At 38.4% G+C, this 52492-nt stretch overlaps 3 protein-coding genes across 5 annotated transcripts; 1 reads left to right on the top strand and 2 right to left on the bottom strand.

Annotated features, from left to right (window-relative positions):
- Window positions 1-1104: 1104 nt before the first annotated feature.
- On the bottom strand, window positions 1105-5417 carry krt97 (keratin 97). The gene is made up of 8 exons (XM_077570798.1): window positions 4954-5417; window positions 4738-4820; window positions 3905-4061; window positions 2623-2787; window positions 2395-2520; window positions 2082-2302; window positions 1946-1974; window positions 1105-1477 (listed from the first exon to the last, which is right to left on the bottom strand). The coding sequence occupies exons 1-8, from the start codon at window positions 5332-5334 to the stop codon at window positions 1377-1379; spliced, it is 1263 nt and encodes a 420-aa protein (XP_077426924.1). The 5' UTR covers window positions 5335-5417; the 3' UTR covers window positions 1105-1376.
- A 16391-nt stretch (window positions 5418-21808) lies between these two features.
- krt222 (keratin 222) lies at window positions 21809-38613 on the top strand. 3 transcript variants are annotated; one of them, XM_077570989.1, is made up of 11 exons: window positions 21809-22099; window positions 22186-22217; window positions 22310-22527; window positions 24891-24973; window positions 25449-25602; window positions 28745-28987; window positions 29710-29835; window positions 30906-31126; window positions 32877-33100; window positions 33160-33262; window positions 37255-38613. In XM_077570989.1, coding segments are annotated over exons 2-11 (1587 nt in total). In that variant the 5' UTR covers window positions 21809-22099; window positions 22186-22216; the 3' UTR covers window positions 37469-38613. The 3 variants fall into 3 exon arrangements, with proteins under 3 accessions (XP_077427115.1, XP_077427117.1, XP_077427116.1); XM_077570991.1 differs by lacking the exon at window positions 24891-24973; XM_077570990.1 differs by lacking the exons at window positions 21809-22099; window positions 22186-22217; window positions 22310-22527; window positions 24891-24973 and adding an exon at window positions 24761-24836.
- Window positions 38614-38674: 61 nt separating this feature from the next.
- Window positions 38675-51818, bottom strand: LOC144054825 (tensin-4-like). The gene is made up of 12 exons (XM_077570152.1): window positions 51587-51818; window positions 50296-50572; window positions 48749-49029; window positions 48574-48669; window positions 48270-48386; window positions 47703-47798; window positions 45640-45717; window positions 45141-45203; window positions 42308-42479; window positions 42156-42224; window positions 40799-40828; window positions 38675-39961 (listed from the first exon to the last, which is right to left on the bottom strand). Exons 1-12 carry the CDS (start codon window positions 51816-51818, stop codon window positions 39829-39831), a joined length of 1644 nt encoding a protein of 547 aa, XP_077426278.1. The 3' UTR covers window positions 38675-39828.
- Between the last annotated feature and the right edge of the window lie 674 nt (window positions 51819-52492).

Genomic DNA, 52492 nt, shown 5'->3' with positions numbered 1-52492 from the left:
GTCCTTATTTTGTAATGGTAGCCCCTCCGACGAGCCAAAAGGTATATTTTGTTTAATAATTCGTTTATTAGTATTAATGTGTTTGTACATATACGTAGTTTTGATTATTGTTTGCATGGGTTGTATTATTTTTCAGCTCTTACGGTGATTTGGAGATGTATGGTGACAAAAATAAAACGACAAATCATCAGTAAAGTTTCATCCTTGCCTGCTACAATTAGTCTGGCATTAGTCTTTGCAAAATGGGTTAATTATACTATTACTGAAACAATTACAAAGGTTCCCTACATGATCCTAATCTAGCTAGTTTAGGGCTAAGTTGCTAACGTTAGGATGACGTTACATTTCATAATGTTGGCCTCGCCGACCTGCACAGTTTAACTACAATGCAATGTCAACAAAATCCTATTGCCAGTAGTTAAAAACAATGATTAACTTGGAAACGACGTTAAAACTTACCTGTGAATGATGTTTTCATTGAATGTATAGTCGGCTATGCTCTTTGGTTATTTCATCAATCATCACTCACTGGAAAGTCGTTTATTTATTTCTGCATCACTCACATTGACCTGTCAATCAACTGGAGTGGAATTGACGCCTTATATGTTAGAAATATTCATCGGCATGACCCGCCCTACTCACTCTCTGATTGGCGCATCAGTCCCCATGCCTGTATTTAACCAATAAGGCAGCAAGTATTAGGCCAGCCAATTAGAGCCAGCGGAGGGTGGGTCATGGCTGAATGGTGCGCAATCATTGTGCATCAAGGACAATTCAGAAGTTGGTAAACGCAAAATTGAGGATTTAGAAGTGGGTAGACGCAAAACTGACTGAAAAAGAAGTGTGTATACGCCGTTGTTGTAATTGTAATTAAGTCTTCAATTAATCTGTTAGACATGTTTTTGTATTGCGTTGGAAATCTGGAGTACCTGGAGAGGATTCACATAAGCCTGGTCACCTCGAAATCACACAGAATGGCTCAAGCCAACCATCAAGTTTTGTTCTGCTGTGAGCACCATTACAATCTTCTTATTCTGGTCAGGCTTTATGGGCAGTATTTAGCACTCAATCAAAAATCTCTTGAACAATAAGACAATGACATAATTTTACTGTCACACAAATCATTTATTGGCATTTGATGGAGAGGGTGTTTGACAATGGTGTAATGTGTTAAATTTCAAACCTGTTGCAAATTGCAATAATTATTTTGTTCCTGTTATTTCGTGTGTGTGTGTGCGCGCGCGCGCGCGTGCGAATCTTGAACTTAAATGACACACCGAGTTTGTGTCACAAAAAAAAGAAATCCAATAATAAGTATGACATTACTTTTACTATGTATTACTTGACATCGATCTGTTAGTTGAGATCCGGTCTTTCTAATGCTTGAGGACATCCACATCTTCTGAGCGGGACACCACTTTTCCATCAACCATCTCCTCAATTACAACTCTCCTTCTCTGAGTTATAACTGGTTGAGCTAAAGAGAGAATAGGAATAAGAATTAATATAATGTTAATATACACTACTAACAAAAAGTTAGGGATATTTGGCTTTTGGGTGAAATTTCAGGATGAGCCTAAAGAGCTGAGGCGCAATCAGCATGAGGCGTCGTTGTCAAGCTGCTCAAGGGCACATGACCAGTTATTGAGAGTTAAAAAATTTTGTTGTCATGCACCCCCCATTTTTGTTAACTTTTCTTTCAATGAATTGTTTGAAATTAGGAAATCACCAGTCCATCCTTCTACATAAATGTCCTACTTTCATAATATATCACTGTAGCATGATTTCTTGACATTTTCCATAAATTTCACCTGAAATCCAAATATCCCTAACTTTTTGTGAATAGTGTATGTATGTATGTATGTAGTGCTTATATATATATATACACACACTGTATACATGTCATTTAAATTGACCCCAAAAAATTGTGATGTCATCCACTTACGTTTTACTTCTTTGACAATTTGTATGGTCCTGAAAGTTAACAAGTTACAAATTAGGAAAAGAAAAACATCAAAATACTGGATTTGATTTGTGTTTGTTAGAGCTAAGATAAGAGAAGTTAAGTGTCTTTCGCTTACTTTACGTCTTCTCCATCCAACAATCTTCTGTATTCAGCGATCTCCATCTCCAGCCTGCACTTGATGTCAAGCAGCACCTGATATTCTGATGACTGTCTCTCGATGTCCAACCTCATCTGGCCAAGCTCATTCTCCAGGCGGTCGACTTGGGCCTGGAGCTGGTTCAGCTGCATCGAGTAACGAGATTCTGTTTCTGCCAACTGACTCTCCACAGCAGCTTTCTGTCAAGAGAAAAAAAGTATTTGATATTTATAAGTACTTTAAGGTCATGCCTTGATTTTCTATTAAGGCTAAATGTGTGATCTGCCATTACCAGGCTAAGTTGGGATTGGAGTTCAATCTGCAAGCCTTGCAATGTTCTCCGGAGCTCACTAATTTCAGTGTGGGAGGTCTCAAGGATTTGCGTGCTGCTTGCAACTTGCTTGTTCAACTCGTCAAACTGCAATACGTGGATGGAATGCAAACTTATTCAAGCTGTTGGAAAGCACTTGCTCTTCACATAAACATGCATTGCATGGTAAGGTTCAATGTCTTATCTTGCCTTGGCCTTGTACCAGTTGTCCATATCACGACGGTTCTTCTCAGTGATAGCCTCATATTGTCTTCTGATCTCCTCAATGGTTCTGGACATGTCCTCCTGGGGTCTGGCATCAATTTCTACATTCACAGCGCAGGTATTCACTTGGTTTCGCAATGCTGCCATCTCCTACAGAAGGACGTTGGAGTAAAAGATTAGAAAAATAAAGCGTTGGTTCTACAAGTTCAGGAACAAGTCTGGTTTCAATGTAAATAGCCTTTTCAAAAGGAAATAACACCATATGTAGTTTATTTTGTATCGTATTCATTTTCACCTTTTGGTTATTAACTCGTTCACTCCCAGCCATTTTCACTGAAGCAACCCCCTTCGCTCCTGACTGTTTTACTGGATTTTGACTGATTTTGCAAGGCCCACAGAATATTGTGTTCTATTGCTCTAGAAACATGGAACCTACTAAAAGAAACATAAGAGTCTCTTCTTTCATCAGAAAAAATGAATATTTGTATCTGCTTTCGTTTTGCAGCAATTAGCATTAGAATATAGCTATGTTTCAACAATATTCACGTTCCTGGCAAAAAGAGCTTGTTGCAACATGGCCCTGGCTGATCTTGTATACTCTGCTACCACCTGCTGGCCATCTTTAGTAATAACTACCATTGCTTAAAGCCACCTCGTCATGTCAGAAGCTGCATGAAAGCCTTCCGTATGCGCTTGCATAAAAAAACATTTTAATAAAATGTATAATTACGTTTTTGGGAGTGAAGGACAATGTATTAAAAAATGCGTTTACATGTTTTTGGGTTTGGATTAGTTAGTTGGTAGCACTAGAAAGACAGTGAATATCCCCCAGGTGCTTCAAGGGTTTACTTAAAAATGTCAGTATGTTTAGCTAAGATACTTTTTGCATCACATTTGCTATTTCAGTCTATGTACAAACATGCAAATTTTAGCTTCAGGTGTTTGTAATGTCATTGCATGTAAAATAAATAGATCACTACTTGGTGTCTTACAGTAGACATGCATGACAGCTTACTGTGTAAATGCTTTTGCGTACAACTTGTGGACACACAAGACAGTCCTCAGGACTTGTTAGTTTAAGAAAAGTATCTCCGGGAGGTGTTAGTGCAAATTGTTGACTTGTGTTAGTAGCTGTCTCATATCTCATGTGATCTCTTTGCAGCTACATGGCTATAAATAAAAGGATCACTTTAAACTGCCTGTAGAAAAAAAGTAAAGTAAACAACCATCTCCAAATAGAATTTTTGGTGTTTGAGTGACGTGTTACCTCGGCATGGTTCTTCTTCAGGTAGACCAGCTCTTCCTTCAGGCCCTCCACTTGCATCTCCAGGTCAGTGCGAGCCATCGTCAGGTCATCCACGACTTTGCGCAGTCCAGAAATGTCTGCCTCCACTGACATGCGTACAGCCAGCTCATTCTCATACCTGTTGATTATTAAACACATACGCACTCATGTTTGGGCACGAGCTGGATTGGTATTACTACCAACAAGAGTCAAGATGAAGTGCCACTGAAACCTGTTTTACCAGTTTTCCCACCTTTAACGTCTGTGGGACAAAACAGCATCCCCATCTCCAACTGCTTCATTTAACACATCTGAACTATCTAACAAGATTTTTTTAAAGCGAGCTGTATCAACAATTTTTAATTAAAAAGGATAGTAAGGTGTAGATGAGCGTGGTGAAACAAGAACCTCCTCTCAACACTATTTGTAGTTTTACTACATTCAAATATTATTATCTTATTATCATTATTATGATTATTATTATTGAGGGATGCACAGCAAATCGGTTCTGGCATTTTGACTTAGTCCCACTGGCCCAGCCCGACTCCTGACCATGACTTCAGTTTGCTGTCAGTTTTGTAAATGGACTAATGCGTTGCTCCCTCTAAATTGTGGGGCTAATCCCTTGGGATAAAATGGACGAAAATAATATAATAATAATAAGTACATAGTACCACATCAGCACCAAAAGATACCGGCCCACGCGGCATCTGTCCTGTGTGCTAGATGGCCTGTCCAACCATCTATTATATTATATTATATTATATTAATAATGAAACATTTCATATTTTATTTTATTATTAGTATCCACTCACTTGATCCTGAAGTCCTCTCCTGCCAGTCTGGCATTGTCGATCTGCAGCATCAACCTGGCATTGATCTGAGCAGCATCACTGATCTAAAACGGCATCCACAAACAAACAAACAAAATAAGAACATTGTCACTAAGTAAAACATAACTATCCTATAGCCAATGCATCTTATCTTATCTTACATGGCAACGTGGGTTTTTGTCTTGCAGAGACTCTCACCTTTTTGCGCAGGTCATTGATGATTACCTCATACTTGGAATAATCTCTCAGTATGGGGGTCTGCTTGTCATACCATTCTCGGATTTGACGCTCCAACAAGGCGTTGGCACTCTCCAGGGAGCGCACCTTGTCCAGGTAAGTGGCCAGACGGTCGTTGAGGTTCTGCATGGTCCCTTTCTCGCTGTTGCCGAAGGCGAAGGACCCGCCGTCCATGACTCCCCCTCCGAGAGAAAAGCCCAGGTCCATGCCCGAACTAAGCCCGCTGCCATAGGACATCTTGACACTTCTAGCGGAACCAGAGTACAGACTGGCAGCCCGCCGGGAGCCGGTCACGGGGAAAGAGGACATGGACAATGCCGATACTCCAGTGCGGCTTGACATACTGACTAACTTAGACTCGGGCTGTGCGTGTTTCCCTGAAACTTGTCAAACCCAAAGCGAGGCGAGGAGGAGACGGTCTAAAGCCGGGCTGGAGGATGGATTTTATAGTGCGCTGCGATGGGGGTGGTCCATCAGGTGGGTTGAGTCCTATATCGTCTTTGCTCCACTTCGGCGTCTGGTGTGACTATACTAGGCGTGTCACACGTGGAGCAGCTGTCCTGGCACATATCACCAAAGACGAGTTTAGGCGTGTGCGACACACATTAAGCCTGTCTTACTCACAGTTTGGGCTACCTCCGTAAAACAGAATATTAGCCTTAATATAGTTTCTTAATGATGGAGCCACATTTTGCAATGTATTACATTCCATTTCAATTGATTATTGAGAATTACTTATTTCCCATAGAACATAAAATAGCCTATAAATTGGTCTTGTCTGGTGATGAGGGACACGTGATGTTTCAAAAAGAGTAGCCGAAACTTGTTCATGAAAGCTATAGCATTTCATGTAATTAAACTTAATTAAAAAGAAATAAATAGATCAACATTCCACGCGTAGCCCAGCACGATCAGCTCCACGGTTCACATGGGAGAGGCTCTTCATTTGTGGTGGCTGTTTAAAAAGTGAAAGTGGTTGTCGATATTTGTTGGAGTTTTTTATTGCATCAGTTAACATTTCAGAATAATTTCACCCTATTTTGAAAAAGAAAAGTTTCAATCTCTCATAAATGCATTTTATTTGTAGCTACTGTATCTATATATATATATATATATATATATATATATATATATATATATATATATATATATATATATCTTTGTTATTTTTCTTTTCTTGTCTTATTTTTAAATGGAAAAACAACACTTTAAATTATATGCAAATGAAGAGAAAAAGCAGAATCTTTTATAACCTATCCGCCCCAAAATCTAAATTTAACTTAATGATAAACAAACAATTGACGGTAACATGTAAAGAAAAATGTACAGTAATGTAATACTGTTTTGCGCATGTAAAATAAATAGTCAACTTTTCTATGTTGAATTGTAGGCCTATTTCTTACATGTTCTCTCTGAAATATTTTACAAATTGATGAGGACATTTCTTGTCCAAAATCAGTTTACAGTTGATGACAACAGCGGCAATACTTGTTTGAGCTGTGCTGGTGTGTCCCAACTGCCTGTGGATAACAAGAAGTCCATTATCTGATGGATGACGCCCATGATTGCGCCTCAGCTGGATAAACTGGTGGAATTAGTTACTCTCTCTCTCTCGCCCTTTCTCTGTAACCAGTTAATTAAGTTCACGCTATACTTCTGTTAACTGAACTTCAGTCTCATCACAAAAAAATAATAATCACACACCCACCTGCAGTGGCTTAAACCAATTATGTTTACCGACATTGGCAAGTAAATGCCATCACTCATTTGGAATGATGGGATTTCAAAGAGTGTCACCGCACCTGCGGTAGCCTTGTAGTGCATGAAATACTTTCAGTCTTGGAAACTTGCCATGAAACACACTTAGGACACCTGTGCATTTTCACTGCTAAAACTAGCATCTAGGCTGGCAAAAGTGATTTTGACATTATGTATTGCGGATCAGTGTTGGAACCACGCATGTATCAGCTTCTATGAAATTAATGAATGAGCATCATCACTCTGAGTAGATGCATGTTTGAATCACTTCATACAGTCATCCATCCAGTTCACAAAATTCCTACAATAGAAGCACTTCTTGTCATGAAAATGCATGGGAACATGCAGCACAGGTTCTCAGTTTCATAAAAGATGTACACAACACTTGATTTGCCAGTAGCCTATCCTTGAATTGCTCATCTGGACAGCGTAATGTTAAAGGGGAAACATCACCAGCCTTGCTGTGAATGCGGATACTTGGTCCTGACTTGTTTGGTTGAAAACCTGTTTGCCTAACCCTGTTCTACATAACACTCAATGGCAACGAGACAGTGGCACTCCTAGTTTAATTGTTTTGTGAGCTTGTGTAACCCTGAGGCGCTTGGAAAAAATATCAGAGTGACGACGGCAACAGTTTTTGTCCAGCCACTTAACTTAAGGAGCAATGAAAATATAGACTGTTCAAGTATGCACTAGTATGCTTTGTCCTTTATGAAAATGGTGAGTCATTTGACTTGTATTATTATGATAATATGAAGCTTACAATGCAACGATAAAGTATATGCACCCTTAAAAAAATCTTACTTTTTTTTGCAGTTTCTCTACTTTAATGTTTAAGACGATGAAACAAATGTAAATATATAAAAAAATATAGCCCAGTTAAACATAAAATTCTATTTTTAAATGGAGATTTTAGTGATCAAAGGAATACAAACTATTCAAATAGACCTAGCCCTGTGTGGAAAAAGTATTGCCCCTCATTTTTGTAATCAGGAATTAAATTTGATAATCCCTTTTTTTTTAATAGAGATATTTTTTACTGACTACACCAAAGCCTGATTACCTCCAGACCTGTTCAATCAAGAAATCTTTTAAGTAGAACCTATATGACAAAATGAAGTCAGCCCAAAGATCTCAAATCTCCAACAAAATGCCATGATCCAAATAAATTCACGAACAGATGAGAAATACTGTAAAGTTAATGATATCTGTCAGTCTGGAAGGGTTACAAAGCCATTCTTAAAGCTTGAGGACCCTAGCACTGTGGGAGCCATTATGGGCAAATTGAGAAAACATGGAATAGTGGTGAATCTTCCCACGTGCGCAGTCGGCCTACAGAATATACCCCAAGATCACAACGGCGAATCATACAGGAAGTCACAAATGAACCCAACACAACATCTCAAGAACTACAAGCCTCCCTCACCTAACCCTTTGTGAGGAAGACAGTGGGGGGGGGGGGTGGGGGGGGGGGGTGGGGGGTGGGGGGATGACTCAATGCCTCTTTATATCTGGTATAAATGAAACAGCATTTCAGAAAAAGACAACAGTCAAACATGGTGGTGGTATTGTGATGATCTGGGTCTGCTTCATCACTTCAGGGCCTGGATGACTTGCTATAATTGATAACACCATAAATTCTTCTCTTTACCAGAAAATCCTGCGAGAAAATATTTGGCCAACAGTCTGTGGCCTCAGACTGAAGCGAAATTGGGCTCTGCAACAAGAAATCAATCCAAATTGCCACTGAGGGTGGCCCAATCAGTTATTAGGTTTAGGGGGCAATCACTTTTTCTCAAAGGACCAGGTAGCTTTGAATATTTAGTTTTCCTTAACACATAAAATCACCATTAAAAAAAATAGGATTACTTGGGTTGACTGACTTTTTCTTCCGTTCCCAGTCCTGAGTTGAATGACAAGAGTTGTAATGCTTACTGAAGTTAATTGTAAACAATGGTGTAATTACTGTGGTTGTCTTTGTGGTTTAAGCTCCTCATCAGTCTGGTGGAATCTCCCTGAAGGGTTCATGTATGTGTGTTAGAAGAATAGGACCACTCCCTTCAGGTTCTTCAGGTACAGTATTTTCTTTATGCCCTCTGCACTGATTGATGAAATGTATGGAATGCAGTCTGATGGTGGTGATAAGATCAAATCTCCCATCTCTCCCACTGGCATGATCTGCACACAAGTGTGGTTTGTTTTGTTTGTTTGATATAAGCAGCAAAAAATGGGGAAATGTTTTTGTCTATTTAAAGAATTTTCTGGTTTTTGTCTGAATGTTTATCCACCAGTTAATTCTAATACCATAGATATAAACTAAACTCCATACACAAAGAATCAAACTGATAGTAGAAGCAGGGTTGATAATTATATTTAAAAATATATATATAATAATAATAATAATAAATTGAGATATTGGTATATTCAAGTTCTACACTTAATTCCATTTGAAATGATATGTAATGTATATAATACATAGACGTACCTAAAAAATGTACACGATTACAGCAATTTTTTAATGTTAGCAGATTGAAATCCCTAGTTTTGAGAAAAACAGGTTTAAAGTTTTGGTTCTTGCATCTTTCAAATGTATGGTAACCAGTACCTTAAAGGGAAAAAGATATTGACCCAAAATTCTCAGGACCTGTTAAAAGATCACTGGAAAGTCAATTCCAATAGCATGTAAGGCCATCATCACCATTTAAACCCTTTAAAAGTTTGACCTCTCAACAGATGAAATCAGCCTCAACTTTGAAGATCACATTAAGCTTACAATTCATCTTCTGGGTGATCAGCCAAAGTTTTTGCTCATTGTGGTATTTTTTTGTTTAAAAGAGGTCATATTATCGCAGTGGGAAATTTGATTTAATAATTTTGTGTGAATTAATAGATTATTTGACATTTGGTGTGGTAAGTAAGTTTGTTGATAACTTATCATGAATGTTATGTCTAAAATGCATTTGGTCACATAAAGAAAATGAAAATGTTCTGATGGTTCAACACAGTTCCCCAAATGTAAAACGTAAGGAACACAACACCATAATATAAATAAGCCACCCCATACAGTATACCCTGCATGCGGGGTGACTCGCTTTAGGAGGACCATCGCCAAGATTTTTCATTTTCAAGTTTAATTTTTCATCGCTCATATTTGATTTTAATTTGATCACACTTAAAAGAGCGTAAAGTGGAAATTTATGGTGATATTTTAGACTCAGGCAGATAGTTCATTTGATGTGGTGATGAAGCGGTGTGTACGGCGTCGCATAAAATTGGACGACATTATTTAGGCTGTAGGGGCAACAGACCCCGTCCTATTATCGCCAAGTTTGACCATTTTAAACAGAAAGAATTCGTTAAAAGTAAAGGACGGGAGCTTAAAGGGACCTCATTTGGAATGAATGACCAATTCCCGAGAGAGATTAATGAGCGGCGAAGGGTACTGTTTCCTATAATGAAACAAAATAGGCAGGAGGGTAAACGGACTGCGATGGTCGTCGATAAGCTATACATCGATGGCCAACTATTCCGGAACCCCAACTCCACTCCCTGGCTGTTCTAAATGGCATTGGTGGAACTAAACTTTGTTTGATTATTAGATGTATACATATACTGTATATGTGGTTATAAAACCTAAAATATGAATACTCATTATGTTTAGGCTATATTATAAATATATTATTAAATACATAACTATATCTAAAGTATATTTAAACAAAAAATCTCGCTTAGGTTATCAGTTACTGGTGTATTTTTATGTTTAATCCCCCGCTAATTTCCTTCACTTTCACCTCCCTACCCGTTTTTTCACTGTTATATTTACTTACACGTCACCTCATATTTTACACAAATTACATAATCCACCTAAATACTTTGAGTCTATCCTATAACATGGCAATATTGACAAATGGCCTATGCAGATATATACACAGGACTGAGTCCATATTGTTTGTATGCATAAATTAGTTCTGGTTTCCTGGAATGTTTGTGGCGCTCGCTCACAAGCAAAAAGAATAAAAACTTTAGACCATCTCTTAAAAGTAAAAGCAGATATTTGCCTCCTACAAGAAACCCACCTACAAAAATCTGAAGAAAAATTACTTATTGATAAGAATTTTAGCCAAGCGTACTCTGCCCCTTATAACAGTAGACAAAGAGGAGTCTGTATACTCTGAATTTACTCTTTACTCTAAATAATACAATAACAGACCCAGAGGGCCGATACATTATTATTCACGTGACTATATTTAATAAAATATATACACTTGGTAATTTATATGCCCCTAATAATGATGATCCGGCCTTTTTCCATGAATTTTTCTCTCAGCTGTTTGATTTAGCAGCGAACTCTACTATTATTATTGGAGGAGACTTTAACACAGTCTTAAATCCATTAATTGACCGTTCTAATAATACAACATGTATAAGGCGATTACAATCTACTAAAGTAATAGGGGAATATATGGATGATTTTGGCCTCGTCGACAGCTGGAGACTTAAAAATCCAAATAAGAAGGAATTTACCTTCTTTTCCGCTGTGTACAGGTCTTTTTCAAGAATCGATTATTTTCTTACAAATAACTCTATTGCTGATAAAACTGTTACAAAAATACATCCTATTATTATTAGCGACCATGCACCAGTCTCCCTTTCCTTACAAGTTGATTATACCTTTAAACCACCACCGACATGGCGTTTCAACATCTCATTGCTAAACGACGCAGAGTTTGATAAAACTATAAGAAAAGAGCGGGCAGACTTTTTGGAAATAAATGATTCTCCAGACCTATCCCCATCTCTTCTCTGGGAAGCTGGGAAAGCAGTAATTAGAGGTAAAATTATATCATATTCATCTTATAAAAAGAAACAGGAGCAAAAATTTGAAAAAGACTTGGAAGATAAAATTAAACAACTGATGGATGAGTACGCAATAAACCCAAATAACCAAATATGGACTGACTTACAAAATACAAAAATACAATTAGACGATATGCTAACTAAAAAGACAGAATTTATAATACAACAATTGAGATACAACAACTTTGAATATAATAACAAATCAGGTAAATTTCTTGCAAACCAACTTCAACGCAATCGGGAAAAATCTCTTATAACGGCTATTAAAGGGACAACTGGTGAATGCACACAATCACCTGAAGAAATTAATCAAATTTCTTATAACTATTATCGCAACCTATACTCAGAAACTAATAAGACTAACCCTGAGCATATTGAGGCATTCCTCAGTAGCTTAAATATACCTCAGTTAACTACTGAATATAAAGACATGTTAGATGCGCCACTTACTATAAACGAGTTGTACAGTGCTCTAGATAGTATGCCTAATGGCAAAGCACCTGGCCCAGATGGTTATCCGGCTATATTTTTTAAGCACTTCTGGTTAATGCTTGCTCCACTATTCTTAAGAGTAGTTACAGAAATCAAAACTAATGGTTACATACGCGCACACATGAATACAGCAGCAATTAAACTTTTATTAAAGCCAGAAAAAGACACCACCCTTCCATCAAGTTACCGTCCGATTTCACTAATTAACACTGATATTAAAATTATCACTAAGGCTTTCACATCTAGACTAGAAACAGTAATCTCGCCAATCATTCATAGCGACCAAACAGGCTTTATTAAAGAGTGTCACTCTACTAATAATATTAGGAGACTCTTTAACCTTATTAGCATGTCACAGCGGCATGATAAAAAGGCAGTTATTATATCATTGGATGCAGAAAAAGCTTTCGACAAAGTTAACTGGTCCTTCCTCTTTGCTGTTTTAAATAAATGTGGCTTTGGGAAATCATTTATCCACTGGGTATCAGTATTATATGATTCTCCTAAAGCTACAGTTACTACTAACGGGATTATATCTCAGAGCTTTACTTTACAGAGAGGCACAAGACAGGGATGCCCACTATCCCATTTATTATTTGCAATATTTATTGAGCCACTTGCATTAGCCATACACCAGGAAAGAAGGATTCAAGGAATTCACTCTGGGGTAACAGAACATAAAATTAATCTATATGCCGATGATATCTTACTTTATTTAGAAAAGCCGGCTACTTTGTTAGGGGAAGTATTTAACTTAATAACTAAATTCTCACAGTTATCAGATTATTCTATTAACTGGACAAAATCAACACTTCTACCTATTACAGAAAATTCATGGAACCCTGCAAGCCAGGACCCACACTACTCATTTCCTATAGGTAATTTAAAATACTTAGGCATAAAAATCTCACCTAAATTAACTGATTTAATTCATTTCAACTTTTCTCCACTTCTGGATAACATTTATAGTGACTTGGAGCGCTGGAATAATCTTCCTATTTCTCTAATAGGACGAATAGCCACCATTAAAATGAAAGTTTTACCCAAAATAAACTATTTTTTCTCAATGATTCCATTTAAACCTACGGCTAAATGGTTTCAGTTGTTGGACTCAGTCGTTACAAAATTTTACTGGAATAAAAAAAAAGCAAAGATTAGTCTATCTACTCTTCAGAAAAGTAAATCCAAAGTTTGTCTAGAGGCACCAAATTTTCTGCACTACTATATAGCTAACCAGCTACAATATATCGTTCTATGGGCACAACCCAACAGAGACACTAACGGTTGGCTGGAACTAGAACAGAAGGATTGTAATAACCTCAGACTTCTAGATTTACTCTTTATTACAACATCGATTAAGCGACTGAATTGTTTTAAAAACCCAATGATTTCCGCCACCCTGACTGCCTGGTGGAAGGCACTAGAAATTACAAAAGCCCAAGTGGAGCCCTGTGGGCTTTCTCCCCTATGGCATAACCCCGACTTTCAACTTAACAACCAACCGTTTTATTTAGGTGTGTGGGAGCAGAAAGGAATTACACATCTCCACCATCTCTTCTCAGATAATATGTTTATATCATATACATCCTTGCTCCAAAAATACAATATAAAAAACGGAAATTTTTTACATTATCTACAAGTTAAAAATATGATAAAGAAAAAAATTCCAACACTTCGGGGTACGCTCCAACCGCCTGTTTTAGCTAAAGATATTAACAAACTTTCTCCGACAACAACAAAAAAACTTTCAAAAATATATAAGTTACTTTCATATACTGATAAAATGTCTTTACCCATCTCGAAATGGGAGACAGACTTGTCTATAGCACCGGAATCTGACTTTTGGATTCAAGTTTGTGAAAACGCATTTAAAATGACAAAACACACAAATTTACAACTTATCCAATATAAAATTATTCACAGAACATACATTACTCAATATATGATGAAGAAAATGGGACTCTCAGACTCCGACATTTGTCTCCAATGTTTACAAAACACTACAGACACTTATGTTCATGCTTTATGGTTATGTACTCCGGTTATGTATTTCTGGACTCAAGTCTTAGAAAAGCTTTCCGCAATTTTGGACTGTAGGATACCTTTATCTCCAAACTTGTGTTTGCTAGGTGACCTAACAACAATTGACTTACCACATAAACAATTTCAATCTACACTTGTAGCCCTTACTATCGCAAAAAAAACAATTCTTGTTAACTGGAAAAATAAACAAACTCTGAATATCGACCAATGGTCTAACCTCCTCATAAATCCCATTTTAATGGAAAAAATATCTGCCTCAAATAAAAAACAAATATCAAAATTTATAGAAACATGGTCTATGTATATAGAATTTTTTAACCTAATTCTGGTTACTTAATTCTGTCTGTTAGCGAGAGCCACCACATCGTGATAACTTACATTGATGTTTCTGCATTTGGCAATTATAATAATAATAATATTATTATATTATATTATTAGTATGGGATTTTTTTTAATAGGCTTTAGGTGAACTGATGAATACACACACGCTCGCACGCACGCACGCACGCACGCACACACGCACATACACATACTCACCCACATACAAAAAAATATATATATATGTAAAAAAAATAATTTTTATTATTATTATTTAAAAAATAATAATAATAATAAAAGGAGAGCAATGATGATGTCAAATCGAATGAACAATACTGAGCTTTCCTGGGAAAAAAAAAAAAAGGACGACATTATTTAGAATACATGATTACATTAGACTACATTACATACAAGGCATTGCCTCATTTAACAATATTTAGTTACACTCATCCCGACTCGCTGTCAGTGACACCAGAGCAGAGTGACAGCTGCTTGGCTGCTCACATGAGTTTCACCCCTCGTCAGTGGACATGGTTTAGTGTATAATTGCAGTCATTTGAAGTAAAAGTAAAAATAGATTCATTAAAGTGGAAGTCAACCCCCTCAAAAATTCTTGACAATAATATGTGTTTAACTTCATTCCTCCCCTCACCGCAGCCAGGTGATAGCTCAGGTAAGAGATTAATAAATAATCCATACATCCATTATCTGAACCATTTATCCTCACAAGGGTCACGGGTGCGCTGGAGCCTATCCCAACTGCATGTCTTCAGGCAGTAGGCACGGTACACCCTGCACTGGTTATACATGCATTTTCCTTACCACTTGTCTTTGGTAGGGTCACAGGACTTTGGGGGCGAGAGGCGGGGTATACTCTGAACTGGTCACTACCCACTTGCAGATTTATAGGGCACATAAAAACAAAAAAACTATACACACTCAAATTCACACCTGACAGACAATTTAGAGTCTTCAATCTTTATTCATTCATTAATTTGCTTACATTTTATACAAGACTATTAATTATTTATTATTATAAGACAAAATGTACATAATCCAGATAGGGCATAATATCAACTCTTCAATTAACCTAGAACATGTTTTTGAACAGAGAACGACTGAAAAGACTCAATTGAAATGTAGAGAACATGTGGGACTGCATAATAGGCTTTAGGGCACACACACGTACAGTGAAAAGAGGCAGAAGAATGTTAAGACACAAAGGTTGATCAAATCAGGAATGTTAATGACTTTTCACATCTAAACCTTTGACCTGGGGGCTCTTTCCATTCCCCGGCAAGTAGTGTCCATCTCAGCAGAGCAGCTTCCCCTTCTGGTCCAGAAATGCAACAGAAAATTCATCTGCTGACAGTCACGTAGCTCTCATTTATGTAATTTCCCTAAGCAAACATTCATCTACATTCTACATCTTTGCAGACGTTGACACATGACACTTGAAACTAGCTTGGTGACATTCCATGCTTACTGAATTCATGTTTCACAGACTTAAAACAAAACTGTCAACAATGACGCAGCAAAAGCCATCTGAGGTAAAAAATAAGAATAATAGAGACTTAATCAGCTTCATCACCATTTTCACGTTCATGCCAAGAGGGTGGAGGGTGTGGAAGTTTCTTGACATGCCAGTCAGGTTTCTATAATTTTTTTGTGAAAACTGTTCATGTAGTGTAATGATCATGTTCCAAGGTGAAACACATGTTCCATAAACTAGTATTAGGCCAATGACTGCAGTTGTTGTAAGTAAAGACTTAAGTCATCTTTGTAAGTATTCCCTATCCTGCCTCTTTGGACAGAGTGCATATTTACTTATGTGACAAGACACTTGGTGAGCAAATTTGCTGACAGACAACTGCAATTTTACAAAAGCATTGCAAGGACTGTCATACTCATTTACTGATAAATGTATAGTCTTTTTTGTTTTTCCTTCAAAGGTGGAAAAGGCGTTCTGTGCATGTTGAGTATGATTTGCCCAAACACAATTCACAAGCACACTTTATAGTGAATATGAACAGGTTGGGATGCTGTGGCCAATATTTGATGTATTACCATAATAAACACTGGGAGAGCACAAGAGTGTTGTTTTTGTCCATTTATTTCATAAGAGAATAGTATAGAGCTGCATACTGTGTGCACTACAAAAGGTTTTGCTGCTATGATTAACAGCAGCATGCGCGCTCTGTGTTCATTCACAATAATAGACTTTTCAATGTAATTGAAAATAATATCAATTAATGGCATTATTCAATACTGTGATTTAACAGCAATTATCAGGTACAATATTTGAATAGTGCAACTTGCGTGAAATGAAAGGACATCATGACCGTGTTGCTTTGTTTCACATAAAAGTTCGTGATCATATTGGGAGAGATGTTGACATTCTATTGCTGGTCCAATTTGGCAGCTCTGAATTGGTCACGAGCATATGCTGTATGTGAATTGCATACTCACTTCGGTAAACAAAGTGGTGTTAGGCTCGTGCTGATGGTGGGGGAATCCAGGTCTAGAAGGTAAAAAGTACAAACCCAGAGTTTGGCTTTAACCACAGGTGCTTCTACTTGCAGGTAAGCGAGCTTGTTCCTACCTGTTGAGGGAAAGCACCTGTGGCTAAAGCCAAACTGCTTTCATGGGTTTTTACTTTCTGGACCTGGATTCCCCAAATCTGCTTGTGCTGATGTCTGTGGTGATCAGCACAGCCTCTTTATTAAATAGTAAAGATTATTTCAAGCAAAGGCTGCAGATGTTTGAAAGGGCCAAGAGTGTATCTGAAGGGTTCGCGGAAAATTAGTAAATGGAAAGGACAAAGGGGAGCATTAAGGCCTAAATACACCAATCCGACGTCGGGAGTCGGACAGCGTTGGGCGGCATGTGTCATCTGATCAGTGTATAAATTACTGTTGTGAAATCGGATCAAGTTGGAATACGTCGGAGGGGTGGGGGGCGCTTCCATCAAATTCGACATGTTGAAACAGCGTTGGGCGTGGGACGCATTTGATCACTTGTGATCTTGTGACAACTTTATGTTTTTTCAGGACAGCACACATGAATATTAAATTCCCCAGTAAAGAGGATATGATCATATTTCAGCATGAAAAGTTGTTTAAAAAGTCCTTATTGTATTCTGGAGGTCGGTAAATGACACAGCACAGCACAGTGACAGTTTGGCCGACTTCAAAGAAGGTGGCTTCAAAGCTGTTGATCAATGTGGTAAATGGACATCGTTTACATTTAAATTTGTTTTTAAAAATAGTTGCTGTTCTTCCACCTCGGGCCGACGTCCTCCGAGCGTCCAAGTAAGCACAGCCAGGCGGTAGTAATTCAATCATAGCGGTGGACTCACCGGCGACAATACAGGTCTCCATCAGGCAGAGGAAATCCAAGTTGTTGGAAAGGAAAAACTCCCTCAAAATAAACATTTTGTTTATCAATGACCGCGGATTTTACAGCGCGATCCTGGGAGCAGCAGGGGTGCATGGCCCTTCCGTTCGGCGGTCTCGAGAAAGCTCTTTCAGAAGCTGGAGTTCGGCACCGCGCCCAAAACGCGCAGGGCAGCACGGCCGAAGCTTTTCGGGTGTTTCCACAGCGTCTTAGAATTCTCGTTAAAAAATAAATGAAAATAAAATAATTCTCTGTAATTAATTAAAATGAGTTTGATGAGCCCAGACGATGTAAAAACAACACACACACACAAATTTGACCAACCAATCAGCCTTGGTCAGTTCCAGCCTGGCTCAGCAAGAACCTGCTCCTGAGATAGTACTCGGATGGCCCCTGGAGAATTTAATTACCCATAAATATTATTTAATTTTAATTGTTGTTGGCGGAAAAACACGCAAATTGAATTTTACCAAGATAAATTGAAAAGTTCTCCTAAATTTCCGGCGGTGGAAAAAACCCTAATGTGGCATTTAAAGCTGGCTTTTGTCACCCAAAAGCCTCACAAACTTAAACTCTCATGGAGCAGATGGCACATGCACACTGCGCAAGCTCAATTTATGCAACTAGGCTCACAAAGTGACCAGCGACAGATAGCAGCGTCCGCTTTTGCACGTCTTCCCCTGCAACAGCTCTTCAGGCAGGACCAGTCAACCCAGGCCCAACTGGCACATTAGTGTAAAAGTCGCATTGTCTAAATTGATTACGCATGCCTGGAGACAAGTGAAGCACAAGAGTGCATTTTACCGTCTCAGACTACACAGTATAGCAACAGAGCTAACCGAATACGTTGATGAAATGGATGGTTATATTAAACGATACATGTTTCTATCACACACTGCAATGTACACTACAAACAAAAAGTTAGGAATATTTGGCTTTCAGGTGAAATTTATGGAAAATACAAAAAGTTCACACTGCAGTGATATCATATCATGAAAGTAGGACATTTAAGTAGAAGGATGCAGTTGTGATCTCCTCATTTCAAACAATTCATTGAAAACAACAATGGTGGGAACACCACAACAAACAAATTCAACGTCAACTGGTCATGTACCCTTGAGCATCAATCACAGCCAGACAATGACGTTTCATGCTGTTTACAAGTCGACTGATTGTCTGCTGAGGCATGGCATCTCACTCTTCTTGAAGGGCAGCCCTCAGCTCATTGAGGTTCTCGGGTGGAGAGTTTGCAGGCACTGCATGGTGACTCAGCTGATCCCACAGGTTTTCAATAGGATTCAGGTCTGGAGAAAGTGCAGGCCATTCCAACAGCCGTTCCCTGATGATGCCACTTCCATGAGCTGGAGCATTGTCGTTGAATTTGTGAATTTTGCCGTTAAGCTCCTTGCTAGAGAAGAGCATCTTGTGCAAAAAGTACTGAAACATTTAACAGTTGGACAAGTGCATTCAAAAGCTTAGAGAAGGTCACATTAAGTTCACCTGTAAGGGTTTGAATGCATTTTAGGAAATTTCGCCTGAAAGCCAAATATCCCCAAATTTTTGTGAGTAGTGTACAGTATGTTGTTATATCACATAGCTCTGTTGGAACAACAAAATGATGCTTTTCGAGTGATGCAAGCAGCCCGGTATTGTCTTTTTGCGTGAAATTAGGACAAATTTGTGCAAAATAAACCTCTTAAAAATGTATTTTTGTATCTTTATAAGATGTGCTATACAAATTATTTTTTTTAGTCAACTCAACTAAACCAGCACAGTGGCGTAGTGGTAGAGTGTCCACCTTGGCACTGGGAGGTTGTGGGTTCAATCTATGGCTGGCTCATACCAAAAGACTATAAAAATGGGACCCATTTGCCTCCCTGCTTGACACTCAGCATTATGGGTTGGAATTGGGGGGATTAGGTGACCGCATGCTCACCACTCCCTCAGTGTATTGGTCAAAAGCGGAGAATGAATTTCACCCCACTTAGATGGGTGTGACAATCAAATGGTTCTTTAACTTTATAAAATGCGAGAAATATTATTTAGTTATACAAAAATTAATTAACGTGTGTCAAAGTGAATATGTTAATTCAGTTAAAAGTAAATAAATTAGTTTGGTTCGGTAGCTAAAATGTTAAGAAAATAATTTGGATCAAGGCAAAAAATTAAGGTTGGTTCAAGTGAAGAATTATATGTATGTATATTTACATCAACATGAAATGATCAGTCATTCAATTGAGTTTCTGTGAAGTCAAATATTTTAGATGTGATATCTGGACATCATTTTTTTAATTTAGTTTACACGGCGTTAACATTTTTACAGTGTAACTAACTAACTAACTAACTGTGGTGGGCAGTCCATCGGTACTAATGGAAGGTCTATTAGTCTGTCACTAACGGACTGCTTTTGATTAGTTTTCATTAACTATTAATAACCTTGCTCAATACGGAATTGAATTGTAGTAAATAAAAAATAAAATATGATGAAATAAACTACAGGCTGGTAAGTAGTAACCAGTGTTCCAGCACTATGCTCCACTATGGAGGTCAATTTGTCTGCTTGGGCTTCCAGCTTCTAGCACCACCGCCTGTTGTGCAAGCAGAGACCTATTGTGCTTTTTGATCTCTTTGAGCATTTACCACATTGTTCCCATGTGAGCACAGGGGCTATTTTTATGTGATGTTGTTTTGCTTTGGTATTGTGAGCGAGCGTCAGTGGACGGCTGTTAAATGTTATCACTGGCAAGTTATAAATCCGCTATCAATTTTGCAGATGAGACTTTTTTTCCCATGACAATGTAAACAAAACTGGAAAAATTCCTGATCTGTACACATATATATATATTTATGCATATTTTGTGCACATTCAAAACAAACTTACAGTACTAAATACATCAACAGTATAAACATTTGATCACCTTATAAATAGGCAGTTTTGTCAAGTCAAGCCATCTTTATTTATATTGTGGAGAACTAAACTGATCAAGTTTATACTGTAGTCTTTATTAGAGTGGGGGAAAAGCTGTTCTTGAAGCTGCTGTTCTGTTGAAAGTAACTACAGTGTTCCTTTTTTCAGACGCAGATCCCCCCCCCCCCCCCCTTGTTAAAATAGTTTTTTTTTTGTCAACGTTGAGTCAATTGATGGATTTATTATAATTATTATTATTTTACTTTTTTTTTCTTTTTTTTGGGGGCATCTATCCATTAATTTAGTGTTTTTAGGTTGGAGTCTATCCCAAGTGATTTTAGGCAAGAGGTGGTGTATACCCTGGACTGAGCTGGCCCTATCATGCATGTTTTTGGAAAACTAGACTATCTACAAAAAAAAGACTACCTACAAAAAAACCTCACACAAGCACTGGAATAACATGCAAACTCCACAAACGAAGGCCGAAGCCTAAATTTAAAGCCCCAACCTCAGAACTGTGAGGCAGATGTGCTAATTACTCTTGCACCATGCCACATGTTTTTTTTTTGTGATCTGATCATCTGATGATAATTTAATGACTTCTTGGCAGTCAGGAGTTAGACACCTAGGGAGGACATGAGGCAGCTTTTTATAATGATACATTTTCTTTGTTATCAGAAGAGTTGAAAAAAGAATAAGCAGTACCAAACTGAGGTTTTAGCAAGGAAATCAAACATTCAACCTGACAGTCAGACCCAAGTTGCTATCTAAAAATAGAATGTCAAAAAGAAAATTGTGTATATCTAATGTGAGAGCAGTGTATGTGACCTTGATGAACCTCATTTATATGTAAACAAACAATGACTGCTCCATGTCATGTCAGTGGGTCTCCCTGAACATTGTGTTGTAGTGTATTTGAAAGCAGCTAAGTAATCCTGGATCAGAGCGGACAAAGGGCCCCAGAGTGCTGCTAGTGATGTAAGCACTATGTTTGACCCCCACTGCTCTCCCCTCACCCCTTTTCTGTGTTTGTGACAGTAGAGGATCACTGCTGTAGTTGACTGTCAAGACTGCATAACGGCACATCACATGTTCTAAGGTCGGGCCGATCACAGTCCATCGGCTGCGTCTCAGGGGCCAGCTGATGATGACCTCACACGCAGCGGAAAGAAGAAAGTATTGACCAGTCCTCTGCAGAGGAATGTGCTAAGCCGTAAGGAGAGGAGAGGTTCTTTGAATTTTTGCAACGTAGTAGAACAGACTGGGAGAATTTTGTTAGCTTCTTTTGATTATATTTTTTTGTCCATTTATGCTTGGGAGGCAACGTTAGCTCATGTGAGTATGACTGGGTAAACATTTACTCAGTTCACGCCTCTGATAGCGTGCCCTAAAACAAAAGTGACTGTTCGCTTTACCTGCAGGTGTCAAAATTACCACATCTGCTGAGAACGAAGTAAGTACATGTGCTGTGTTTCTTCAAAAATGACCAGCAACAGTATGACCAATAACGTCTGGCTTTTGACTGAGATTGTCGGTTTCTTTTAGTGCGTACGTGTACATTCATCATGGATTCGCTGCAGAACTCCAGTCAGATCATGTGGGGACTGAACACTCGTTTGAAGGGCTTTCTGGAGCAGGTGAACAGGCTGCAGGAGACCAACCAACAATTGGAAGCGCAGATAGCTGAAAGGGGCATGAGAAACACTTTGCGCTCTCAGGAATGGTCCAAGCAGGAAGAAGCTGTGAATGAACTGCGTGCTCAGGTAAGACAAATTAATATTTAAACAAGAGTGTGTGTGTCTGATCCACCTGTTTGCTGGCAAAAATAATTTTGCACTTAAAAACACCAACTCAAGACTATCCTGACTGATAATGAGGCTGTGTGACTGTGTACAATTCAGTACTGTCATACAGGGACGCACCATTTTATGACACTTTACACGAAAGGCCAAGCCCCTAACACATGCAGTTGCAAACATAAATCTTTGCACTGTTATCAATGCAACAGCACCATGCAAATAACTTTTCTTCTCTGGCCATAAAGTTGTTTGAATGCTCAGATACGATGAATGAAAAATGTGTGCAAGTGCAAGCAAATTTGAACCATTTGAGCACTTTAATGTGTAACTACATCTCATTTAAAGGGATACATAAAGTTCCTAGTTTGTAAGAAGTTCATTTTACTTGTGTGTGAGCTACAATGCAAACATTGTGAGTCCATAATACAAAAGTAATCAAAGCTGTTTCTAGTATAGCTGATTATGCAATTATGAAACTCATTATATGTACTTGGAACTGAGCCAGAGAGAGAAACATGAAGGCCAGCTGTCAGACATGAAAACAATTAGGAACTATCCATCCATCCTAGACATCTGCAATTTCGGGAGAAATTACGTGTGAACGTTGAAAAGCTGAAATGTAAAAACAATGAAGCATGTGGAATGATGTGGAATTATTTGGAATGATTGTGAATTATATGAAATGATGGTGATATTAGAGGTGAATTTTGTGAATATGAATAAAAAAAATTGATGTTTTGAATGATTTAAACATGTTAAAGTTGGAATACGGTAGTTTGAATTGGTTAAGTAATGTTGAGGGAGAAGTGAATGTAGAATATGCCCGAAAATGGAATTTTTTGTATGTGAAAAATGTTAGCATGTTAAAAATCATTCCCAAGGTAAATTGAATGAGCTGAATTAATTACATTTATCATAGAAATTATGTAAACGTGTACCAGTCGGAATGAATGGTTAACAACCTGCTGAAAAATGTGCCTCATTGGGAATGAATGGTGAATTTTTGGGTGAAAATTTTTAGAATTTTAGAAAAACTGTTTATAATTGGGATGCAAGAAATACTCCCCCCATAGCATGATTTTTGGGGAATATGCTGAAATTTGAATGATGTGAATTGGATGAATTATGTTGGAGGAGATGCATGTAAAAAAAGTAAAGGAATTTAAAAAAAATTTAAATAACATATGGCTTCCGCTTTCACCTGATAATCATATAAATCCCTTTATGGCATTAATGAATGTTTTTGTAATTTTTGCATGTCTCTGTTGATTTACTTTAATAGAGCAGCCAAAGGTTTGTAGCTATATTTCAATATGTTTTCACACTGTTAAGTAATACCAGTTTTTTTTTCATGTTTTTGCAAGCACAGCAGCTTTAAATGCTTGCTGCTTTTCATGCCTTTCATATTTTTGCTTTTGGTCTTATTTGGTGCACATTAATTTATCCTAATCATCTGCTAACACATTAAGTAGTTTTTGATCCACTGATCTCGCAGGGCTTATGAAGGCTCAGGAGTATTGAGTGCATTGAAACCCACACATAATGAGTGCACTGTACGCTTAATCCTATAAACGGTTTGCATATTCCTTGTACTTTATTTGGCTCTCCTTAAACATATACGGGTGTGTCTTGTCCCGGATATGTTCTGCATTCATGCTAAAACAAATGTGGAAAACTTCAGCAGCGACAGTTGATTTTTGTGATGAATTTGAGATCACAATCTGTTATTTAATATTTTATTTATTTTTATTTATTTATATATTTTAACTCTTAGAATAAGAAGTCAATATTCAGATTCAACTTCCTGCCCAAGGTAAATTCAAGCGCAACAATGCTACTAATACACTTCTTATTTAATTTATGTTCAATGAGAACTTACGTAAGAACTTTATTATTAAAAAGAAAATAACAAAAGTGGAATGACAGTAAGAAGACTGGTCAACTAACCCTGCACATCTGACTAGTTACTAAAAACTAGAGCTGTCAAACAATTACATTTTTAATCAGATTAATTACATTTTAGGATTTTGATTAATCACGATTAATCCCTTAATTAAAAATACTTTTTTTTCTCAACATTTTTTGCCCACCAAATTTGAAGAGGGGATGGAGCTGTCAACTGATCACCACCTGGTGGTGAAAGATGCTGGTCCAACCTGGCAGACCAAAACGGATAATGGATGGATGGATGGATGGATGGATGGATGGATGGATGGATGGACTGACGGACGGATGGATCGATGGGTGGATCAATTAATGGAGCAATGCATTGGGTTGGGGTTTTTATTGTCTTTGTTTTGTTTTGTTTTGTTTGTTTGCCTTGCTAGGTTTGCAAACTACTGATGGAGAATGCCCAATTAGCATTGCAATCTGAAGGCATGAAGTCGAGAGCGGCTGCCATCCAGGCCAGGTCAGCTCTATGTGCCTGCACCATCTCGAAAAGTTGCCAGCCATTTACTGTATTGGTCTTTGAACTATAACAGGGACAGGCAAATTTGATGAGAGCAAGTGTCACAAAAATGGATCCCCATTAGGCCAGATTGTGAGCATACACCATAAAGGGCAAACATTTGCTGTATATAGTATTTTGTAAATAATATTTTATTAATTCAAATGGATGCATGATATAATTTTCATTTGCAAGTGAATAATGCTCAAGTCAACATGAATGAGCCCTTACAATTTATTATTTTCCAAACTACACTATTAAATTTAATTTGTTGGCAAGTGGCACTGGTCGTGTAAAGAAAACTCATCATGCATGTCAAGTGAAATGTCAATAGCTCTTGTAAATATATGTCTCGTGTTGAATTAGGAATACCCCATTCTTCAAATGTTTGTACAGAGAGTGACTACAGTAATAATATTCTCCATGCACGTTACAGGTGTGACACGGAAGAACGTAACACCATGTGTCTGGAGCAAAAGGTGGCTGTGCTGAGGGAGAAAAAGAAAAAGACTGAGCAGAGCAACATGATTCTGCAGGCAGACATTCATCACTCTATGACAGAGCTTCAGGATATAAACCAAGAGTATCAGGTCATTACTTTTCTGTACATAAGTAATAAATCGTTGGCGTCGGACCGAAACCTCATAAGTCACAATTAGCAAATTCCCTATTTTCTCCAAAATCTTTATTTCTAGTCAGTGTAATTTTTACAAATTTTTGGCCAATTTTAAGTGCTGAAAATGGCTTTCTCTCTTTGTTGCTGCAATGTTAATGGCTGAACAAATCTGCCATTTTTGGGATCTCCTGAAAAGTGACGATTTTGGAGGTGCAAGGTTTTGGCCCAACGGCAGTGATTTCACACGTTTATTTATACCTTTTCTTTCTTAATGTAGAGCTTTAGGTAGTTAAAGCCCAATAATATCAAAAGAGTGAGTATTTTTAATAACAAAGTATCATAAGAGTACTTTCAATATATTTTCATGTAACCTTAATTAAATAAATTACTTGCTGCAAATTAAAACAATGATAAAAGCATAAATAGTCTAGTTTAGTGTGTTGGTAAATTTGGTAAATGTGCTACACCTCCTTGGGTGCGCCAGTGAACACGCTCCCCAGCGCATCTTCAATCTGGTGACAAAAAGTAGACTAGATTTTAGACTAGCAAAAAATTGTCTATCCAGTGGTGTAAATGCAATTTTGGTGGGTTCGATTGAGGTGCAGGCAGACAGATTCGACGCTCCACAGACGTGTGTGGTTGATGTCATCTATTTCATTCATAAATATATCAACAACGTGGGCCAATCTCTCTGAATCATTGTAGAAATCAGAAATCATTTAATGAATTGCAATCAATATCATTTTAATCGCACTGCGCTGTGCTGACTCTTTGGAGGGGGGTGGATGTCATACATGGTCTTAGGGGTAATTAAGGCGGTCTCCAATTGACCTTGTCACATTCGCCACCGACTACATCATCCACAAGGCGAAATCTTGCAATTTACCTGCCGATGTCCTGCACGGACCCCAACAAGTCTATTTCTGTTTCTGCAATGTGACGCCATTGTATGCTCCGACCACCATGATTTTAATGCAAATGAGGGATGCCGCTACGATTGGTAGGGATACGGCTGAGTTCCATCTTTTACGCCCAATTCTACCTGTGCAAGTTATTATGGAAAAAAAAAGAAGAAAAAAAACCCACCATCCATGTGCAGAATAGCGCTTTGCAGTAGACTTGCCCTAGGAACGAAAATACAGCCCTGCGTGTGGAAAGAATGTTTTTTCTTATTTTGATTACACAATATGCCAGCAAGGATTAATAGCTATAGTTAGATCATCACATTGATTGCACAATTCTTATTGCATGAGCTGGTTATCTGCGATTGACTACTGACTACTATTGATCTGCTCAGCCTCGCCCATGTTAAAATGTGTGACCGGATGGTCTTAACTGGCTTCAACCCGAAAGTGTTGTGTAGATAGACAGGAGGACGCTAAGCTACGACAGATTACAGCGACACAACGTTCTAAATATAATTATATTTACTTTTTGTTGATGCTGACAGCACATTCATTTTGGGCACTTTTTATCTTATCCCTTCATGCCTGTTCAACCCTACTTCAATTTTGGTACAGTCCTGCCCAAGTGAGAAAACAAATTGCTCAAAGAGGATTTTCTCATGAGCATGCATGCATGCCCAACATGGAAAATGGTATTTCATTTTTATAGCACCTTTTCACCTTATAAGGCCCTCAAAGCACTTTACATTCGACTACTCATTCACCTACTGATGAGGCAGCATCAGGAGCAACTGGAGGTTCAGTGTTTTGCTCAAGGATACTTCGATGTGGTCACAATCAGAGGTGGGTAGTAATGAGTTACATTTACTCCGTTACATTTACTTGAGTAACTTTTTGGAAAAAAATACTTCTAAGAGTAGTTTTACCACACAATACTTTTTGCTTTTACTTAAGTAGATGTGTGAAGAAGAAACGCTACTCTTACTCCGCTATATTGGGCTACACTAGTCGTTACCCGCCGCCCCATTCATACATTAGGTGTCAAAGTCCGGTCCTCTAGGGTCCGAGTCCTGCATGTTTTAGAGCTTTCCCATGTTCAACACAGCTGAGTCATATTTAAGATCATCAGCAAGCTCTGATCATTGAATTGGGTGCGGTGGAGTAGAGAAACCTTGAAAACATGCAGGACTCAGGCCCTCGAGGACCGGATCTTGACACATGTGCATTAGATTTATCGTATTTTCACGTCAGCACTCCACTTGACTGACTGTGTGAGAGCATTTCCGCGGACCCATTGCTTATATACAGGAAATTTGGCCCTGGTTGAAGACTGGCAGGCATGATGAGAACCCGAAAGAGTCAACTGAAAGATGACTTCTTGGTGCTTTTTCTTTAACTGCCACCGATGGTCGTTGCATTGTGGTTGTTGATGGTCGAGTTACACCACAATTTGTGAATGGATTGTGCATGCTTGGGCTAGCGTGTCTGCTTGCACTGTTGTTCGACTCAAAAAGTATTTATTAATTTTTTTTGTGATGTGGAGATACCAACATTTCCACATTATTTATTGTTTTTGTCTGATGACATTGTTTTTAAAAACAAATCAGACTTCCTTTTCAAGCAGTTACTCGGTACTTTAGTACTCTTTTCAGCAAACACTTTTTTAGTTGTACTTGAGTGATTTTTTTTTTTTTTGATGACTACTTTTTACTTTTATTTGAGTAATATTATTTTTGAAGCAACGATACTCTTACTTGAGTACAATTTTTGGCTACTCTACCCACCTCTGGTCACAATAGCATGGGAACGAACCCACAAACATTGGATTGCAAGATGACCACTTTACCACTGAGCCCCACTGCCAAGTGGAACATGGCAACATTTTATGATTTACATGACCCCCCACAAAATGCAATAAACCAGTGGTGTGTTTTTCGTGTAATCCTTCTTACTAACTTGCTAAATAACTCAAAACCTAAGACATGACACCAAGACAAATAGGTGCATGGTAAATATTCCATTACAATTTTGTGTGCCTGAGTGTGTGTATTCTTCCATTTTGCCTAGTTTGTACACACCGTAATTGAACTGCCATTGCATTGTTCACAAACAGTCCCTGTGTGCCTCCAACTCTTACTTCCCACTTCCATCTTCTCTGCTGCATCCCGCTCCCTCCCTCCTGCCCCCTCCCCTCTGGTTGGCTGCTTGCAGGCAGCCCGAGCTCTGCAGCTGCAGCGATCCCCCTCATGTGATGCTCTGTTAGCAGCAACTTCGGTAGCAGGTAAACAGGAAGAGGATGGCGCAGGGATGGAGCTCACCAAACTCCTCGACCAAATCAGAGCTCAGTGCAACCTGAACCAACTTCCCAACCTGGGCTCACATTCGCTTTACAGCTATCCCGGGCCGAGCCAGTCTGAAGCTGGAGCTGCTGCTGCACCAACAACACACATCGAGGTACATACAGTATGTCTTCCTGAATCATCACTCATCATTTGGATTTCCTGCTGTGATGTGTTGTGAGACTCAAGGTTAGCCCATAGTAGATTGTGTTTCAGGACTCACGCTATCTCTGTCTGCTATGACACAGTAAATGTCTGTCTTTATCTGTCATATGTTTACTTCAGTCTATTCAGTTCATTTGCAGGGACAGTTTCCCACAGTTACTTTGCTTACAATCACTCACTAGAACTTTGTGAATTAGCCAATCATACAGCATGTTGTTTCTTTTTCTTTTTTTTTTTATCTGTGGTGTATAATTGTGAGTAAATATTCACATCATTTAAAAGACACACAACATTGAAACAGTCTCACTCAAGATGGAGGGATTTTTTTGTTTGTTTGAATATGTAAATATTGTCATAGCTGAGGCACGGCATGAGTGTTTGGCTGTATCTTTGTGGGTGTGGATGGGTGTGAAAGCAGCTGTACAGTGTGTCAACACAGCTGGCACAACTGCGAGTGAATACAAACTCAAAGGTTGGCACTTCAACATTCCCACAATCAAGAGCACACAACCTGTGACTTATTTTCTTTGGACTCTGTCCCAGTTGGAATTGTGTAGGTTTGGAAAGAGTCCCCATTGTGCCTTTTTTCCGTTCATTTTCTATGAATCTGTTCAAAGAATCCACACCAGACACTCTATTAACACATATGAACCTTCTTTACTCCCATCTCAGGAGGAAGCAGCATGGACACAGGTCAGCCTGGGCAGCAATGCGCTAAGGGAGGCTCGGGCAGAGTTAGCTGAGGCTCGGATGCAGTGGCACTCCCTTCAGGTGGAGATTGAGACCCTGCATGCCTTGGTAAGGAAGCACAAACATCCAAACCATCTTACTTGAGATGGCACAACAACTTTACATCACATATGAAACTAATAACAAGAAATACTTATGATCGCACTCAATTTATCCGGCTAGGATGCCATTCATGTATTATTCCACTGAGCTGTGACTCACATTTCTTTTGATGTCTCAGCTTTTTGCACTGGTATTGCCAGTGATTACTCTAAGCTCCAGTCTACACAACAAATAGCCAGTGTTAGATTAACACCGAGAGTGTTTAATCTAACACTAAAAACGTGTTTATATGTGTCCACACCAATGAGTGTAAATCTGACACTTTTCAGTGTTACTTTTTCACACTTAACCAGTGTTACTCCAACACTGTATAGTGTTAACAAAAATCTACACTGGTAAACACTGAGTAGTGTTGAAAGTACTATATATATAAAATAGTAACATTAAACCAAGTAAAATTATCTTTGTCAAACTACACTTAACTCTGGTGTTTAAACACTTAAGAGTGTATTACACTAGTGTCAGTGTTAAAAATATAAACGGCACTTAATTTATATAGCACTTTTCCACCTTGCAAGGCCCTCAAAGCGCTTAACATTTTGACTACTGATGATACAGCATCAAGAAAAACTCTGGATTCAGTATCTTACACAATGCTACTTCGACTGGCCTGGGATCAAACCCACACTCAAGACAACCACTCCACTGCTGAGTCAGTCACACCAAACTAAAAACATGAACTGGATGTATCATTGTTGAAATGTCGACAGTACGCTGGAAAATTGGAAAGTTTCTCCTTCACTGGAAATAAGGGTGTGGTCAATTTTACTTTTTTATCCCAACTGTGTTCAAATAACACTGCTTACTGCCTATTTATTTGCTTCCTCGTACCAAACATTAAATATATCTGCATTTATGTAAGCTAGTGAACCAAACCTCAAAACACCAACAGACAATCAGCAGAGAAAAGTCCATTATTCTGAGGCAGCTAACCAAATGTGCCACAGTGCGGCTGTGGAGGACAACATTCGCGTCACTCTATGATTCTTACAACTGGACCCTTGTTGCTTCTCCAGGAGAAAGGCCTGGAGAACTCCCTCCAGAACACCCAGCAGCTGTACTCTAGTCAGCTGCAGGAACTTTCCCAGGTGATCGCTGGGCTGGAGGGTGAGCTGGAGCAAGTGAGGAACGGACTGGCCACACAGCGTCTGCGCCACAGCCAGATGCTCAACACAAAGATCCGACTGGAGCGAGAGATCTCCACTTATAGACGACTGCTGGAACGGGAAGAGGGCAGGTGAGGGATGAGAGGCTCAGAGTGTGGTTCAAAGACGGGAGAAACCAGGGAGGGGTTATTGGTTTCAGCAATCAAGTACAGTCACGACTCACACACTGTAAAATCAATGCTTTTCATTTGATTCAGGCAAGCAGCACATCCTGTCTGAGCTCATATTCACTGCTTGCACTCACCTGTTTTATTGGGGGATTTTGTTTTTCCTCATAGGGCTTCTTGGAAACAATATATTTTATTCTGTGGAAAACAAAAGCGTTGTCTGTACAACTTTACAGACGCAGGAAATAGCTTGTATAATCTTGCAAGGTGTTTCGTAATGTCCTTGACATGCCAGAGCAAGCATAATTAATAAAGAACAGTAATTATCACAGCTTTTGTTCTAGTGGTGAGGCGTCATTCTATTGCATCATTGGAGACATACTGAACAAGAAGTGCCTTGATAGAGGGGAAGTGGGTGGTCTGGGATTCACGTATTAAACTTAGTACATCAATCCTGGCATCTATAGCATTGAGTTGATTTGTGGAAGGTGACGTCATACAACAACACACTGACTCGTTTGGACTTGCCTTGATCATTACAGTTGTCTTTTAGAAATCATTTCTACAATGGATGGATGGATGGATGGATAGAGTTCCTTTGTTGATGTCTCCAGCAATAATGTCACCACTTGAAGACAAACACGTTCACATTTTCTGATTAGTAACCTAGCGCAGGCGTGTCACTCACTTTCATCACTGGGCCACATCGTATTTATGGTTTCACTCTGATTCTCAAATCAACATTATTTATAGAGCACTTTAAAGAGATATTTGCCCCATTTAACCACGTTCAACAGTAGGAAGATAATATTTGTCTATAATGAATGTGATAACTTTATTATTTTTCATTTACAATGAATTTTTTTAAAACACATTTTGCCACTTGCTGTCGACTGAAGTTGACGTAACACGTGTTCAGGAAACAGGCAACGACCAATCATCGCTCAGTTTGCCAACGTCACATGACCAAACACAGAAAACAGGTAAGCCGTGATTGGCCTGTGCTTTGAGCACCTGCGATGTCATTTTCAGTACACAGCAAGTGGCAAAATGTGTTTTAAAGGTGTTTTGTACATTAAAAATACTGCCTTTATCAAAATAGTTATAGACAAAATATTAACTTTGCATTGCTTTAAGAAAACAACCACACCTAACCACAACTACATACAAAGTGCTGTACATAAAGTAAAAATCAGATATGTACTGATGGCAATTATGATGTGAAAATGATCTCAATTATTACATACACACATTTTATTCAACATTTCATCATAATTTTATCTATCCATCCATCCATCAATTTTCCGAATATCGTAAATAATTTTGGTAGAGATTTTCAGCCATAATGAATGGAACTAACTATTTAGCTAGAAACATGAAGTACACACATTTGATTTCATATAGCGGCCCATTAAAAAAATTATGCAGCTTTCAGTTCTGGTCCATGGGCCTTGAGTTTGACCATCTGTGAGTTAGGGGACGTTTACTGAAGTTTTAGTTCATCATTGAGCTGAAAATCAAAGTTTCAATACCAGACTTAAACACATCAGTTCACACTGACAATGTTTGTTTATACCCCCAAATTTGTGGTAATCACTCGACCAAAGAAGAAAACTGAAAAATAAAAAAAACATGCATGTTGGTGGATGGCAAGTGACATGAGTAATAGTTACAAAGCACACATCCTCATGGGAGTGTTACTTGTTTCCTGCAGGTGCATGGGCCACAGTGAGCAACAGATGCGCTTGCAGCTCTTCAGATCGTCTTTGCTGGAATCGAATGAAAAAAGTGTGGAGAATAGTTTCAGTGACCCCACTATCACACCAGATGAACCGAAATCCGAGCCTCTGCCTGAAACAACTCCACTAATACAAGAGGACAACAAGCCAAAGCAAAGCTCCCTACTCCATCGGCCACAGAGTCTTGTGATCCTCACAGGTAACATGTACACAAATATCACTGTCAAGACCCCATTCATCATCCGAGTCTTCTTCCAGAACCAGAGCAAGATAAATATTTACCAATCTCCACTGTGAAGACTCAGGAGATTCTTCTGGGCAACATAGTGCAGGAGAGTGCAGAGGGCCGCGGCACTGTTGAGTAAGTGGTGTTTTCCCCCTGTTTAACTCTTTCAGACGTTTTCAGAAAAGGGATGCCGTCAGTGCCAGCCGATTTAAGCATTTTGAATGATCTTTCAAGGTCCACAGAAAAATTTGTGTTTGGACTATGGAAACACACATACTACCAAATGAAAGATTGAACTCTCATCTTTCATCAGAAAAAAAAAGTTTGTTTCTACATTATTCCGTTTTTCAGTAATCAACAATAGAAAATGGTTAGTTTCACCCAAATGCTCTGTTTTGAAACAAAAAACGGAGAAATCAAGCTTTTTGTGAAACGATATTATTTTATGCACTCTAGTGGATTTGACACCTTTTTTTCCATGAATGATGCCACAAACACCTAAACAGTGCTTTACTTCTGTAAAACACTACCACCAACAATGAAAAAGTGTTTTTTGATAGCAAAATACGTTTATTTACATTCAACAGTGTAACAATTTGACAAAACAATTTGGCAAACTATTTACAAATGTGTGCAACCGTGGTACTATTTACAATTGTGTGGATGTTTCAAATACAGTTTTTCTTTTTGTAACACTCCCCTGCGTGCAAGTGGACGCAGCAGGATTTGCACAACAGATTAGTTTTACTGCGATTGCCCCTTAGCGTGCAGACGCTACACTTTCTTGCTGGCTTTTTTTTCCGGGGAATAGCAAGTATATACTGCAGTGTGTGTTTGGCCATGTTGCCATCAAGTCTACTCTCAGGATCATGATACGGTGACGTTACGGTGGTGTTATGTCTGGCTTCCTCATTGTCCTTTAGTTCCTATACCGGGTGGTTGATCCATCTTATCCGCTCCATTCATGGTGGCATCTTAGTCCATAACCAGTGTCTTCTCCGTGATCAGACTGTACCCACTCCTCCGATGAATATGCATTGGACTCGGGGCACTCTTCGTCGTCCGATTGAACGTCCGCCTGAGCAGAACTGCTCGGTTGTGCTCCACGTTTTCCGGCGTTAGCATCGCTAACCGGTGAGGCTTTATGACGTGATCATAGCCGCCGCGTCAACGCTTCCAACTTCGGCGTCAACCTCGGAGTCACCATCATCATCATCGTCGTCATCAATGTGCTCTTTAGCATTGGTCGATGCTTTTCGTCTTTGAAAAAAATGCTCAAACGTGAGCTGCTTGCAACCGGTCGCCATTATGGCTTCCTCAACCATTGTCCCCTCAACACTCTAGCTCCGCCTCACGTCTTCTACTGACGCCTACCCAATCTTGTCCAAAGAGAGTCATCTAGGGGCCAAAAATAGGCATTATACTAACTAGATCTGCTTGATACTTTCAGCACAGCTGGCCAAGGCTTTCCTCCACCCGTTTCCCAAAAAAAAAAAAAAAACTTGGTGAACGTCTTTTAACGTCTTTGGCGCTCCTCCGCAGGATTTTACTAAACGTTATTTAACGTTTTTGGCAGTCAAAGAATTAACTGCTGCCAGCACCAAATTCATTTTCTGCCACGTCATACTTAGAAATCACTTTCCACTAGAGACTGATTCCAACAGATAGTGTTTTTCAATTAAAACAATAGTTTTCTGCTTCTTTTTCCCACATACTGATGTCATAACACCGCAAAATTCCAAACTGTCACGCATTGATTGAATGCACTTTTATGAAGTCATCAGCCTACAGAGCAACAACGTACCTCCCCACCCCGCCTTTTACACCCTGAGCAATTTGTGAGGCACACAAACGTCTGCTGCTTTAGGTTCCCATGAGTGATTCATTTTCAAGGTGCTTGGGAACTGTTCTGCCCTTTCATGACTTTTGTTTGATGTTGCGAGTCCCGCCTGGCGTGGTGTCTTTAAGGTGTGGCACCTGCTGTTGACAGACCAGACATGAGTGGAATTTTTATTGATTTTTTGTAAATGCCTCAGGCGCCTGAAGCCACATACACATACATGTACAACAACTCACAGGACTTTCCATAAGTACTTATGTATCTTGACACCTCATAATGTTTCGGTTGTCTAAACACGGACTTAAACACTGTTTTGCTTGACTGAGATGTCATTCAAAGACCTATTTTTGCTCATATCAGATGGTGATTGATGTTTGATAATGTCTGTTACATACTTTGTTCCCTCTTACCTAATTAATACAGTCCTACTTACCTTTTGGAGATTATGAGTGCAGCAAAACTATAGATGCAGTACATATAGCTAAAAGTTATACAGTGTATTAACCAGGGGTAGGCAAACTCGGTCCTCGAGGGCCAGAGTCCTGCAGGTTTTCCTCTTCCAACACAAGCTGATTCCAATCAACAGGATCGTTATCAGGCTTATGCAGAGCTTGCTGATGTGCTCATATATCAGCTGTGTTGGAGAAGGGAAACATCCAAAACCTGCAGGACTCCAGCCCTCGAGGACTAAGTTTGCCCACCCCTGGTATAAACTGTCACTTTCAATGCCAAACCAACATACAAACAATAACTAAAATCTAATTGACCAACATTTGTTATAACAAAAATGCTGAGAAAAAGAATGATGTCTTCTTAGTTTAGTTTAGTAATAATTATGTAGAAGAACAGTTTGATTCAAAATTAATCAAATAACAAATCTCACTTTGTCATTCTTTAATCATCAACTACTGCTTTAACCCCACTACTGCTGTTCAGAAATATACAGTATTTCAGTTCCACTCAAATTTTAACATATCACATTCAGGTTCCCGGGTGAAAACCAACACCCCATGAAACCCCTTTTTAGCGCACCTGTCCTACAATTTATGCCAGGATAAAAGCAATTCAGGTTCAATTTAGATGAAGCCCACCAGTGTTTGTCTATTTACAGATTTATTTAATTTTTTTAACCAGGAAGTAGAAATCTACTGAAATAAAATTGACAACAGTACAAGATAATTTATAAAGAAAATAGTGGGGCCATCTTGATAGCTAGCTTGTGGCTAACACATGACAGGGATTTAATGACAACAAATATTTTTTGGGGTGGTGAAGAGAAAGAGTCAGCAGCTTACTAGCTAGCAGTTAGTACACGACACTACAAAAGGACATCCGGGCGTCCAGTGGTGTTTTATAAATTCATGAAAGAGTCAAATTTAATTGTTTTTCATGGGACCAATTAGCATTAGTTGAAATACATTAAATAATTCAAATATATGGCATCTTTGAGTAAAGTATCTTGAGGCCTGGCCGAGTGTCCTCTTTTTTTGGAAATGAAAATATAATCACGCTATTAAGAAGAAAAAAAAAACAATAGTACATGATCATTTATAAAGAAAATTGTCTTTTTTTTCCTTCTTTTCTTAGCAACAAGGAGCCATCTTGCTAGCTAGCTTGTGGCTAACACAAGACATAGGGATTATTTAATGCGAACAAAAAACAAAAACAGGAATTAGAAATTTAACACAAATATTTGCATCAGTAAAAAATTGGGGGGGGGGGGGGATGACAACAAATATTTTGCGAGGTAGTGGGGGCGGGCATTCAGTGGTGTTTTATAAACTCATGAAAATGTCCAATTTTAATTGTTTTTCATGGGACCAATTAGCATGTGTTGAAATACATTAAAATAGTTCAATTATGTGGCATCTTTGAGCAAAGTATTTTGAGGCCTGGCCGAGTGTCCTTTTTTTTGGAAATGAAAATACAATCACGCTATTAAGAAAGAAAGAAAAAACAACAGTACATGATAATTTATAAAGAAAATAGTCTTTTTTCTTCTTTTAGCAACAAGGAGCTATCTTGCTAGCTAGCTTGTGGCTAACACAAGACATAGACAAGACATTATTGAATGTGAACAAAAGACAAAAACAGGAATTAGAAACTTAGCAGACAAATATTTGCATCAGTACAAAATTGGGGGGGAAAATGACAACAAATATTTTTTGGGGTAGTGGGGGGGGGGGAGTCAGCAGCTTACTAGCTAGCAGTTAGCACACAATGCTACAAATACATACATACTCATCTATATAGTCATCAATATGCACAAATTTCACTATTTCTCCAGGACGGAAAAGATTGACAAGGTGATCAAGCAGTGGGAGAACTCGTTCTTCAGGGGCAATCCGAAACTCCGTAAGAAGTCTGTGTCCCTGCGCTTCGACCTGCACATGGCTGCAGCTGACGAAGGGTGTGCCCAGACTAAACAAGACAGCCTCCCGGATGTCGAGGTGCGGCTGGTCATGAAAAGATCTCGCAGCAGTGCAACTATCACACCGTAAATTGCGGCATCAACCATTGAGTGAATACAGGAGTTCCTGCCTTATACACCTGTCTGACATTGCGATATGCATAATGCATTTTGATTTGACACTGAAGTCCGTCTTGGATGACGAAATTCACTTGTACAGGAACCTTCACTTGTTTGCCAACCCATGGAATAGCTCAAAATAAAAACAGCAAATTTCAATGTCAAAACTAATTTTAAAAATATGTGGTGACAGCATTAATCTCCAAATGAATGTTGATATGAGCAACAACAAAAAAAGGTAACGTAATCCTTATTCAAATAAATGATTTTCCCCATTTGGTTTAAATGACATCGATACTAAAAAAATAAAGAAGAAAAAAAGAAAAGAAGCCCTCTGCCTTCTCTTCAGTTTTGTTTTTGTTAAGTGAGAAAGAAAGAATATGTTGGAAATTGAGATTGTGTATGACTAATTGAGGATTTTTCATTTTATTTTTGGTGTTCATTTTATTTTCATTGTCTTATTTGTTCATTCAATACACCACTGAAATTGTTTGATTTAGAGCTCATGTTAAATACCTGCTCTTTACAAATGGCAGTCGATTGAATCTACTCCTTTCATAAACTTTTGATATTGTGGTGATTTTATTCAAGGGAAACTCATGACATTGTGTAATTTATAGGTCCGCGAACGCTTGCACAGCTAAACCTTACTGCACTTAAAAACTCATTGCTGGGATATTGCTCTTATTCAAAGCATAAACTTTGGCACAGCCTCACGCGACACCCCGGTAGAGTAATTCAGTTTGTGGTCTGCACGCAGAACCCGTTTTAACCAGACGGTGGCAGCACTTGTACATATTTAGTGATGTGGTGTGCTATAGCAACTGTACGAACTGCAAAACGATATATTTTGCCCAGATGTGGTAATGCAACTTTGAATGCATTTGCATGTAGTCAAAAATAACTACAGGTACTTTACCGCTTAGGTGCCACTGTGCATTTCATTTCCATTAAATTCTGTTTCCTCTTTCAAGCATTTAAATGTGTTCTCGATGCAGTACTTGACTTTAGATTACCTAAAGATGCACACATTGTTAATTTGGAGTATGCATACGTCTGTAATTTATGAATGAAATATTTTGTTTTCAATTTACAAATAAAGAGAATATGCTGGTAGCTACCGTTTGTTGACATTGATTTCCTCTGAAAGTTATACATTCACATTAGTGCACATTGATACAAGCGCAATGTTTATTCATCACAAAAAGTACATAGACAAAAATAAACAGAATACACTGCTTACATTGTAGTGCAATAAATAGTATGATCTAATGCATCTCAGCAGTTTTTTTGCTTTGAGATAACAATTAATTCTGATTTTATTCTTGCAAACCTGATCAATCATCACAATGTTGTACAATCCACATCATTAAGCAGACCAACACTGAACTGTATGTGTTGCTTTATCTAATAGCACAAAACATCACGCTGTACAAGAAAGGTGCTAGTTTCATTACGCAGATTATTTGTAGCCTATACATTATCAAGATTGTGCATTTGCCTTAAACAAAGATGGCGAAAAAATCATTTTGTTTGTTACAAACAAAGGTTCCTCTAATCTGCAAACCGTGTATCTTCATCCACAAATCAGTCAAACTGTTCCTATTGTAAGGTTGTGTGTTTGTGTGTGATGTGCTCTTGAGGGTGCTCAAACATGACTAAATTTAATCCAAGCACCCGTAAAAATTGAGATTGCTACCTTAAAAAAATGTATGTCATTTTTAAACAAGCTAGAGAAGTACAGTGCTTTGTTGAAATATTATAATATTAGATTAATCCACACAATCTCTCCCAACTGTCCCTGAATGGCCTCTGCGGATTGTTAAAGTAGCACAGCCTGTTTGATTGTCTGCCTCACAGCTTCCCATACAGTTGCAAAGTGAAATCTTACGTAAACCACTGCAGCAAATAATACAGCTGAAATGAAGTGAGGATTTGTTACCAACAAACACATATGGAGCCAAGACACTGGAGTAAGTGCTAAACAATCCCAGAAGGTGTTGATGTCATAACATGTCTGATTATTTTTAGCGTGTGTGTACAAGCCTTGCACCATGCACACAGGCCCAAACATTAGCAATAACACAGGAGGTGTTTTGATTGCGCTAACAGTGTTACAGACAGCTTAAGTAGGCTATCCGGGTTTGCCATGGGAATGACAGAGAGGTTGTTCTGCATATTACAAGATGGTATGCCGGTTTTAAAGCTGTTACTTTAAGGTAATATTATTTATTGACGTTGCTTTAACTCGAAGCATTTACAGTATTACCTGAAAAAAAATATAGAAACAGGCTGTGCAAAGTACCAAATGTTTGATGTTATTTAGTGCACCTATGGTTTGGCTATGACAGCCTGAATCACATTGACAGCTGTGCTGCAGGGCTGCAGAGGGTCATATTCGGCAAAGACGTGGCAGACGTTCTCCATGCCAGCTTCCACACCTTTGGCCACAAAGCCAAACATCCTACAAACAAAAGCAACACCTGTGATTATTTGAAATATAAGATGCACATACCATGGCAAAGACATGAATAATGAAATAATACAATTAAGGATGTTCGATTCCATTGTTTTTCAGACCAATACCTGTAGGATTACTTAACTCTTTAGTAGTCACCAATACAAAGAACAGATACCACTAGTCCTTTGGATATATAACAATGACAGACCTAAAAATCCCAATACCGTGTTCCATTGCTATTTCGCGGTTCAGTTATTGCAGATTCACTGTATCGCAGATTGTCATTTATGATCAATTTGTGATATTTGTAGAATGCTTTCTGGTTAAGGTAAGCCATTTTAAGATTAAAAAAAAAATGTCATCAGTACCTTGGTACTTATTCTGCATTTTGTATGCTAAAAATTCAATTTATTAAGTCTAACACGTGTTTAGAAGGGTGGGTGTCATGTGGAGGGGTTCACAATGTCTTAATAGATAGGTGTAAATTCCCCCCAAAAATAAAAATGTAAATTTAAAAAGTCAACCTCTACTTCGCATAAATTCACTTATTGCGGGGGGCGGCTGGGATTGGAATGTATCTCTAGCGAAAAGTGAGGGAACACTGTATAGAATTTTCCTTAAAACTGCATGAAATTAATGGCAATTTTCTATTCTTCTAATTTATTTAATTAATTGTAAAAGGGCCACAAGAGGCCACCGTTGCAAGTACTGATATTTTGACATAAGGCCAGGTAGCGGCCCAATACCATTACCTATACGTAAAATTACTGTATTGCAGTATAGATTGTACGTTTAATAAATTATTTTTCTGTCACATTACATGCAAAACAACTCCCTTACCTTGCACCAAAATTTGAACCTTTTCGCCACCTGTAACAGAAAAAAACGTAATCAAAAGAGGTTGTTTTAAAAAATATATATGTATATAACGAGTAACTATTTAACGCTGTATTTGTCTCAAATACGGGACGCACGTTTGCCTCAAAATTGTGGGTTTCTGAATTTGGACACTCTATTTTGCAAGTCCTCCCTTCCTGCAAATGGCTCTGGCAACCAGTCTAGTTGTATTTTGTCCCTCGTCCAAAGTTAGGTGGGAAAAAGGTTCCAGCCGACCCAAACAAGGACAAGTGGTATCGAAAATGATGGATGATGCCTCAAATACTGTCATCCAAACATGATTTATATTGCACGATTCAAATAGACATATGCTATGATGACAAGAAAATAATTTGCTCTAAGTAGATAGGACAATGGTATTGAAAAAAACCTGATAATCTATGATCCAAAATCTAAATATAAACAATATTAGATCCAAAGAGAACCTATTGGATCACTGCATGAATACAGAATTTTAAAACATGTCCAATAACAAGAATAAGAGACAGGCACTTAAAGAAATGCTTGCCTATTATCATGTCATCGGACTTCCGGCCGCATGTCTTGGACACTTGCATAAAGAGAGTTGGAAGATGCCAGTCGCAACCGGCAGACCCAAACATATTGTGAAGGTTTGCTTGGAACGTCTGGCAGAATTCCCTGTTAGAAAGAGTTTCAACTCACACCTACGGCAGAGCTTTGTCCATATCGCGAAGGAGGCCGGGGAACTTTGAGTCCAAGTGGATCATGTTCCGCACCTCCATTGCTGAGGCAGCTCGGCAGGTCGATGCCTGTCATGACGGCAATCCCTGGACCAGCTGGTGGACACCGATGGTAAGGGCTGCCGTTAAGATGAAGAAGAAATCCTACAGGCCTTTTTAGTGTGTGGGACTGCAGCGGTACAGACTGACCAAGCAGAATGCAGCTTCGACGTTCGCTGAGGCAAAATCTCGGGCACGGGAGGAGTTTGGTGAGGCCATGGAAAATGACTTCCAGACGACTTCAAGGAAATTCCTCAAAATTGTAGTCCTCAGTCGGAAAAGGGTGGAGTGCCCTTTCCGGTTCGGGGATGAGATTATATTGGACTTTAGCTGCAAGGTGCTCACAACTGGTTTCAATATGCCCCTATGACGTGATGTTGAAAGCATAAAAGTCAGCATGTTGCTTTCTGTGAATGTCTCTTCTCATTCACACAATTTTCTGTGGAATCCTAGTATTTACCATCATGTGATCTATATTATAACCAGTGTGGAAATCACGTCCCACTACGTGTCTTCTATGGGTGTGCATTCACTGCAATTCCATGATAATGAACTGTCACCTTCGATCTTCTGGATCATTTCCTCCATAGCTAAGCAGGTGAGACGGGTAATGACGTCTGAAAAACTGCCTAAAAGAAAAAAAATGTTCACGTTGAATTTCACACGCAAAGTCTCATTTTTGACAAACGCGACAGGATGTGTGCTGTCTTACTTCCTGTTGATGTCTGTTAGTGTGATGCCCTTCAAAGACACTTTGAGGTTGACGATGGTGGGTTGAAAGGAACCTGATGGCAGTTGCAATGTGAAGGAGACCGCCCTCTCCACCGCGCAAGGTCCTGTCAACATCTCAGTGGGGACGGCATTTAGGTAGATGAAATTGCAGGCTGCAATAAACACACATTACTGTAGACCCCACAAAACAACAGGTCCACGTAAAACAGACTGTCTGAAACGGTTAGTTGTAATCACTAGATACAATAGTGTGACCTTCAGTCTGTGTACTGTAGGTGTGTGTGCGTGTGTGCATGCATGTGGCTTTCAGAGGTCCAGTTCTCACAACACTATACAGGAATTTTTAAAGGGACTGCAACAACTATTTTAAAAATCGGCTTAAAACCTATCTGTATGTTTCGTGGGCGTTGCATGAAGCAGCCGGCTCGGACAACTTCATGAGAGGGGCGCGGCAGCCACAGGGGGAGAGGCGGGGTTTTACTGAACCAAGCGTTTAACTTCCGGGTAAGAAAAATAGCCACTGAAATAACTCATATTTCATAAGAAATTACATTGTGTCAAAGGTAAGATTTCATCATTATGTGCCTATAGTAAATTGTGGAAGGGCTTAAAATACCATGGTGTAGTCCCTTTAATACTAAAAAAAGAAAAAAACAACGGAATGTTAGATGAACTTGAAAAAAAAAATGAAAGTAATCCTCCATACCTAATATTTGAGCTATGACTGATCTGAATCTGAAAATTTAACCTCTTATCGTTTTGAAATTAAGTTAGATTTCACATAAAGTAAAAGCTAAAATTGTACTTAAATTGTCTTAAGTTCATCCATTGTTTCTTTTTTTCTTTTTCTTTTTTGTGTATTTGAAGCACTATTGTACGCAGCAAAATAACAAGTGTTATATTAACACTGAGTAGTGTTAAATCTAACTAGAAAACTTTATATGTGTCTACACCAATAAGAGTAAATCTGACACTTTCCAATGTGTTACTTTTTTGGACACTTAACAAGTGTTACTCCAACACTGTATAGTGTTAAAAATCTACACTGGTTAAACACTGAGTAGTGTTGAAAGTAGGCTACAGTGATTTAACTCAAACTACACTTTACTCTGATAAAACGTACTTTATTTATATAGCGTTTTTCCTCCTTACAAGACCCTCAAAGCGCTTTTGACTACCGATGACACGGCTCAGGAGCAACTTGGGTGTCCAGTATGTTGCACAAAGATACTTTAACATAGTTACACTGGCCTGGGATCAAACCCATGCTCTCAGGATCAGAAGATGACCATTCTACCATGGAGCTACGTTGCTCCAACAACTGGATGTATCACTGAAGTTCGACAGTGTGCTGGAAAATTGGAAAGATTCTCCTTCACCGGAAATGAGGGTGTGGTCAATTTAACACTCAAGGTAGTGCTATTCAGTTACACCCAACATGCACCCCAACACTCAGGGAAATTTACTCTGACAGTGTAAGTTTTTATCCTAACTGTGTTAAAATAACACTGCTTACTACATTTTTTTTTCCACACTTCCCACTCTGTGACGGTGTGCACATGAGTGTGGATGTTTGTGATTTTGTTCCTTTAAGGCTAATAAAGGCTAATGCAATTGAAATTGATTACATTTCCACTCCATCTTTAAACCAAGAGCACCATCTAGAGGAGTAAAAAAACCTGCATGTGTTTCATGAAGCACCCCCCCCCCCCCCCCATCACTACGATAATGTGTATCCAACAAAACTCATTGCACCTCTGCTCCTTTTGGCATTGATATAATTGCCATGGCAACTAATGGCGCCCTTGGTTTAAAGATAAAGGCTAATGTAATGGAAATTGATTACATTTCCACTCCATCTTTAAACCAAGAGCACCATCTAGAGCAGATAAAAAATATTGCAAATAGTTCATGAAGCTTAATTTTTCCATCACTACAGATTAGCATTAGCTAACAGAGTTAGCTTCTGATAAGAGTAAATATTGCAATTAAAGCCATTGTTGTAGTAGGGATTGAAGACATTTAACATTTTCTATGCATATTTTTACTGTTTATGAATTTACTTATAGTATATAGATGCCATATACTGTAACTGATAATGTTTGTGTGAAATATATTGGACATATAACTGTAGTGTAATGAATAACACTTTTCACTCCCTTCCCGCTGGTGAGATAGGAATGCACATGGGAGGCATGTTCTCAAGTTGATAACACTGTGGGTCTGAGGGAGTCTAGGTCGCATGGTAGTACCTGTCTAATCATATATTTCCGGCTTTGGACGAAACTGGAGTAAACATGTCAATAAATCACTTGTCTGTCTATTATAATTGCTAACCCTTTGTCCAGCCTCAGAGGAGGAGTATGCTTTTTTCATCTATAAAGCGACTGTGTGTTTTTCATATGGACACACTCGAGGCTTAACATCACTTTTGAATGTAAGCATGTCTTGTGTCTTTTAGGAGCTCCTAAAATAAATCTTTTGCAAAAGAAGCTTCTTCATCAGATCTCATTTTTCAATTATTTTTGAACACGCAAAGATTACACTTGATATAGTAATCAACTAATACCTTCAGGATCCAGTTAGCAGTATTGATTTTTATGAAACAGGATCGTGGACAGTATTTATTGTACTGGTGTACTTTGACAAAAGAAAGACATTTTATTAAGACAGCTGGAAACTTTTTTATAAGAGGACAAAATATATGTTTCCTTTAAATCTTATCTACATACAATGCAAGAGATAACAGGGAAGTCTTATTTTATTTCTTTATTGCACTTTTGGAATTACAACTAAAACTTGGTTAGTCTTACCTGTTCCTTTCTTTTCCTCTAGGAGTGATTTGTCTTTTGTTCTCTCTTCATCTCCACCCTGTCCTGTTGACAGACAAGTCAATTTAAGAAGACATGAAAAATGAAAATAAAAAAAACTTTTTTATTGCTTGGATACAAATAGTTGGTTCTTTCACAAAGAGTTCAAAGCAAAACGCTGCAATGCTAGTGCAGATCATTAGCGAATGCTAACCGGGATAGACTCAAATGTTTGGTGATGTACAGTAATTGTGGAGATGGGAACAGATAGTGGGTGGTATTTGCAACTGGCGGACATGAACACTAAATGAAAGTGGCGTTGTGGTGTACTGCTGCCTCCTGATATCAGAACACAAGTTAGGGCATTAATTGCTCTGGCTTTGACTGCGGACTGCTTGAGAACAAGTAGCTGCTTGTCAACACCCTAGCTAATAATATGCTCATAAAATGTCTTTATATGTCTCCTCCAATTCATTCATCTACAAACATAGATGCACGTTACCTTGTGAGTGGAGCAATAATTTGCAGGGTAAAGCAAAAGTGGAAATAGTGTGCTGGTACACCAGAGCAGAAAGGCTTCCTGTAACGACAAAAACATTATATTTCCAAAAACAATTCATGACCACAATAAACAAACCAGACACAATCATAGAAATGATTAGAATATATTTGTGTTGTGAACAAATTCAAAATATTCAAGGCAAATAGTGTCCCTAGTGTGTATTATAGCAGTGTCTCTAGGTGTAAATCCAACGGAGGGAGTTGTATGTTATTTATTTATTTATAACGTTTATTTCAGAGTTTGCATGTTCTCTGTGTGCTTGCGTGGGTTTTCTTGGGGTACTCTGGCTTGCTCCCACATTCCAAAAACATGCTTTTGCGGGTTGATAAAAGGCTCTTGCCCAAAGGTCTGAATGTGCTACTGAACAGTCAGATTTTGCACTAATTCACAAAATTTGTGAGTAATTTGAGTAAATATCATCATTATCATTTTAATGCGTGGTTTGACTAAAGGCGTATCATGTATGTAACTAACAGAAAGAAAAGAAAACATGGATTGCCTGAAAACACAGTTTTGGCAGTACAACGCCAAAGCTATTGATGTAAGAACTACAAATAAATAAATAAATAAATACATAAATAAATAAATAAATAAAATGAATTTTAGGCTATCTATATCTGGACTATTTAGGAAATCATGAAAAAGATCACCTGTTAAACTGAACTGAAATTTACCTTTAGTTGTATCTAGCAAGAAACTGGGAAAAAAACAAGGGTGGTGTAATATTTTTTTCCCCATGACTGCATTAGCTTTAGCTCAATAAACGTTGGGAAACACTGCCCCCTATCCATGACCTGAATGACGAAATGCAGAGCAGAAAATTGAAGGCTGAATGGATGAATTTATAAATTGGGCAATTACTTAACAGCAAGTTCATTTCTATAAACAATCCACCTAATCAACGCATCGTCTGACTCACGATTCTGTAATTCAGGTTTAGAATTGTGGCTGGAGTTTGTATGTTCTTCTCCTTGTGCTTTTGTGAGTTTTTGGTTGTTTTTGGGGGGGTTATGAATGAGGATAGGAATGCTATTAATTATTATATTATTTACTATTTTACAACAACTTCCTTCATTACTATGTTACTTGCATCAATTTCTCTTGTTTAAAAATTGCAGACTGTCTTGCTATCTAGCCTCGAAGCTCTCAAGGTCACATATGCTGTCGTTAGGAGTACATTAGTGTATGTTTGTTTTGCAACCCATAGCACTGACAAACAAGAGTGTAATTCTTAAAGTTTAATTTGTGACTAATAAAAATGACATCTTGTAAACCAAATCTGGATCTTACTCAAATTTGAGTCTTGTGTGATCCAACTGCAGCTTTAAACCTTTTCTTTTCTTTTTTTTCTTTTTTTTTTGCTTTGCTCTACATTAAAAGACATTCTTTTTTCTCTATATTAGGGCTGTCAAAATTAAAGTGTTAACTCTGGAGATTCAATTTAATTATTTAAAGTCTAAAAAATAACTCAGTTAACTCTGAGATGGACAAACACGGACTATAGGTAGCTTTACTTTTGGTTTTATTTGCTTGACCCTTGCTGGAGAAATCTCAAGTAGTTTTCACACAGCCAAATTCAAATAGCATGTTAGTTGTATGTTTTTGGCGTATCATCTCAGATCAAAATACCCTGCTCAACTCCACGGGGCCTCGCAAATCAACCCTTCTAAAGTGTGCTGCTTGTGGGCACAACTAAACATGGAAGCAAGAAGCTTTGAGAAGTGTTTCTATAAGAAGAAAGTTGGCCTATAAATCATTTTGATCAACAGCTGTATTTTACAGGAGAAGAACTCTATACAAGGATCACAGAAAGCAGCTTTTTATGATTGTGCATTAATTCCAAGATTTTACTCAAGTAAATATCTGTTACAAGCTTTGTAGAAGAAAGTAGAAGGAGAAGTAGAAAAATTAGATTTATTCGCGATTCATTATGGAAAATTGTGAGATTGGTTAGTTCAAAAATGTTAGTCGCTTAGCATGACTATAAGTGTTGTTGACCTTACCAAAGTACGGTTCCTGAGAAGAGCCTTTAAGGCGTACACCCTTTGCTGTAGATTCAATAAGGAAGTGTTTGACAAACTGGGAGCTGCTCTCTCCTCCTGTTTGCCACGCACACACACACACACACACACCCACACACACACGCACACAAATTTAATCAGGGAACAACGGAGTCTGGTCTTCCTTTCGGTTGGCCAAATATAACTTGCAGTAATAGTAAGCCTGAAGCTTTGTATTTTTTTCCTTAAGATGAGAGCAAGGGATTAGTGGACTTGATTGATTGATTATTTTTTTTACCAATTATTTAATAAGAAGAATCATCATTATAATAATTATCAAATGTCCTTACTTGTGCGCTTAGCCTGCCTAAAACTATTTGGACATTATTGGGCAGGGGAGGGGGGATTGTTTTTGTTTTATTGTTTCCCCATTAGTTGGGTTGAGTAAGTGAGTCATTAGGCCCTTTTTAAAACTTGACATCATTAAGTACTATGTTGTTGACCAAAGTGCAGCTGTAACATTTAAAAATCAAATAAGAAAACACTCACAAGATTACAACTCAAACGTACCAGAAGAATTGGTTGCTGTTTGGTCAACCTTCATGGCAAGCCCGAAACTTCCTCTGTATGTAGTACTTTCTCTCACCACAAATATTCCTGGTTCTTTGTCCTTCACAAAGGCCTCGGCTGAGGTAGATCAAACAGGTTATGTTGTTATTGCATGATGATGCTCTGCATTTTTTTTCACATCGCAAAATAGTTATTTAAAGTGAATTTGCTTTTGTCACACACACACACAAAAAGCTCCTAATAGCTCACAACAACGTGATTTTGTTTTGCAAATTGTGACCCAACCTAGGTTCAAGGCTCTCACCTTCTGCTCTGCTTATTTGTGGACGGAACCAGAATTTTGAAGAATCCATAACGAATTTCATTGATGACTGACTCCCACTTGAATGGACTTCTGAACCTGAAATAATCAGGGTATTGATTAAATGTAGCAAGTGTCGAAAAGAAGAGCCAGTATAGGCAAAACAGCAACGGTTGACACTCACTGTGATGATTAAATGGCTTCTGTATTACTTCGTCGTCTGAAGTCGGAGATTTCTTGTTGTCCCGGTGTGGTACGCCATTGATCAGCAACAAGGGAATATCAGTAAAAGAACCAGAGAATGACTGCTCCGGACTGCTCATTGAGCAGTTGGTAGGCATCTCCTGTGCTCGCTTCTCTGACCCATCTTGGGTCATAGATTGCCTCATCCGGCACCCATCACCTGGAAAGATGATTGACCCGAGACCATCTGCATCTTCGCTGGCCAAAGACAGGGTGCTATGAGGACAAGAGGATTAGTACAACAACATGAGTGTGTGCACCTCTTCCTGGGAAACTCGTTAAAGTACTGTTTCCAATTGTAGGACCTTCTAATTATGAATTTATCGCTCTCCTCTGCTGCTTTTTCTTATTCAGCCTTTACTCAAACGACTCGACCTTAACCATTGCCACTAGTAATCTATTTGAGCTTTTTCAGTCCAGATTAAAAGCGATCACTTTACTTGCAAACATGACTAATAGTCTCTTAATAGCTATAGACCTCATCGATAATATTATTACATAATCTCAGCACTGCCTTTGAAATTGTCCATCATAACATACTACCAGAATGCCTCCAAATGTGTGTTGGCATTTCAGGCTCAGCATTTTCTTGGTTTAGACCTTATTTCTCAGAGAGGATTCACCATGTAATTCATGGCAATGTGTCATCTGGGAATTTTAATGGCACCTGTGGAGTTCAGCAGGAATCAATACTTGGCCTTCTATCGTTACCCTCAATCTATCCTAGCCCTAACCCTAGCATCTACATGTTTCCGTTTGGTGATATTACATATAAATACTGTATAACATTGTCACTTTTATGCAGATGATACCAAATTCCACAATTTAGAAATAAATATGGCTCAAATCTCGCTGAGTTTAAACAATGCATGTTGTTCAATGTTTTGCTTCTTAAACCTAATAAAATCGAGATGTTAATCGCTGGCCCCGCCTGGCACCGGCACTTGTTTAAGGACACCGCTGTGAGTCTTGATTAAAAAAATAAAAAATAATATAAAAATAAATAAATAAATATTATTTAAAAAATTAAATTTTTTATTTTTTTTTTAACTCAGGGTTATATTTGACTAAACTTTCTCCTTTCATATGCACATTATGAATATTACCAGGAGTGTTTTTTTTATTATTATTATTTTTTTTTTTTTTTCAGTATTACTAAAGTACATTTCCCACTGAGGGGCAATCATTAGCGGTGATAGCAAATGCTGATTTCATGTCAGGGTTCGATGAAGTTCACAAACGTGCACTAAACATTCGCTAAAAGTTTTAATGGCCTTTCTTATCACCTTATTTAAAACAAGAAAGACCATTAAAACTATTTTAGCTCAAGTTTAGATCAGGGGATGTCAGCAATATTTGTCAACTGTGGGCATGTGAAGCTCTTTGAGACTCTTTTGAGATTAAGGGCTGTATAAATAAATTTGAATTTGAGGATACAATAGGTACATATCATGATGTTTTTAGGAAATTAATAAGTTGTACCTGCCAAGGATGTAGCTGGTATCTGAGCATGTTGATGTAGAGAGTAAAGAGGCTGCGCTGTTCCTATTTGGGTAAGACAAGCGAAGGGACCCTTGGGAAGAGGATATGTCATGCCTCGTTGAGGGATTTCTTCTGGGTGCGTTCCCACATGGCAGCGGAGGCCGGGAAAAGGAGGGGGAGTCCGAAAAGACTAGTGCGCCCGGTGGGCTGAAGCTGACACTGGCAGGTCTGGGGATCGGGAAACTGGGGGACACTGTGGGCGAGGAGTGGTATGCTTCTGAGGGAAAACAGGAAAATATTTGGCATTAAAAGATTCATACAGGAAAAACTGAATGTGAAACTCCATGATTTGTTTTCATGTTCATGCTTTGCTTTTATATTGACTGTAAGGGCTTGGCTCGTGTACACGCACAAATTCTGCTGAAAATTCTCATGCAGGTACCTGCCTGCACAGCACAAGGTAATCCTTCCAAGCTGAACGTTTTAATTTGTGCAGTTCTGCTGTGTCACAACATCTGAGTGAGGTTTCAACTTGTCCCTGGTTATTTCGGGTAATGTCTACCTCTCTAAGTTGATGGGAACTATGGATTCAGTTTATTTACTCAATAAAACAAAACAAAACAATGCGGTCAGAGAAAGGAGCCACACCAATAGTTATGCAGCACAAGTTACTTGGCAATAACTAATATGTATGAAGCCACACAATTTGAGATGGTCTTTGGGTAGCCTTGTACTTTTAGTACACAGCAAATCCTGTATTAGCTCCTTCAACTTCTTCATATTTTTTCTTCATAAGCGTTTGCTTTCAGGATGACCTCAGAAATACACATACAATCAACAGCACATATACTGTTGCGCCAAGAAGAATAGGTGATGTGATCTATTTTCACTGGATACTAAAAAAAGGAAAGGCACAAAGTGAAGACAACTCTACACCACTATTATGCTTTTATGGGACTTTTCTTTATTTAAGTAGGCTGAGAAGCTGAGGGTGTGTCTCATAGTCTGGGCAGCAATCCCAGAACACCTGAATTGGTGCAATTATCCTCTGATAAAAAAGGAAAAACTCCTGAAGGCTGGGTGTATTTTCAAAGAAATTAAACATTGAAAATTTGGTTAACAGGACAATTTGGCCTTACTCTGTATGACTGAAACTGTTGACCGGTCTTATATTTTGAAGACAATTTTTTTATGTGACATTTAACTATAACCTGCATGTTGTGTCACTTATTGCTTTATTGCACATCTGTTAATATCAATCAAGATTTGATTGCATGTTGTCATACTGTACCTGCAGATGGACTGATGCACATATGGTTTGTGTTGACCTGAATTGGTTCAAAGGTTGGATCCAATTCAAACATGAGCTGGTTGAGATTATCCAGCGAAATGTCACTGAGGCGGTTGCTGGGCTCACTAGAACATGGAGTCACTGTCTCCTGTTCCCGGTCCAGACGTATAGTTTGGCCCACTCTCAGAACGTGATTGGGTAGGATGTGGGACATGCCTTCAGAGATAGGCATCATGTGCTCACAATCGTTTGGTATCACTAAAGATATAGACACAATAAAGAAAGATCAGTTACATGGCCAAGTATTATATGCTTTGAAAACATGAACATTTTCACACATACTCATATTAAAATCAATAACATACTGTCCTAAACAGAACATGTAAACACAACATTGTTGTTTTTATTAGCAATTAATTGCTTATTTGAGTCATAAATAAGCATTGCAAGGTTCATGTATGTTTTCGAGGGGACAAATGTGATCTGATGATAACAACCTGTTGTCATGTTAAATTTGTGCATTTATCCCATCAGCCTCATCCAATTGTGATATACATCCGTCTTCAGTCACTGAATTGGGGTCCATTTCACAAAGCATGTTCAACGAACACCAAGACTAACCCTGAACAGCCAGTTGGCATACACTGAGAGAGGAAACTCTGCATTTTCGGTTCCAGGACTACAGGTCTATTTTTACCCCTCTCAACTGAAAATCTGAATCCGATCATATGGCGAATTTGAACATGTCTATAGAAAAATTATGCAACACCACAGCGGCTCCCCATAGTGGAAGGCGCCGTGGGTCAATGCGTAAATTAATTTAAAGGTAGTCCTTTGCAATGACAAAAATATTACAGGGGAAACCTGTTGAATGATAGCTCATTAATTTATTTAATTAAGGTGCAA

Source organism: Vanacampus margaritifer, chromosome 7 (genome assembly GCF_051991255.1).
Source record: "Vanacampus margaritifer isolate UIUO_Vmar chromosome 7, RoL_Vmar_1.0, whole genome shotgun sequence".
Classification (NCBI taxonomy): Eukaryota; Metazoa; Chordata; class Actinopteri; order Syngnathiformes; family Syngnathidae; genus Vanacampus; species Vanacampus margaritifer.
This window is presented reverse-complemented; position numbering and strand designations above follow the sequence as displayed.

What these genes read in the sequence shown, in the direction of transcription:
- krt222 (XM_077570989.1), top strand. An exon ending in TGAATGAACTGCGTGCTCAG is followed by an intron (nt 22,528 to 24,890) that starts GTAAGACAAATT and finishes TTGCCTTGCTAG; the next exon opens with GTTTGCAAACTACTGATGGA. An exon ending in ATATAAACCAAGAGTATCAG is followed by an intron (nt 25,603 to 28,744) that starts GTCATTACTTTT and finishes GGCTGCTTGCAG; the next exon opens with GCAGCCCGAGCTCTGCAGCT.
- LOC144054825 (XM_077570152.1), bottom strand. Translation starts at nt 51,818, where the DNA reads ATGCCTATCTCTGAAGGCATGTCCCACATCCTACCCAATCACGTTCTG. An exon ending in TTCTCAGGAACCGTACTTTG is followed by an intron (nt 45,718 to 47,702) that starts GTAAGGTCAACA and finishes TTGTCGTTACAG; the next exon opens with GAAGCCTTTCTGCTCTGGTG. An exon ending in AATGATCCAGAAGATCGAAG is followed by an intron (nt 40,829 to 42,155) that starts GTGACAGTTCAT and finishes TTTCTGTTACAG; the next exon opens with GTGGCGAAAAGGTTCAAATT.
- krt97 (XM_077570798.1), bottom strand. Translation starts at nt 5,334, where the DNA reads ATGTCAAGCCGCACTGGAGTATCGGCATTGTCCATGTCCTCTTTCCCC. An exon ending in TGAAGAAGAACCATGCCGAG is followed by an intron (nt 2,788 to 3,904) that starts GTAACACGTCAC and finishes GTCCTTCTGTAG; the next exon opens with GAGATGGCAGCATTGCGAAA. An exon ending in TTGGATGGAGAAGACGTAAA is followed by an intron (nt 1,975 to 2,081) that starts GTAAGCGAAAGA and finishes GTTAACTTTCAG; the next exon opens with GACCATACAAATTGTCAAAG.